The following is a 72,089-nucleotide window of genomic DNA, read 5'->3' on the forward strand; positions in this document are numbered from 1 at the left end:
TTAAGCAAGATTTTAAAAAATGAGAATTGAAAGGAGTGAGGGGTGAAAATAAAGAATAATGAAAAGCTGAAAATGTTGTACACTCCTGTGAGATAGGATGCTTGTTTTCCTCCTAATTGGACCTATGACCCACTAGTCTTAGTTATTCCATCCGCTAAAACATCTTCAGCTTTTTATTGCCACTGTGTTATTCCAAGTTATCATTATTATTCCTGGGCATTTTCCTTGCCTCTAATCTAGTAGTAATCAAGGGATTTCCTGAAGTTCAAATCCTGAGGATCCCACAGAGCCCTAGACCAGCAGGGCTCATAGACCAAGAGCATAAGCATCACTTGGAAGCTTAATAGACATGCAAATTCTTGGACCTTCTCTTAGGCACACTGACTAAGCATCTTTAGGAGTGGGGCTCCCATGATTCTTTATACACATATGACTGTATATTGTCACCCTGCTCATTTAACTTATATGCAGAGTATATCATGAGAAATGCCAGGCTGGATGAAGCCCAAGCTGGAATTAAGATTGTCAGGAGAAATACAATAACCTCAGATATGCAGATGACACTACCCTTATGGCAGAAAGCGAAGAAAAACTAAAGAGCTTTTTGAGGAAGTGAAAGAGAAGAGTGAAAATGTTGGTTTAAAACTCAACACTCATAAAACTAAGATAATGGCATCTGGTCCCATTACTTCATGGCAAATAGATGGGGAAACAATGGAACCAGTGACAGACTTTATTTTTGGGGGCTCCAAAATCACTGCAGATGGAGACTGCAGCCATGCAATTAAAGACACTTGCTCCTTGGAAGAAAAGCTATGACCAACCTAGACAGCCTATTAAAAAGCAGAGGCATTACTTTGCCAACAAAGGTCCATCTAGTCAAAGCTATGGCTTTTCCAGTAGTCATGTATGGATGTGAGAGTTGGACTATAAAGAAAGCTGAGTGCTGAAGAATTGATGCTTTTGAACTGTGGCATTGAACAAGACTCTTGAGAGTCCTTTGGACTGCAAGGAGATGAAGCCAGTAAATCGTAAAGAAAATCAACCCTGAATATTCATTGGAAGGACAGATGCTGAAACTCCAATATTTTGGCCACTTGATATGAAGAGCTGACTCATTTGAAAAGACCCTGATGCTGGGAAGGATTGAAGGTGGGAGGAGAAGGGGATGACAGAGGATGAGATGGTTGGGTGGCATCACCTACTCGATGGACATGAGTTTGAGTAAACTCCAGGAATTGGTGATGGACAGGGAAGCCTGGAGTGCTGCAGTCCATGGGGTCACAAAGAGTTGGACATGACTGAGGGACTGAACTGACTGTCCTTTTAGCAAATCTGAGAGAGAGATTTTGCAATGCTGCTTCCTTTCTACACCTTGATCCAAAATTCTTTGGTCCCTTAAGCTGTACTGATCTAACAAAAAATGAAGTAATGAGAGAGAGAGAACAAGATGGTGGAGGAGTAGGTGGACATGGATTACATCTTTCTCGATGGATACATCAGCAATACTCGCTCAGACACAGAACTGCATGCAGGATACCAGCTGAGAGCAGAAAGGAGTACCTGGCCAGTGGAAAAGAATATATAGAACCATGCAAAACTCGGTAGGATGAAGGAACTAGGAGGAAAGACAGGAGTGTTTGTAGGATCGAAGCTGCCCTTGGCAGGTGGGAGGAAACCTTTAAGGCTGAGAGTGAAACAGCTGGTCTGTGGCAGCCTAAATGGAATGACAATCAGACAGTCCTTGCCGCAGCCATACATACCTCAGACAGGAACGCTGGTCCCCTGTAAGGCGTAGTGACTGGGAGCTGAAGTTTAGGGATTGTGGAGCCATCCCAGAGAGACAGATTGAGAGGATGTGAGAGAGAAGATTGTGGGGGGAAATGCCCGTAGAGGAAACCCAGGCAGCCATGGAACCAAGGCGATACTGCTGAGTCACACATAGGGGGTGGAGCCATCACCATAGCTTCTCTCTCCCCACACAGCCAGTATTGGCAGCTGAACATTAGAGAGGCTGGCCCATCAAATGCCTGACATACTGAACTACAGAGTAGGACCCCACCTGGGGTGCCCTTTTAAGTGCCTGACACGTGGATCTACAGAGTAGGACTCCAGCCAGGGGGGGCCCTCTATGTGCCTGACACACCAAACCACAGATAAGGACCCAAGTCAAGGCAGCCCTTTAAGTCCCTGAATGGGTGGGGCTACAGAGAAAGACTGGTCAAAGAGGTCTTCTGATTGCCATCTACAACAGCCTTGAAAGAAGACTCTGATAGGGCCATAACTCCTGCAGTGGAGGCAGCCCGTGTCCCTGCACACTTGGTACCACCAGGGTACCAGCAAGCCAAGCAGCTGTGCCACCTTCATGCTCAACTCTCAATGGGGCAGAGCTGTCACAGGCAAAAAAACTCTTGGGTCTGTCCATGTGGTTGTGTCCAACTCTTTGCGACCATGTGGACTGTGGCCTGCCAGGCTACTCTGTCAGGGAGTGGGGCTCTCCAGGCAAGAATACTGGAACATATTGGCCAATACTGGTTTCCATATCCTTCTAGAGCACTATATTTCCTGCTGCTCTAGCCACCAACTCCCTTGAGTAACATGCTGCCAGAACCACTGTGACCCAAGCAACTGCACCACCTCCACACCTGGCCCTCACAGGGGCAAACCCAAGTCCTCCAGGGAAGCCTCAGGAGCAAATCCCAGTGGACAACCCACATGTAGAGGTGGAAATAAAACCACAGTTGAAACCCAGGGGCAGTGTAGCTAAGGAAGAAGACTCAAAATCTTTCCACTAGCTGTACAAGCTGCAGATTAAATCCACATGATCAACTAGGAAGACTCTGTTTTTATAGAATATATAAAAGGTCATTGAGTGCTCCCACAAAAGAAATGCACGAGTTCTGATAGCCGTGGACACTGGAGGCAAGAACACACAGGAGTAGGACTAGATAAGAATCTGAGCTACCCCCACAGCTGATCCAAAGATTAGCACAGTGTTGGAGGGCATCCTAAGGAGGTAAGGTGGACTGTGACTCCCAGCGAGGGAAATGGCTCTAACAGCAGTGACTCAAGAAAAGCATTTATTATTCTTATGTTTTGACTTGTTCTGTAGATTCTTTTGGATTTTTTCTTTTTTTTTCCTCTCTGTTGTAGTTGTTGATTTTATTGGCACTATGAAATCCAGTTAAGCTTTTAACCCTTTTTCCCCCCGCTCAGTCACATTTTTTTTATTGTTGTTATAAACCTCTGCCTCTCTGTTGGGCTTTTGCAGTTCTGTGGAGTTTTCTTTTTTCCCCCCTCTTTTTTAATTTTACTTTTTTCTTTTTAAACCTATTATTATTTTTTGTACATTTATTCCTTTGTTTGCTTTTCCTCCTGTTCTTTTCCCATTGCAGTTAATCTTTAACATATATATGTCTTCTTTATCTACCTCTATTTAACTTTACATATTTATTCTTTTTTTCTTTCCTTTCTCTTTCTTCTCAACACATTTTTTAGTTTTATTTTTGTTGCTTTATTCTCCAATTGGCAGCTTGCTTTAGTTTTGTTTTCCAGTTTTTGCTTTAGTTAGATTTGTCCCGGCAGATATAATTTTTTGTTTCCTTTGTTTACCAAGTCAATCTATTGTACTTTATTTTTGTTGGGCTGTTTTGATTGTGCTTAGGGGTATATAGGTATATGTGTATATTCAGTCACAATTTTTATTGTTATAAACCTCTGCCTCTACGTTGGGGTTTTTGCAATTCTGAGTTTTCCTTTTTTTTTTTTTTTTCTTTCTTCTTCCATTTATTTTCTTTTCTCTTTTTTATAATTTTAATTTTTAATTTTTTAAACACATTATATTTTTTCTATGTTTACTTGTTTTTTTGCTTTTCCTACTGTTTTTTCCCCCTTGCAGTTAATCTTTCATGTATATAAATCTTCTTCATCTACCTCTGTTTAACTTTGCATATTTACACTTTCTTTCTTTTCTTTCATCTCAATATATTTGCTAGTTTTGTTTTCATTGTTTTATTCTTGACTTGGCACCTTGCTTTAGTTTTGTTTTCCAGTTTGTGCTTTAGTTAGTCTTGTTCTTAAGAGGTAAATATAATTTTTGATATCCTTTGTTTGCTGGGTCAGTCTACTGTACTTTATTTTTGTTGGACTATTTTCACTTTGCTCATGGGTATATATGTATATGTGTATATTCTATTATTTTGATTATTATTTGCCAGATTTTGTAAACTACCATTTGTCTGGGGTTCATCTTTTGTTCTTATTTTTGGATATTTGTTTTAATCTCACTAAATACCATAAAAAACCACCTGTGGAATCTTTGTTCCTAACCAGAGATCAAGCCCTGAGCCCTTGGAGTGGGAGCACTGACTCCAAGACCCTAGACCACCAGAGAACTACCCGAGGCAGTATCAAATAGTGAGAACTCATACAAATGAAACCACTTGAATACAAGACCCAGCATTACCCAACCACTAGTAGCACCCTGGCAAGGACTCCTTATATAAACAACAAACAAAACCAAAGTGCAAACCCAATCATCAGCAGACAGGATTACCATGTCACTCAGCCTTGACCACCAGAGGAAAAGCAAACAAACAAACAAAAACCAAAAACTCAGCTCAAATCCCACCCTAGAAGAAGCTTACACAAGCCACTAGGCCAACCTTAGAAGGGCAGAAACCAAAAGGAATAAAGAATTCAACCTTCTTTCAAGGAAATAATTCAACTTTCCTTGAAGCCTGGGAAAAGGAGAACTGAAACACAGTAAGTTAGGGAAAAAATAATAATAATGAAAAGGCAGAGAAATACTACACAAATGAAGGAACAAACTAGAAACACAGAAGTCCAAATAAATGAAGAGGAAATAGGCAAACTACCTGAAAAAGAATTCATAGTAATGATAGTAAAGATGGTCCAAAACCTTGAAAACAAGTGAAGAAATGCAAGAATCAATTAACAAAGACCTAGAAGAATTAAAGAATAAACATACAGAGACAAACAACACAATTAATGAAATTACAAATACTCTAGAAGGAATCAATAGCAGAATATCTGAAGCAGAAGAATGAATCAGTGAGCTGCAAGATAAAATGGTGGAAATAAATTCTGAAGAGCAGAATAAAGTAAAAAGACTGTAAAGAATTGAAGAGACCCCTGGGACAGTATCAAATGTACCAACATTTGAATTATAGGTGTCCCAGAATAAGAAGAGAAAAAGAAAGGTTATGAGAAAAATTTTGAAGAGATTGTAGTTCAAAATTTCCCCAACATGGAAAAGCAAATAGTCAATCAGGTCCAAGAGGCACAAAGAGTCCCAAACAGGATAAACACAAGGAGAAACACGCCAAGACACATACTAATCAAAATGACAAAGACTAAACACAAAGACTATAAAAAGCAGCAAGGGAGAAGCAACAAGTAACATACAAGGGAAACCTCATACATTTAACAGCTGATCTTTCAGCAGAAAATCTGCAGGCCAGAAGGGAATGGCAGGATATATTTAAAGTACTGAAAGGGAAAAAAAATCTACAACCAAGATTACTGTACCCAGCAAGAATCTCATTCAAAATTGATGGAGAAATAAAAAGCTTTTCAGACAAGCAAAAGTTAAGAGAATTCAGTACCACCAAATCAGCTTTATAACAAATGTTAAATGGACTTATATAGTCAAGAAATACAAGAAAAGCAAAAAGATCTACAAAATCAACCCCAAACAATTAAGAAAATGGCAATAGGAACATATATATCAATAATTACTTTAAATGTAAATGGATTAATGCTCCAAGCAAAAGACACAGACTGGCTGAATGAATATATATGTTGTCTACAAGAAACCTACTTTAGACCTAAAGACACATATAGACTGAAAGTGAGAGGATGGAAAAATATATTCCATGCAAATGTGAAGCAAACGAAAGCTTGAGTAGCAATCCTCATATCAGACAAAATAGACCTTAAAATAAAGATTACAAGAGATAAGGAAGGACACTACATAATGGTCAAGGGATCAATCCAACAGGAAGACATAACAATTGTAAATATCTATGCACCCAACATAGGAGCACCTCAGTACATAAGACAAACACTAACAGACTTAAAAAAAAGAAATTGACAGTAATGTTATAATAGTAGGAAACATTAATGCCCCCCCCCCACACACCAATGGACAGATCATCAAAACAGATTATTAATAAGGAAACACAAGTCTTAAATGATACATTAGATAAGATGGATCTCATTGATATCTTCAGGACATTCCATCCAAATGCAGAAGAATACACCTTCTTTTCAAGTACACATGGAATATTCTTCAGAATAGACCACATCTAGGGCACAAATCAAACCTCAGTAAATTTAAGAAGATTGAAATCATATCAAGCACCTTCTCCAACCACAATGCTATGAGACTAGATATCAATTACAAAAAAAAAAAAAAACTGTAAGAAACACAAAAATATGGAGATTAAACAACACATTTCTAAATAGCTAATAGGTTACTAAAGAAATCAAAAGGGAAGTCAAAAAAATTCTAGAAACAAATGGCAATGAAAACATGACAACTTTAAACCTATGGGATGCAGCAAAAGCAGTTCTAAGGGGGAAGGTTGTAGCGATACAATCCTACCTCAAGAATCAAGAAAAAACATCAAATAGACAACCTAACTTTACACCTAAAACAACTGGAAAAAGAAGAACCAAAAAACCCCAAAATTAGTAAGAAGGAAAGAAATCATAAAGATCTGAGCAGAAATAAATTTTAAAAATGAAAGAAACAATAGTAAAGATTAATAAAACTAAAAGCTGGTTCTATGAGAAGATAAAAATTGACAAACCTTTAGACAAACTCTTCAAGAAAAAAAGAGAGAAGAATCAAATCAACAAAATTAGAAATGAAAAAGGAGAGGTTACAACAGACAATGCAGAAATACAAAGGATTATAACAGACTATTATGAACAACTATATGGCAATAAAATAAATAACCTGGAAGAAATGGACAGATTCTTAGAAAAGTTCAATCTTCCAAGACTGAACCAGGAAGAAATAGAAATTATGACCAATCCAATTACAAGCACAAAAAACTGAAGCTGTGATCAAAATCTCCAAAAAAGCAAAAGACCAGGACCAGATGGCTTCACAGGAGAATTGTACCAAACATTTAGAGAAGAGCCATTGCCTATCCTTCTAAATCACTTTCAAAAAATTGCAGAGGAAGGAACACTTCCAAACTCATTCTACAAAGCCACCATTACCCTGATACCAAAACCAAACAAAGACAACACACAAAAAAGAAAACTACAGGCCAATATCACTGATGAACATAGATGCAAAAATTCTCAACAAAATTTTAGCAAACAGAATTCAGCAACACATCAAAAAGCTCATACACAATAATGTAGTTGAGTTTATTCCAGGGATGTAAAGATTCTTCAATATACACATATCAATCAATGTGATACACCATATTAACAAATCGAAAGATAAAACCCATATTATCATCTCAATAGATGCAGAAAATGCCTTTGACAAAATTCAGCACCTCTTTATGGTTAAAACTCTTCAAAAAATGGGCATAGAAGGAACCTACCTCAATATAGTAAAGGCCATATATGATAAGCTACAGCAAACATTATTCTCAATGGTGAAAAACTGAAAGCATTCACCTTAAGATCAGGAGCAAGACAAAGGTGTTCACTTTTGCCACTATTAATCAGCATAGTTCTGGAAATCCTAGCTACAGCAATCAGAGAAGAAAAAGAAATAAAAGGAATCCAGATTGGAAAAGAAGAAGTAAAGCTCTTATTGTTCGCAGATGACATGATATTATACATAGAAAACCCTAAAGATAGTATCAGAAAATTACTGGAGCTAATCAGTGAATTTAGCAAAGTTTCAGGATACAAAATCAATACACAGAAATCACTCACATTTCTATATACTAGCAGTTAAAAATCAGAAAGATAAATTAAAGAATCAATCCCATTCACATTGCAACAAAAAGAATTAAATATCTAGGAATAAACTTACCTAAGGAGACAAAAGAACTGTACACAGAAAATTATAAGATACTAATGAAAGAAATCAAAGACAACATAAATAGATAGAGCAATATTCCATGTTCCTGGATAGGAAGAATCAATATTGTGAAAATGACTATACTACCAAATTCAATCTATAGATTCAATGTGATTCCTATCAAATTACCAATGGCATTTTTCACAGAACTAGAACAAAAAATTTCACAATTCATATGGAAACACAAAAGACCCCAAGTAGCCAAAACAGTCTTGAGAAAGAAGAATGGAGCTGGAGGAATCAACCTTCCTGACTTCAGATTATACTGCAAAGCTACAGTCATCAAGACAGTATGGTACTGGCACAAAAACAGAAATACAGACCAATGGAACAAGATAGAAAGCCCAGAAATAAACCCATGCATCTATGGGTACCTTATTTTTGACAAAGGAGGCAAGAAAATACAATGGGGCAAAGCAAAGACAACCTGAAGAACAACTAAAGAGCCTCTTGATGAAAGTGAAAGAGGAGAGTGAAAAAGTTGGCTTATAGCTCAACATTCAGAAAACTAAGATTATGGCATCTGGTCCCATAACTTCATGGGAAATAGATGGGGTAACGGTGGAAACAGTGGCTGACTTTATTTTGGGGGGTTCCAAAATAACTGCAGATAATGATTTCAGCCATGAAATTAAAAGATGCTTACTCCTTGGAAGGAAAATTAGGACCAATCTAGACAACATATTAAAAAGCAGAGACATTACTTTGTCAAAAAAGGTCTGTTTCATCAAGGCTATGGTTTTTCCAGTAGTCATGTACGGATGTGAGAATTGGACTATAAAGAAAGCTGAGCACTGAAGAATTGATGCTTTTCAACTGTGGTGTTGGGGTCCCTTGGACTGCAAGGAGATCCAACCAGTCCATCCTAAAGGAGATCAGTCCTGAGTGTTCATTGGAAGGACTGATGTTGAAGCTGAAACTCCAATATTCTGGCCACCTGATGTGACGAGCTGACTCATTTGAAAAGACCCTGATGTTGGGAAAGATTGAAGGCAGGAAGAGAAGGGGACAACAGAGGATAAGATGGTTGGATGGCATCACCAACTCAATGGACATGGGTTTGGGTAAACTCCAGGAGTTGGTGATGGACAGGGAGGCCTGGCATGCTGCAGTCCATGGGGTTGCAATGAGTTGGACATGACTGAGTGACTGAACTGGACTGAAAGACAACCTCTTCAATAAACGGCCCTGGGAAAACTGGACAGCTACATGTAAATGAATGAAATTAGAACACTATGGATTAATGACCTAAATGTAAGACCAGAAATTATAAAACTCTTAGAGGAAAACATAGGCAGAACACTTGATGACATAAATCAAAGCAAGATCTTCTATGACCTACCTCCTAGAGTAATAGAAATAAAAAGAAAAGTAAACAAATGGGACCTGATTAAAATTAAAAGCTTTCTCAGAATGGGAGAAAATAATAGAAAATGAAACAACTGATAGGATTACTTTCCATAATATACAAGCAGCTCATACAACTCAATACCAGAAAAACAAACAAGCCAATCAAAAAGTGGGGAAAAGACCTAAACAGACATTTCTCCTAAGAAGACATACAGATGGCTAGCAAACACATGAAAAGATGCTCAACATCACTCATTATTAGAGAAATGCGAATCACCGGTCAGGACGGCCATCATCAAAATGTCTACAAACAATAAATGCTGGAGAGGGTGTGGAGAAAAGGGAACACTCTTGCATTGTTGGTGGGAATGTAAATTGATTCAGCCACTATGGATGATGGTATGAAGATTTCTTAAAAAATTTGGAATAAAAGCACCTATGACCCAGCAATCTCACTCCTAGGCATATACCCTGAGGAAACCAAAATTGAAAATGTTGCATGTATCCCATTGTTCATTGCAGCACTGTTTACGGTGGCTAGAACATGGAAGCAATCTACATGTCCATTAACAGATGAATGGATAAAGAAGGCGTGGTACATATACACAATGGAATATTACTCAGCCATAAAAAGGAACACGTTTGAGTCAGTTCTAATGATGTGGATAAACCTAGAACCTATTATACAGAGTGAAGTAAGTCAGAAAGATAAAGATAAACATTTTATTCTAACGCATATATATGGAATCTAGAAAAATGGTACTGAAGAATTTATTTACAGGACAACATGGAGAAACAACATAGAGAATAGACTTATGGACATGGGGAGAGGGGAGGAGAGGGTGAGATGTATGGAAAGAGTAACATGGAAACTTACATTACCATATGTAAAATAGATATCAAATGAGAATTTTCTTTATGGATCAGGAAACTCAAACAGGGGCTTTGTAATCAACCTAGAGGGGTGGGATGGGGAAGGAAACAGGAGGGAGGGTCAAAAGGGAGAGGATATATGTATTCCTACGGCTGATTCATGTTGAAGTTTGACAGAAAACAGCAAAATTCTGTATTGATTATCCTTCAATAGAAAATAAATTTTTAAAAAACTAATAAAAAATGAAGTAATGAGAAGAAAGTAAAAAAGTGAGGATGTTAGAAGTTTTGGAATAATTGAAAGTAGCATGATAAACTCAGCAGTTGTTTGAATCATTGCCTTGATAGGCAACGTTCTCCAATAAAAATCTCAGTAACTGGTTCTATATCTTTACTCTCTAACATTGTAGCCACTAACAAAATGTGCCATTTAAGTACTTGAAATGTGACTAAAATAACTGAAGAGCCGAGTTATTCTATTCTATTTAGATTAATTTAAATCCAAATCTAAATATCCTATGTGGCTAGTGTCTACCATATTGGAGAGCTCAACTGATGGTTCTCACATTTTAGAATGCATACAAATCTGCGTGAATTCCTGGGCTCCAAAATCCATGATTATTGTCCAGTAGATCTGGGATATGGCCAGTGATGCTGATGCTGCCAACTCAGGTTACCATACTTAGAAAAGCACTGCCTTAGATGACAAAGCTTTCTTTACAGATTGAGGACACACCATTCATAAAACTGTCATAGGGAAAGTACCTGTTGGTATTGTAGAGAGATTCTCAAGAAACTCTGAACATAGCATCTAGTAAAAGACAAAACACTACTCTTTGTTCTTTACTCATAGAAAATAATCACCTTGACTGTTCCCCAGCCCTTTCAATTTTTACCTGGTGTCCTGTGATAACAGAGTCTCAGTCATCCATATCCTGGTTTGAGTCTTAGAAGACTTTAAAATAAAGAACTGGGAAAAAAAGGAATTGAAAATAAAAATAAAAATTTGAAAACTGGTAGAAAGAACTGGTGGAATCTGTCATGTAATTAAAAATTCCTAAATGAGACATCCAGAATAACTGTTCTCATCATCTTGATTCTTTTTCCCCATGTATATTGTCAACAATTTAATAGAATCAAATAAAGGAATTTCCCACTTTACTTGTCAATAATTGAAAAAAATAAGGTTTATATATATATATATAAATGTGCCAAAGAATTGATGTTTTTGAACTGTGGTGTTGGAGAAGACTCTTGAGAGTCCCTTGGACTGCAAGGAGATCCAACCAGTCCATTCTAAAGGAGATCAGCCTTGGGTGTTCTTTGGAAGGAATGATGCTAAAGCTGAAACTCCAGTACTTTGACCACCTCCTGCTAAGAGTTGACTCATTGGGAAAGACTCTGATGCTGGGAGAGATTGGGGGCAGGAGGAGAAGGGGACGACAGAGGATGAGATGGCTGGATGGCATCATCGACTTGATGGGCGTGAGTTTGAGTGAACTCTGGGAGTTGGTGATGGACAGGGAGGCCTGGCATGCTGCAGTTCATGGGGTAGCAAAGAGTCAGACATGACTGAGCGACTGAACTGAACTGAAATGATTCCTCCATTATTTGTTATGTCATTTTATCAATAATTAAAGGCAAATCTTTTGCAAATGGTGAATTTTTCATTTTGTACATGCCCATCGTTATCAACAATGTAGAGACTTCCTTCCCTCACATCTACCCTTATACACTGTTGACATTTCCATATTGCTGGACCATGTAATTCAGTATGGTTTATTTCACACAATTCAGGACATTTTGTCACATTCATACACGGAGAAATACATATCCCTGTATTTCCTAGATAAATAAAATTAATAGCATTTTATTCCACTGAAATAATCTTATCAGGTATTTTTATTGGTCCAACTGATTATCATTTTTGAAAAATTAGCTGCAGTTTGGAACCATTTTTCAGTCATGTTTTGCACAGATTAACTTCAGCTCTAATATTTAAGGTGAGAAATTCCTCTATCTGACTATTAAACTGTTAAAATGCATATGAGGAAAAAGAATCAAGATGATGAGAGCAGTTATTCTGAATGTTTCATTTAGGAATTTTTATTTTTAATTATGTGACAGATTCCATAAGTTCTTTCTGCCAGTTTTAATATTTCTCAAAACCTGGGTTCCCTGATGGCTCGGAGGGTAAGTAATCTGCCTGCAAGGCGGGATATCTGGGTTCAGTTCCTGGGTTGAGAAGATATCCTGGAGGAGGAAATGGCAACCCACTCCAGTATTCTTGCCTGGAGAATTCCATGGACAGAGGAGCCTAGCGGGCTGCAGTCCATGGGATCACAAACAGTCACACATGACTGAGTGACTAAGACACACACAGCACCTGCATTATTATTCTATTTCCTATCATGTTTGTTATTATTATATCTGAGTTTATTGTTTAGTAGGCTTTCCTTATTTTACTGATGGATTTGTACTCTATTATCTTACATTTCTATCACTAGTTGAGTGAAGGTACTTGATATTTAGTAGTGATTATTTAGCATACTTAATAATATCATACTTAATAATCAATTCAGTTCAGTTCAGTCACTCAGTTATGTCCAACTCTTTGCGACCCCATGGACTGCAGCGCGCCAGGCTTCCCTGTCCAGCACCACCTCCCAGAGCTTGTTCAAACTCACGTTGATTGAGTCAATGATGCCATCTGCCGTCTCCTCCTCTGTCATCCCCTTCTCCTCCTGCCTTCAATCTTTCCCAGAATCAGGGTCTTTTATAATGAGTCAGTTCTTCACATCAGGTGGCCAAAGGATTGGCGTTTCAGCTTCAGCATCAGTCCTTCCAGTGAATGTTCAGGACTGATTTCCTTCAGGATGGACTGGTTGGATCTCCTTGCAGTCCAAGAGACTCTCAAGAGTCTTCTCCAACACCATGGTTCAAAATCATCAATTCTTCAGCACTCAGCTTTCTTTATAGTCCAACTCTCACATCCATAATGACTACTGGAAAAGCCATAGCTTTGACTAGATGGACATTTGTTGGCAGAATAATGTCTCTGCTTTTTAATATGCTTCCTAGTTTGATCATAGCTTTTCTTCCAAGGAGTAAGCATCTTTTAATTTCACGGCTGCAGTCACTATCTGCAGTGATTTTGAAGCCTTCCCCAAAAATAAAGTCTGTCACTGTTTCCACTGTTTCCCCATCTATTTGCCATGAAGTGATGAGACTGGATGCCATGACCTTAGTTTTCTGAATGTTGAATTTTAAGCCAATTTTTTTCACTCTCCTCTTTCACTTTCATCAAAAGGCTCTTTAGTTTTTCTTTGCTTTCTGCCATAAGGGTGGTGTCATCTGCATATCTGAGGTTATTGGTGTTTCACCAGGCAATCTTGATTCCAGTTTGTGCTTCATCCAGCCTGGCATTTTGCATGATACACTCTGCATATAAGTTAAATGAGCAGGGTGACAATATACAGCCTTGAAAGGACTAGTCCTTTCCCAATTTGGAACAGTCTGTTATTCCATGTCTGGTTCTAATTCTAGCTTCTTGACCTGCATACAAATTTCTCAGGAGGCAGGTCAGGTAGTCTGATATTCCAACTCTAAGAATTTTCCACAGTTTGCTGTGATTCACACAGTCAAAGGCCTTGGCATAGGTATTAAATCAGAAGTAGCTGTTTTTTTCTGGAACTCTCTTGCTTTTTCAATTATCCAATGAATGTTTGCAATTTGATCTGTGTTTCTTCTGCCTTTTCTAAATCCAACTTGAGCATCTGGAAGCTCATGGTTCATGTACTTTTGAAGCCTGGCTTGGAGAATTTTAGGCATTACTTTGCTAGCATGTGAGATGAGTGAAATTGTGCAGTAATTTGAACATTCTTTGGCATTGCTTTTCTCTGAGATTAGAATGAAAACTGACCTTTTCCAATCCCGTGGCCTCTGCTGGTTTTTCCAAATTTGCTGGCATATTGAGTGCAGCACTTTCACAGCATCATCTTTTAGGATTTGAAATAGCTCAGCTGGAATTCCATCACCTCCACTAGCTTTGTGTGTAGTGATGCTTGACTTCGCATTCCAGGATGTCTGGCTCTAGGTAAGTGATCACACCATCATGGTTATCTGGGTCATGAAGATCTTTTTTGTATATTTGTTCTGTGTATTCTTGCCACCTCTTCTTAATATCTTCTACTTCTTTATGTCCAGACCATTTCTGTCCTTTATTGTGCCTATCTTTGCATGAAATATCCTCTTGGTATCTCTAATTTTCTTGAAGAGATCTCTCGTCTTTCCCATTCTATTATTTTCCTCTATTTCTTTTTCTTTTTTTTGGAAAATTAATATTGAATTTTTTTAATTTAAATTTATTTATTTTAATTAGAAGCTACTTTACAGTGATCATTGAGGAAGGCTTTCTTATCTCTCCTTGCTATTCTTTGAAACTCTGCACAAAATAGGTGTATCTTTCCTTTCCTCCTTTGCCTTTTATTTCTTTTCTCAGCTATTTGTAAGGCCTCCTCAGACAACCATTTTGCCTTTTTGCATTTCTTTTTCTTGGGGATGGTCTTGATCATTGCCTCCAGTACAATGTCACAAATCTTCGTCCATAGTTCTTCAGGGACTCTGTCTATCAGATCTAATCCCTTGAATCTATTTATGCATCACTTAATAATGTGTAATTATTATTGCTATTTAACTTCATAACTTGAAATTTTTTTATTACCAAAAATGGGAAAGGCAATGCCAACCCACTCCAGTACTCTTGCCTGGAAAATCCCATGGACGGAGAGCCTGGTAGGCTGCAGTCCATGGGGTTGCGAAGAGTCGGACACGACTGAGCGACTTCACTTTCACTTTTCACTTTCATGCATTGGAGAAGGAAATGGCAACCCACTCCAGTGTTCTTGCCTGGAGAATCCCAGGGACAGAGCAGCCTGGTGGGCTGTCATCTATGGGGCCGCACAGAGTTGGACACGATTGAAGTGACTTAGCAGGAGCAGCAGCAGCAGTATTACCAAAAATATACTTTTAGCCCTGAAAGGAGTCATCAGGTGAGATTTAAGACTCATTCTAAATTTTTGATGCATGAACTACTAAAAGGAATAAATGATAAATGATAAAAGTTTGTTAGCTACATTCATAAATATATTAGGTAATAGTGGCAAAGGATCCCTTAAAACTTACAAAATACAATTTTAAATATATCAGCTTTGTATTTATATATACTTCTTTTATGATATAGGCAGGCACAATCAAACATTCATTTGTTGCCCTCTGGCACCAATGGTTTCTCCCCTAAAAAATTTTTTCAGCTTCTGTAGTCTTTCGTAATTACTTTATACCACCTAATGAGTTTTTGTTTGTATGTGTTAAATCTCCATTAATGAACTATAATGAGATTATATCATCTCCCTTAGGGTTTTTTGTTTGTTTTTTAAGTAACTTTATTTCCTTCCCTTCTATCATCTTTCTTGATACTTCAATCAGACCACCCCTCTGAAGGCAGTGAGGGTAGTGTGTGCCTGTATGTCTGTTTTATTGCTTTTTCCTCAGTGTCTAGGAAAGCACATGGAAGCAAAACGGGAAGAATAACATTATATGAATAATGTAATAATATTATAAACCTGATCTTAGTTATCTTTTAATAATTAATATGTTTATAAATCTTATGCCTTCTAGTAATATCTATAAATGATTCACAGTACATATTGAATATCACTGATAAATTACATTGATACAGTTAAATTACGCTGACACTGAAAATTTGATTAAAAGACATTATTCCATAGTTACCAAGATTCCATAAATAAATATCAGGGACAAGTGATGAATTTGCAAAAATTATTTGTAACTTATGTAAAATACAAAAGAGAAAAAGCCACACTTCATAAGGAGCCCCTAGAATTTGAAAAGTACAAAAGGATGATATTAAAAAAAAAAGAGTATGAATAGGAAAATTTCTAACACAGAAATTCAAAATGGCTCAAATTCAATAAATAAATGCAAGTCTTAACAGTGATGACATGGCAGTTTTTAACTAAATTTGGCAAAATGTAAAGATAAATAATATTTAGTGTTTCAGAAAGTATGAGCTGACAGGTAGTATCATGTATTACTGATAAGAGAATAAATTGTCCCAACCATTTCAGAGAATAAATTGTCTATATTTCTCAAAAATTTAAATGCTCAAATTCATTAAATGATTAATTCTACTTCTAAGACTCAGTTTTATAAAAACCTTCACTGACACAAATATTTCGTGCAAATGGCCCCTGAAACACTGTATGTAATAGTAAAATACGAGAAACAACATCATTGTCATTCTTTGGTAAAATGCATTATGTAAAATCAATAGAATGCATTACTTGTTGCCATTAAAAATAACCTTATGATCCAGCAATCCCACTGCTGGGCATACACACTGAGGAAACCAGAAGGGAAAGAGACACGTGTACTCCAATGTTCATCGCAGCACTGTTTATAATAGCCAGGACATGGAAGCAACCTAGATGTCCATCAGCAGATGAATGGATAAGAAAGCTGTGGTACATATACACAATGGAGCATTACTCAGCCATTAAAAAGAATACATTTGAATCAGTTCTAATGAGGTTGATGAAACTGAAGCCTATTATACAGAGGGAAGTAAGCCAGAAAGAAAAATACCAATACAGTATACTAACGCATATATATGGAATTTAGAAAGATGGTAACAATAACCCTGTATACGATACAGCAAAAGAGACACTGATATATAGAATAGTCTTTTGGACTCTGTGGGAGAGGGAGAGGGTGTGATGATTTGGAAGAATGGCATTGAAACATGTATAATATCATATATGAAACGAGTCGCCAGTCCTGGTTCAATGCACGATACTGGATTCTTGGGGCTGGTGCACTGGGACGACCCAGAGGGATGGTATGGGGAGGGAGGAGGGAGGAGGGTTCAAGATGGGGAACACATGTATACCTGTGGCAGATTCATGTTGATATATGGCAAAACCAATACAATATTGTAAAGTTAAAAAATAAAATAAAATAAATTAAAAAAATAAAAAACATCATAAGCTGTTAAAAAAAAAAGAAAATTTCTGTGAAAATTTATCTTTTACTGAGAAAAGCAAGTTGAAAGACAACAGATTTAGTTATAATTCTTTTTTTTAACAGAAAAGATGTATTATATATACATATACATACATATGCACAGATATATACATATAAACTCATTTATTTTTATAAGTGTAAGCTCTAAAATTCTTCACTTCAAATTGTCAACTGTGATAATATTTGAAAGGAAACTTTCCTTCTTCACTCTGTTCTTTGGTTGGCCTAATAATCAAAATGACATAAAAGTGACTAACAAGAGAAAAAAAATTAATTTTATGTGTACTGGAATCCTAAAGGTATAAAGTTCACAGACAGTCAAGCAGTTGAGACATATATGGCATCCTGAGCTAAGGTGAAGGGGAGAAAGACAATTCATGGGGAAGAATGTTATATGTTTGGTAAACAAATGTTTGCCATGCCCTGCAAATAAGTCTTCCAAATGTAAAAAGTTCTCTCTGGTAATAGCTCTCTCCTGCTACAGACTCTCTGTATAAACTATTTTAGGCAGTTAAGAGAGAAGTTAATAATCAACCTCTTCTTCAGTCTATTAGGCCTTGATTGCCTTCATCTCAAAATAACTCACATGCCAAAGTGGAATACTTTGGGGTCATATATTCTGCTCCTCCTAGATAACCTCTGGAAATTGGAACAGGTAGCTGAGTGAGAGACTTATTTATCATTTTCTATTTATTCATTGATTTCTAGATTTATTTTTTTAACAATGAGCTTCTTTTATATTTGCAATTTTTAATTTAGCTTAATGCCAATAACATTTTATATTCATAAAAGTGAAGTGAAAGTGTTAGTCACTCCAACTCTGTGAGATCCTATGGACTGTAGCCCACCGGGGTCTTTTGTCCATGGGATTCTCCAGGCAAGAAGACTGGAATGGGTTGTCATTTCCTTCTCCAGGGGATCTTCCCAACCCGGGGATCGAATCTGGGTCTCCAGCACTGCAAACAGGTTCTCTACTGTCTGAGCCACCAGGGAAGCCCATAGTGTAGAGCAATATATTATTCTTATTGTCTTTTATTTCAAAAAAAAATTAAATAAATGCAATTTTTATCTAAACCTATAATGTCATTTTTTGTTGTTGTTGTAACTGAATAACATTGGCAGTCAAATTGATTTTAGTTGTCATATTTAAAAAACTTTCAATGAAATGAAGCATGTTTTTCTTTGCAGGGGATGGTAATGTATTAATGTAATTTATTATTGTTTCTTTAAGCGTTGTAACTAAAATGAATTTTAATTAATGCCAGTGTAGACTATTAACATTTTCTATTGCTTATTTTGATCAGTTACAACAATTTATTTTAGATAATCTTCAACCTTTCTTCCTTAATATAAATTTATAATTTTCTATAAAAATTTCATTGGCCCAGAACCAATAAATTGTGATAAAATCCTTTATTACTTTCCTCCGGTACTAATCTCACACATTTTATTGTTGAAGCAGTAGCAATGGTTGAAGTAAAACAGTGATTGATTAAAAGTATAAGCCCTTTTTTAAAATTAATGAAGCTTTAGGAAAATAACAAAATATTAAAGAAGATCAAAACTATTTCTTTGCTTCAAATAGAATTTTTCAAATTACACTTTCAAATCTAAATGACCATTTGTATTACTCAAGCATTATTATCCTACTAAGATACAATTTCTATATATTAACTATCCTCTAGTGATTTTAGGTTTGATATCAAAACCCATTTTCTTTGAAACAATATTAATGGTGTTCATTAATATGTTCAGAGCTAATGGTGCATTATGAATTTGATTATTAATTTTGTGTTTGTCTTAAGTGAATGCAAAATTGGAAATGAAGAGAATGCCAATGTTCTTCACTGTTGCAGAAATGTCCTTTTCAGGAATCGGAGTTGTTAGATGATCCAATTTCTCCCTAGAAAGATTTAATTAGTTACAGTTTTTGAAAAGTTTGACATACTCCCTAGATGCTTTATATTTAAGACTATTTTATAATTAAATGTAATTTTACAAAAGCTCTTCTTGCTTCTGAAGTATTAATGGATCTTGAATTAAAAATCATAAAACAATACTAACTGGTGAATATTTCTTGAATCTTGACTTATAATAAGCAGTTGGCATATGCACATCCTCACTGAAATGTAAGACAATTTTACTGGTGAATACAATTTTCTATTTAAAAGTTTTTATGCTAATATAATATAATTGGTTCCATTAAGTCATTATAATATAAAATGCATTCCCCTATGGTCATTTTAGCCTTCACACATAGTTAAAGGCTTTCATTAGCTTTATAAAATGGAGTGCTGTCAAAGATTTTTACTATTGGGTAAGGGACTGCCCAGTAGATTGAATAACTAAAAAATTGAAGAAAAAGCAAAATAATGCTAAAAACAGATAACTCTTATATTGAGTTCAGGTCAGTCATACACTTTTAAAATTGTTTCATTTGTATTAAATCTTTTAATTCTCATCATAATCTAGGAGTTTGATCCTATTATTATACCCATATTAGAGTTAAAGAAACTGAGGCCCAGAGAGGCGAGGTAATTTACCCAATGCCATACCAATAATAAGGAATAAACCTAGTATTTGAGCCCAGATAGTATAGGTCAACAAGCCATCCTCTGACTTAACCATTAAGCTACATGACCTCTCTAAAGCAGTGAGCTTTGGGTAACAGAAATAGGTACTTGGAAGCAAGCAACATATAAAGCTGCTGACACAGACATAAGATTTCATAACTTTAGTTTTCTACCATAAACCCATTTGCCAGTCCGTGGAAGTTCTGGTATCTCTACTTATTTCATACCTTATTATAATAGTCCACACCAATAAATCTGATTTGGTTCTATTTTGCTGCTACTCATTATTTGACTATAAAAAAGATGTAGTTGGTTGCTTCTAAACTCTTGCCAGACAATTAATGCACAAAAAGATAAGCTTTCTCATCAAAAATCACTGGTGCTTAGCCTCATTTTTCTCATCCTTTTCCTAGAGTATGTGTATTTCATTTAAATACAAACCCTGGGTTGCGGCATGGGGTAAGCCTGGCGCACATTGGGGTAGCTGCCTTTGGTTCAAAAAGTCAGATTGAACGAGGAAGAATATTACCTAAAGCAAGTGCAGTTTGTAGCACATGTGAGCAAAAAGAGAAAAATAAAAGGAAAAGAAATGGCCATAGTTGCAAGTCCATAGATCACGTCAATCCCACAGGCATGTTAACAATGAAGTGAGGAAAATTACTAGTAAAAAACCCAAAATTCATAACTAAAAATATGTGTTAATTGTAAAAAAAGACATCCTAATGATCAGTAATACCAAATCCATTTTTAAAAGCTTTAGTACCATCCAATGAGTGTATTTTTCTGCTAATATTTTTTCAGTGAATGAAAGTGCTCAGTCGTTTTACTTGTGTCCAACTCTTTGTGACCCTATGCGCCTTAGCCTGTCGGCTTCCTCTGTCCATGGAATTTTCTTGGCAAGAATATTGGAGTGAGTTACCATTTCCTCCTCCAGAGGATCTTCCCAACACAGGGAGTGACTCCTTGTCTTCTATGTCCTTGCATTGCAGGTGGATTCTTTACTGCTGAGCCACCAGGGAAGCCCCAAACAGAAAATAAAAGGGTGAAAAAGGGAAAACAAAACAAAACAAAAAAAACATTCAGGCACCATGGTTCTTGTCAGAAATCTAGCATTAGCTTAGTTTCTTCTTTCCTTCATTTCCCTACTCTACCATCAGGATCATTTAGAGAGCCCTGAGTTTCACCATGAAAATAAAGTTAGAATGAAACCACTTTTCCCAATTTCCATTCCTCTAGACATGGAGCAACAGACTGGTTCCAAATAGGAAAAGGAGTTCGTCAAGGCTGTATATTGTCACCCTGTTTATGTAACTTATATGCAGAGTACATCATTAGAAATGCTGGACTGGAAGAAACACAAGCTAGAATCAAGATTGCAGGGAGAAATATCAATAACCTCAGATATGCAGATGACACCACCCTTATGGCAGAAACTGAAGAGGAACTCAAAAGCCTCTTGATGAAAGTGAAAGTGGAGAGTGAAAAAGTTGGCTTAAAGCTCAACATTCAGAAAACTTAAATCATGGCATCCGGTCCCGCCAATTCACGGGAAATAGATGGGAAAACAGTGGAAACAGTGTTTCCACTTTATTTTTCTGGGCTCCAAAATCACTACAGATGGTGACTGCAGCCATGACATTAAAAGACGCTTACTCCTTGGAAGGAAAGTTATGACCAACCTAGATAGCAGATTCAAAAGCAAAGACATTACTTTGCCAACAAAAGTTCGTCTAGTCAAGGCTATGGTTTTTCCTGTGGTCATGTATGGATGTGAGAGTTGGAGTGTGAAGAAGGCTGAGCGCCGAAGAATTGATGCTTTTGAACTGTGGTGATGGACAAGACTCTTGAGAGTCCCTTGGACTGCAAGGAGATCCAACCAGTCCATTCTGAAGGAGATCAGCCCTGGGATTTCTTTGGAAGGAATGATGCTAAAGCTGTAACTCCAGTACTTTGGCCACCTCATGCGAAGAGTTGACTCATTGGAAAAGACTCTGATGCTGGGAGGGATTGGGAGCAGGAGGAGAAGGGGACGACAGAGGATGAGATGGCTGGATGGCATCACTGACTCGATAGACGTGAGTCTGAGTGAACTCCGGGAGTTGGTGATGGACAGGGAGGCCTGGCGTGCTGCGATTCATGTGGTCGCAAAGAGTCAGACATGACTGAGCAACTGATCTGATCTGATCTGAGCCTCCTAGTTCGGAGAAGGCGATGGCATCCCTCTCCAGTACTCTTGCCTGGAAAATCCCATGGACAGAGGAGCCTAGAAGCCTGAAGTCCATGGGGTCGTGTCTGACCCTCAGCAACCCCATGGACTGCAGCCTACCAGGCTCCTCCGTCCATGGGATTTTCCAGGCAAGAGTACTGGAGTGGGGTGCCATTGCCTTCTCTTCTTACCTAGACCGCTGCCAAGGCACGTGCTGTGTGTGAATTTCCAAGCTTCCATTGTGGCCTTTCCTCAAACCCTGCCCCATGACACACTCTGGAGGATTTTAAATTAGAAATGAGACCCTATCACTCTCCTGATTACATCTTATTTTAGTGAAAAAAAAAAAAAAAGTGTTTTTGCATAAGACTTAGAATAAAATCTAAATACCTTTTCAAAGCTCAGTAACTAAATAATTTTGTCTTTCTCTAATCCCATATCATTTTTTCTTTCATCCTTTCCTCACGCCACCCTTAGTTATTTCCAGTTATATTGTTCTCCTATCAGACCCTATACCCTTGTCTCAGGGCTTGGCACATTTCCCCCTTTCTATCTGAAATGTTCTTCCTAAGTTCTTTGAATGCCTGGCTGGATGCCACTTGGATCTCCATTCAATATCACCTTCTCAGAGAAAACTTAGTTGTACAGCTGTTTAAAAAATGGACTTTAAATTACATATCACACTACCCTGTTTATGTTCTTCATTAGTAATTGTAAACAGTCTAAATTATCTTGCTTACTTATTTAATTATATACATGTTGTCTGTTCCATTAGACTGTAAACCTTACCAGAGAAGGGGGGTCATTCTGCCTCCTTTAGACTGTGCTGAATAAAAAGCCTGGAATATAGTAAGCATGTGATAAATTTCAACTGAATGAATGAAATTGATGGTGAATCAGGTCAAGGGAAAGAGCCCAGGACTGAGACAATGGATGATGAACATGTTCTTTGTAGGTTTGTTAGAATAGAAAGACAGGCTGGAGGAAATCACATTGAAACTAGCCCCCTCAAATGTAGTAAATGAAAAGAACATAGTAAAAGAATGATTGCTATATATATATATATATATATATATATATATATATGACCTATATATATATGAGTTTCCCAAGTAGCTCAGCTGGTAAAGAATCTACCTGCAATGCAGGAGACCCTTGTTCAATTCCTGGGTTGGGAAGTTTCCCTGGAGAAGGGATAGACTACCCACTCCAGTATCCTTGTGCTTCCCTGGTGGTTCATATGGTAAAGAATCTGCCTGCAATGTGGGGGTCCTGGCTTTGATCCCTGGGTTGGGAAGATCCCCTGGACGAGGGCATGACAACCCACTCCAGTATTCCTGCCTGGAGAATCTCCATGGACAGAGGAGCCTGGCGCACATATGTGTGTATATATATATTTAAATAATATATACATATATATGTGTACATATATAAAATAAAACAACATATGTATTAATATATAGTTTTACCCTTTCATGAAAATGCATTGTGTTATTAATAGTCTTCAAATTTAATCATAACATGGCAATAATTAAAATAGGAAAATAGATTTATAAAATTAGTTGGAAAGATAAATACCTACACTCCTGAGTGTTCAGAAGTTGAAAGTTTTAAATAGGATGCTTTGATCCTCAGTGTCAGATTAACTAAAGATATACTCTGTGATGGGGCTGTCAAATTACATAGCTAAGTAGCCTTTGTAATTGAAATGCTTGCATGTAATTCATGTATCACTGTTTGAGATGATAAACCTGCAGAAGCATTTGAAATAATTTTGATTAAAAGTTATTTAGAGTTGAAGAAACTGAGGCCAAGAGAGGCTAGGTAATTTACCCAGTGCCATACAGATGATTGAGCCTAGATAGTATTGGTCAACAAGCCATTGTTGGTTTTTGTCTTCCTGTCTTTTTGGAAGTTAAAATGATTGAATAGTAAAATAGGACAATTAAATAAATGTCATATTTACTCTTTATTTTCCTTTAATTTAAAGTCCAGTAAACCCATTCCAGGAATCCTTAAAGGCATCAAAATCTGTAATAAATTCTATTATTTGTAAGTGTAGGTGTTCTTTTTAATTGGTTTGGGCCTTGAGTTTATGGTAATTGTCACAAAACTTAATTAAGGATTAGCAAGCTTTTAAGAAGGAGGTCATTGCATTCTTGTTCTTTCCAGAATTCTCAACAATGTAATTTTCACCCCCTTCCCTGAGCCATCTCATAAACCCTTTCTGGATATAATTATGTATGAGTGTAAGAATCTTTGCAAATTACTCCCAGAGCATGAGTGTGATTTTAAATGCCACAACCAATCAGATCTAAAGAGCAAGTTATTTAATAAATACTAATCTGTAAAAACAATGAAATTGCCACTTATTTAATAGCAGAAAGGTAAATAATACAAATAAATAGCATAATTAAGTAGTAAGAAGTAATGAGACTCTGGGCTTTTAAGAATATCTGCAAGTCTAAAGATTGCTTTTACAAATGTGTTGCTGTAGGATAGGTTTTCTAACTGCCATTAGGGTTTTTTGAAAAAAAAAAAAAATTACATGTCAAAAACTCATTGAAGTGTACACTTCTTTGGGTAAATTTTGTGGTATGCAAATTATACTTCAGTAAACCTGCTAGAAAGGTTATCTACCAGAATATTTTTCTCTACTCCACATCTTTAATATTTTTCACTCCATGTCAGAGACACTCCTTTCTATACTCATCATACCTTTCACTTCCCAAACTTCTCCTGAACCCAAGTTTCATCACTTGTTTTAAATAATTTTTCTGGAGCCTTACACTTGATATAATCTCTCTACTAATGGAAAAGGTTTTCTAAACTGTAACTTTGTATAACTTTACTTCCTTATTTCTCTTTTCTCTATCCTCTCATTTCTTCTCCTTTCTTCTTTCCATTTTCTATTATTTTATTTTTTTGGTATATAATTTATTCCTTTCCTAGGAATGCTTGGAGAAGGCGATGGCACCCTACTCCAGTACTCTTGCCTGGAAAATCCCATGGACAGAGGAGCCTGGCAGGCTGCTGTCTATGGGGTCCCATAGAGTCAGACACAACTGAGCGACTTCACTTTCACTTTTCACTTTTCATGCATTGGAGAAGGAAATGGCAACCCACTCCAGTGTTCTTGCCTGGAGAATCCCAGGGAGGGCAGAGCCTGGTGGGCTGCTGTCTCTGGGGTCCCACAGAGCCGGACACGACTGAAGCGCCTTAGCAGCAGCAGGAATGCTATCCTTTTTAAAGTACATAAGCTGCGAAAGGCTGTACTTTGAAGTAGCCCTTACTTTGGAAATTAGAGTTAGTAAGCACTTTCTTATGCTGAGATTAGTAAGAATTGCCATTATTCTTACTCATGTATAAAGATCAACAAATATCTTGAGTCTTATTGGATCTCACACTATTAGTCCAAAACTATTTTTCTTCTCACTTATCTTATTGAAATATAGTTGACATAACTTTGTATTAATTTCTGCTGTTCAGCAAAGTGATTCAGTTATACATATACATATTCAGTTATACATGTATAACTTAAAAAAAAAAAAAAAACAAAGATCTTTCTACTCATGTAGAAAGATCCACAAATATCTTGGACCTTATTGGGTTGTATCTCATAGTACTAGTCCAAGAATATTTTTCTTTTTTTTAAATTTATTTTATTAAAATATAATTGATTTACAATGTTGTGCTAATTTCTGCTGTACAGCAAATAACTGAATATGTATGTGTATAACTGAATATGAGCACTGAAGAATTGATGTTTTTGAACTGTGGTGTTAGAGAAGACTCCTGAGAGTCCCTCGGACTGCGAGATCAAACCAGTCAGTCCTAAAGGAAATCAGTCCTGAACATTCGTTGGAAGGACTGATACTGAGGCTGAAACTCCATAATACTTTGGCCACTTGATGTGAAGAACTGACTCACTGGAAAAGACCCTGATGCTGGGAAAGACTGAAGGCAGAGGAGAAGGGAAGACAGAGGATGAGATGGTCGGATGGCATCATTGACTTGATGGACACGAGTTTGAACGCACTCCAGGAGTTGGTGATGGACAGGGCAGCCTGGCAGGCTACAGTCCATGGGTTCACAGAGTTGGACACAACCGAGTGACTGAACTAAACTGATGTATATGTATATACATTCTTTTCACATTAATTTCCATTACTATTTATCACAGGATATTGAATATAGTTCCCTGTGCTGCACAGTAGGACCTTGTTGTTAATCTATTCTGTATATAGTAGTTTCCAAGGCTATGTCTCTTGATTGCAGAGGCTGTCTTAATTATTTTCACAGTCACCTCCCATAACTGAATGTCTGAAGTGGTCCCCCAAATATTGCTAGCCAAATTTTATAAAATGAACAGTTACAGAGCAGTTTTTTTTTTTTTTTTTTATAGTTGCAGGTGTTCATAACCCTGTCTTTTATCCAGTTCTATAGCTAAGGAGTCATGCATCTGTGGCATCAAATGGCCTTTTTGTGTATAATATTAGTATCTTTGTCCCTTTACCAAGATGAGTAAATAAACTGAGTGTATATATGTAAGTGAAAGGAGATGTCAAAAGGTTGAGCGTGTCTATTCTTCTAGTACCTTAGTTCCAGATACTTCAGGACCTTATATTACAAACTATTATTTTTTTCCTCATAGATGCTTATTTCTTCTAGGCATGCATTCATACTCAAAACCTTGCTTGTTAATTAAAAAAAAATTCTTTCCTTTGCCTCTCAACCCATAATATAATTCTCTTTCTTTTCTTTATCAATAACATACCATCAATATTATATATTAGTACACTTGCTCATCTATCAGCCTTAATCTTTTTCTCATCATTCTTATGAAACTTCTTATGAAAAGGTCATAAGACTTTGACTTTGACTTCTTAATGATTAAATTAACCGTATGGTTTATAATCGTACATTCTATCTACCAGAATATTTCTCACCTTTTGTTTGAAATGCGTAAATACTTAGAATTTATAATAATTGAGATACAGCTAAAATCTCTGTGATACTTTCAGACATTTTCATTCTCAATGGCAAGCAAACTTTAGCCTGAGTTGACAGTGAATTAGTCAATTCAAATCCAAAGATATTTATTAACCACCTGCTACATAAAAGATATAGTAGAAATAAAATAGTAAACCAACAAGCCAAATAGTGTTTTCCCTAGAAAGATTATTATACAGTGGTAAAAACAAACATAAACTAAATTACATTACAAACCAAACTGTGATGATAGAAGGCAAGGAGTTTTGTGTTAGAGGGAAAGATTATTCTGACTGGGAGGATTGAAGGATGTTTTGTATTTATTTTTCTCCTTTTTTAAAAACATTATTGAGTTTTGAGTTAATCGCATTTCTTAGTTTATGAAACATTATTGGTATAGATCTGTGCAAAACGATCACACTTTATTTATTCCTTGTAAATAAACTCTCCACTGAGGAAAATTTTATAAAAGAGATCATACATGACTTGGACCTGAGTGGATGGATTGGAGGTCCACAGTCAGAAGAAATATAGTATGCTCCAAGAGAGAGAAGGAGAATGTGGGAGCTAAGAATTGAATCTATTAAGTCATTGATTTCCTTAAGTCTGAGGAAGTGATGATGAATGTGTCTGGAAAGATTATTGTAGCAACATTGTAAAGGAATTAGTATCTTCTGTTAAAACAACCAATAACATCATCAAAGAATTTTGAGCAGATGAGTAAGTAGATCAGATCCTCATGAGGTCATTCTAGCAGAGGTATAGAAAATTTATTTGAGAAACTGAGCTAGGGAGGTTGGTTTGTAGGTGATTCATTACTGCATTCATAGTCACCATTACAACCTAAGGTAGTGTTTCCCACTGGTACAGTGTTCCAAATGAAGCAGAGCTCTGCATGCAAGTAATCCTTTCTCACATGCTGATCCTATAGGCTTTATATTAAAACTCTTTTAATAGTCCTCATGGTTTCCCTATAAACATTTAGCACTACTGGAGTTTTTGGTTGCCTTCACAAATAGAAGAGCAAGTTTACCTGTTTATTCATTCCTAAATAATAATGACACGTCAAGTTGTAGAGTGGAAGGTTCAACTTCCTGAACTTGCCATATGTCTTCTGTTACTTGTTTCCTTTCTTCCTCCTCTTATCTCTCACCACCTTTTCCTTCTCTTCCTCCTTGTCCCTTTTCACTTCATCATTATCATCACTAGTAATGTGCTTCTCTGGTATTTGATTTTTTGTAAATGGTATTCTTTCTTTCTTTCTCTGAATTAGCTGCTATCAAGGTGAATAGTTAAACAAACCTGCATTAATTATTAATACTCCTTGTACCAAAGCTACTTTTCTTTTGTTTCACAATTGAAATAGACTGAAGTCTTATAAAAAGAAACAGCTTCTTTCATGTAGAACTAACACATACATGGACATATAATCAAAATTTGGATATGTCAACGATGCAGTTTTCAACACAATCATATAAAGAAACTGGAAACAAGGAGAAACTAAATCTTCTGTGCTGATATTCTATTAAAATTCAAATTGATATGTAAGAAAAAATCACTTGAATACATGTGACTATCTATATATTTATCTACCTACCTAACATCTGTTTCCACCCTCTATCTATCATTTCACTGCCTTCCTGACATTAAATTGGTTTGTGTTCTCCAGTTTCCTTTTTTCTATTTGTTAAATTTATTGACAGCTGAAATTTGGGGCTTGAATTTGCTCTGATTTCTTTATTATTCTAAATACAATATTTTTATGCCCAACAGTTACCCAGTAATCCCTTCCCCATTCAAGTATTTAAAGCAATATTCTTTTTACTTTTTCCTCTTGGCATTTTTCTATGAGAGAGTTTTGACTACTTTCAATTTGAGAATCTCTCTGGTCATAGCTCAGACACCACTTTGAAGTTAACATCTTTTTTTTTTTTTTTTCTGAAGAGAGTTTCAAATTCTTCCTCATATTATTTGACCTCAGACTAGTCTTCAATAATGCATTAAGTTTTGCTTTTCCTTATACTACTTCTGCTGATACTTCACTGCTGTTTTTCTTGCTCTGTGGGGACTCAAACTTTTAGTTATTCTCAAAATGGTTTTAGTAGGCTTTTATTAGCACTTAACATTTATAAACAACAAACTAATGGCACTTCATGTACTAGACACTGAATGTTCTGTACATTGAAAAATACATTTGTTAGAGGATAAACTTTAAAAAAATATTTATCTGGTGTGCTGGGTCTTAGTTTCAGCATGTGGGATCTAGTTCCCTAACCAGGGATCAAACCCAGGGCAAGTGTGGAGTCTTAGCTACTAGATGACCAGGGGAGTCCCTAAAGGATAAACTTTCACAGTATCTCTAATAAGTGCATATCAGTTAAGACCAAATCTTGGTTATACAAAATGTTTATATTTAGATTATTTACATACTTTTCAGAATATTTGATATTTTAATCAGTAAATGTAGACTTGGTTGTGCTGCAGAAAAATATCAACCTCCAAGTATGAATGTCATAAAGCTAGAAAATGTTACTTCTCTCTCAAGTCTTCTGTAGACTTGGCCAATTGTCCATGGTGGTGTGTTCTCAGCTGTGGTTCAATAGTCCAAACTCTATGATGATCAAGAAAAGAGTAGAGAGTTCTAGGTACTCATAGCAATTATTTAAGTCATTAGCTTACAAATGACAAAAGTTACTTCCCTTGAAAAGCCATAAGCCAAAATCATTTACAGGTTTTCACTTAGTAAAAGGCAAAAAAGAACAAGGAAGAATAATTTCCTGAATAGCCACAGAAATTGAGAATCAGATATGGGTGATGACTAGAAATTTCTACCACCTTACTCAATGGACCTCTTAGTGCTAACATTGTATTAGCTTTGTTTGACCCCATGGCTACAAACCTCAGGAGGTAGATTGAATTATTAGCAAGTATTAAGGGTAAAAGAGAGAAAATTTAGTATGGCTGAAGCACTCCAGACTTGATGAACTTAAATAAATGTTATGGGACTAGGAAAATAAAGAGGATGTACTAACTGGCAGACAGAAATCATTTTGAGAGCTTTTCAGTGATAAGCCTGAGAAGAATAGAGAAAAAGGTAGCAGATGGGACAAATTATATGGAGGCTTAGTAATAATTATTAAAAACACCAAAAGACAATATCTGAATAAGCTCATCTTCAGGCAAGTCCAAGATGGGTAGAGACCCAGCCAGAGCAGAAACGAGGAGTGGACTGTAGAGGTTTCCAGGAACAGACCACCGGCACCTGTGTGGAGTGGAAACCAGGCCAGGCATAACAGTTATACCCGACCAAAATCAATGGTCAGAAAACTGAGTTAGGCTTCACAGGGCTATTGCAAAAGCTGAGGTAAATATCAAATTGTGGTTGAGGAAATAAAGTGTCCAAGAGAAGGGATTTTTTAAGGTCTTCCTAGGGGCACTGTGAGAGTTGGACTGTGAAGAAAGCTAAGCTCCGAAGAATTGATGCTTTTTAACTGTGGTGTTGGAGAAGACTCTTGAGAGTCCCTTGGACTGCAAGGAGATCCAACCAGTCCATTCTGAAGGAAATCAGCCCTGGGATTTCTTTGGAAGGATGATGCTAAAGCTGAAACTCCAGTACTTTGGCCACCTCATGAGAAGAGTTGACTCACTGGAAAAAACTCTGATGCTGGGAAGGATTGGGGGCAGGAGGAGAAGGGGACGACAGAGGATGAGATGGCTGAATGGCATCACTGACTCGATGGACGTGAGTCTGAGTGAACTCCGGGAGTTGGTGATGGACAGGGAGGCCTGGCGTGCTGCAATTCATGGGGTCACAAAGAGTCGGACACGACTGAGCGACTGAGGGGCACTGTGAGTGTCCAAAGTGAATATGCATTCTTCTGCACATCTGCTTACACTTTATCTGGCTTTTCTTGTTTATAGTCAATAGAAGTTTAGGCATCTGCCTGTTTCACAAAGATAGCCACCCCTGACTTCCTGTTAGAGCTCCCCAATGGAAACTTGTTGAACCTGAGATACATTAATGTCAGCCTCCTACAGAGAACATCTACAAACTCCTGCTGCAGTGGCTTCTGGACCCAACCTAGATCCTGTCTTGCACCAGGCTGGTCTTTAACACTTACTCTCATTTATTACTTCCAATCAGTCCTTTGAGTTTATGTTAAACAGAAGGTGTCTCTGTTGCTTGCAACCAAAGAATATATTTAAGACTGCCCTCCAGGCCCCACAAATGAGTAAGATTTCTGCACCCAGGTAACTGAGAAGCATCTAAATAAATAGCAGTTTTCAGATTCTAGCCTAAACAGCAGATCCAAGAGACATTTATAGGATGTGTTCCCTGGTGGCTCAGACAGTAAGGAATCTGCCTGCAATTCAGGAAACACAGGTTCAGTCCCTGGGTCCGGAAGATCCCCTAGAGAAGAAAATGGCAGCCCACTCCAGTATTTTTGCCTGGAGAATTCCATGGACAGAGGAGTCTGGCAGGCTATAGTCTATGGAGTGACAAAGAGTCGAACACGACTGAGAGACTGCCACTTTCACTGTCAGGACTTAACTGATTTCATGGGGTATGCGTGTGTGCACACCTGCATGCGTGCTCAGTCGTATCCAACTCTTTGCAACCGCATGGACTATAGTCTCTCAGGCTCCTGTGTCCATGGATTTTCCAATCTAGAATACTAGAGTGGATTGCCATTTCCTCCTCCAGGGGATTTTCCTGAACCAGGGACTGAACTGGCCTCTGTGGCATCTCCTACATTGGCAGGTGGATTCTTTACCACTGAATTACCAGGAAAGCCCAATTTGTGGGGGATATAATTTAAAAAACAAAAGTACTAAAAAGAATTTTAAAATTGAGGGCATCAGAAGAATGTGATATCATCAATAACTACAGAGCCTTAGCCTGTGAACTACTTGTGGATAGCCCGCAGCATCCACGCATGAATACTTTATTTACTGCATAAACTCAGGTCTTGACAATTTCACAAAGCAAACGGGGTGTCTGGCTCCTTTCCCTTTCCTGTGTTTATTTTCCTCCTGGTCAGTATTCCAAGCACATTCAGCTGTTAGCAGTTCTCCAGATACATCACACTCTTTAATATGCAAGTATTTGTGCCCAAGCTATTTCTCTCTTGGTGGATCTTTTTCTCCCTTATTGGAATGTTTTTCTGTCCCTTGTTTGTACTTTACTTCTTAGATCAGTTGTCAGTCTGTTACAACCAGTGAAACCTCAGAAATCAACACCAAGAACAACTGAAGAAATAATTGCTCTTCACTGTTTTCCTACAGTTCCTGGAATCTTCTCCTAATATTCTATTTGTCAAATTTCAGTCTACCATTTAGTATGCCAGTTCTCTACTCCACAGTGAGATCCTAGAAGCAGGGCTGTGACTTACTCTGCAATGCATCCATGGTGTTTGTTACAAGTATTTGCATAATACTTTCAAAAAAAATTGTTGTATGGATGACTGAATAAATCAATAAACTACCCTTGAAGTTTCTGTGATAACATGTACACGGATTTTTTTAAACCTTTAAAAAATCAAGTTTAAATAAAATCAGTAAACTGAAAATGGTACTGTCCTGTTAGATTTAGGCTATAAATTCAGTGTAGATATTGGATGGTTTCTTATTGTGTATTTATATAATGTGATTAATCCTTTAACATATATCCATTTATTTCTGAAAGTGACAGTGTTAGTCACTCAGTCATGTTTGACTCTTTGTGACACTGTAGACTGTAGCCCACCAGGCTCCTCTATCCATGGGGGATTCTCCAGGCAACAACATTGGAGTAGGTTGCCCTTTCCTTCTCCAGGGGATCTTCCCAACCCAGGGATCGAACCCAGGTGTCCTGCATTGCAGGTGAATTCTTTACCGTTTGAGCCATCAGGGAAACAAAACAAAACTAAACTTTATCCTATGCTTATGATTTGAACAGAAAAAATTTGCAAATTTTCAAATCCTATGCAAATTTGCAAATAATTCATATTATCTCTCTTTAATCTACTTGAAGGTTGTATGACCATCTGGGTGCACATTTTGTGTGTGTGCATATGTGGGCATGTGGGTTTATACACGTGAGTGGATTTTAAGAACCAGTTGTGAAACACAGTGAAATCCAAATTGACTCTCCAAACGTTTCCATGACAATGGAATCATCAGTCTCACCATTTCCTCCTTGATGAGCCTTATCCCTCATGCCTGTCCTCTTAGGTATTACTCCATGTTCCTGATCCATACCTTTATTCCTTTGTCTCTCTGTTAAGTTTACTCTTAGTGGGACTAATTTAGCCTTTATTTTAGGAGAGTGATTTTACTTTCGTTAAGCCAAGCTAGAAAATCCAATTCTAAAGTTTTTGATTTTTGTTGTTAATTTATGTTTTTGTTCCACTTTTACATAATCAGTGGTTAGCATATATATATGCAACATAAAAGGACATTTGAAATGCACTTGAAAAAGTGCATTAAAACTCTCGGTAGAAGGTGCATGGTACATGTAATTATTCTTTAGATTAGCATAGTAATCTCAATTACAGGAGAAAATTACCTAGGGAAAAATCCTTTATATGTATTTTTTATTTAAAATGACCATGATCAGAACTAAATCTCAAAAATATTATGAAGTAGAATTTATATTAAACACTTTCATGGTTGCTTTTTTACATCCATCCCTCCCCTTTCATGCAACTAATGCACTCTGGGTATCTCACTCCTCCATCCCTCCCTCTCTATCACAAATCTACTCTAAAGAGAATTACCCATCGTGCAAATGGACATTTTGCAGGTGCATTCTTCAGAGTTTAGCTCCCGATTTCCTGAGATCCCCAACTGTCACTCTTCAGCACTTATGCTATCCTTGCCACCCATGTCTATACTTAATAAACTATCATATGCTATTCCTATAGTTCCATTTGCACATTATGCTCTTTCTAGTTTCCACATATTCTGAATATCTGAAATGCCATTATCTTTCTTGGAGGCCTGACGAATGACCATTTGTCTTTAAATCTCTGATCCTCTGTAATTACCTGCTCCCGAAAGACTCTTCTAGTGACATGGTGGTTATGCAAGTTGAATTACATATATTTGTCTACCTTATTAATTCTGATACTCTACTTACCACAGTACATTTATTTCTGAATACAGTTTTTGTGTTAGATTGAAAAAGTGCTAGGTTGAAATGCATTATGCCTCTCTGTTTCCTTTTGCAGTCTCACTTTGTAGTATCTGCTCAACAGATTTTGAGCTTTACCAGACAATCTACTCTGGCCAATGTAATGTTAACAAATATAATGCAAGTGGATGCCTGAAATGCACTTGCACACCTAGGCTTACTATTGCCATGAGAACCTGCCCAGGCTAGTGTGCTGGAGGATGAAGGCCACATGGAGCAGACTGGGGTTGTCCCAGTTATCTCAGCCGTGGTCATTTCACACCAACTGATATCCAGCAGAACGGCAGATACGCTCCTTATACAACATTATTGTGGCAAACATAATCAATATGATTTCTTAGACTACGCTCTAAATACTAGGGAGTGAGAACACCATGCTTTGATTAATTCTGTTTCTTTCATATGCAGAGTAGTAGCTGACCTAATATGTCTCGGTTGTATTGAATTTGATAAAAGCTATCATTTTCCTTTTCTTAAAGGAAGTGCTGGTATATCTTATTTCTAAAAAGTAAATTTAAAAAACTTATGCAGATGACTAGTTCACCTACCACTACAGTCAGTCTTAAGCTTGTCAAAGAGAGTACATATTTTTCCTGAGTGGTCTTCATGTAATATTCTGAATTTCTCTAAAAATGATTGTGGTTAGGGCAGGATGGGGAAACAAATTTTGGAAACGTGTTCCTTTTTCATCTTTCGTCTAGTGAACATATAAGGCTTTGTCCAATTTCAATGTAAACTGCATGCATAAATTGTCTCTCCTGTTTCATGAACTAGATAAGATACTTTTTCATAGTTACAATAAAAGATTACTAGTAAATTTATAATTCTGGCAGGTTTAACCAAATAGGTAAATCTCTCACTTTCATATAAATAATAAAGACCATACCCTCAAAATCTGAATGCAGAAAAATTAGGAATTCTAGGATTTAAGCTCTTTGGAAAGATTGCTCAGACCCTCTACCAAAGGACTTCCCTTTCAAGCTTTGAAAGAATCAATCTATGTAAAGATATTTCTCTAAGCTGCTAGTGCAAAGGTAATAAACATCAAGCTTACAGACGGGTGTGGAAACTGAATGGCTTTGCTTTTCTTCAGGGATTTAATTTATTTTTAATATCACAGGTGACTTGAGGCAAGGTGTAATCATCTGTCACTCTTCAGTTAAATGATATCCCCTCACTTCTGAAATATTCTTTGATCTTCCTACCTGTAAATCACATTCTACTTTCTTTGCTGTAGAATGCAGTGTATAGATATAATAATGACATTATAAATTGCTCAAGAGGGTGGGGAGTATATTCATTTAAAAGATGATTGAGAGACAAAATACATGCAGACATCAACTCAGACATGACCCCCACTTTTTTACACTTTTTCTTCTTTTCTGACTTCAGTCACCAGAAAATAGAAACTATGAAATACAGGCTGAAGACAATTTTAATTTAATTTAGAAGACATCAGATATTTTCTTTTTGGCTGGCTTTATATTCTAGGCAATACTGGCACTTTAAATCTATAACTCTATGATTTGAATCTACAGGTTTAAATATTCAGGTTATCAATTGGGTAGAAAAACTGAAGTTTTCTAGAAGTATATACTGCCTTAATAATAATTTTATTTGTAGTAATACATTTTAGTTCACAACAAAATTCCTAAGAGAATCAATGGGTATAGTATACAATACTAGTTTATGTTAAGAAAAGAAATACATGGAACAATAGTTTTTGTTACTCCAATGTAAATGGATACGTTTATTTCCCCTAGCCAATGTTAAATAGTTTATAAGAAATTTAAATACTGTCAAAAGATGTCAACTCTCTTGGATAAAGGTCATGTATGGGAAACATTTTGAGAAATATCCCTTTGCAAAAATTATAACATTGTGATTATAACAATACCCACATTTATAGGTATTTTGTAAAGAACCAAGAACTGGTAAAACAACACACAAAGCAAGTCAATATGAAAACAGTCTTGGTTAAAAAAATCATAAATTCTGGAAATGGGTATGGTGGAAAGGAAGAAAGGCTTCTACTAACATGAGAGAGGAGAGATGAAAAGAAAAGGGAGAGTGATCTTTGTCTGCTTTCCATCTTGAAGGTAAAAGAATCTGAAATTAGGTATCACCCTGCTGAATTATTTTAAATGACAGGGTTCCTTGTAATGTTAAACCTTTCTTCTTTTATCTAATAGAAACGATAATCACTGACACAGAAAATTCTAAGTTTTGAATGGGTTCAGAAGCTCATTTATGAGAGTTTACCAGAAAGAACTGTAATGCTTATCCAAACTAACAAAACTTTATAAGAAGAGTGAAGCAGCTTTTTAATTTCCAATATTTGATACCATTCAGCTGAAACTGAGTTATCTATATACAATGAGCCTAAAGAAATTCATCAGTTTGGTCAAGTTCTGGCTCAGCAAAGGAGCCACATTACATGGTTTTATCAAGTCCTTCCTTTGAGAATGACTATTTATTATTTATATGCCTGACTATGACTTAATTTGGAAACCAGAAATAAGACACAGTCTGGTATCTCCATTCCTCACATTATTTTATGGAATATATTTGAGAGTCTAGTAGGCAAAGACTGCCCCAAATGAGTAGAAATTCTTTAATACAAAAGCAGCATTATCACCAATCTAGAGATTACAGCCTCTGGTGCTCATATAAGTCAGTAGGCAGATTCATAAAGCAACCCAAAATTTATTGTCTTTCACAGGTGTCTTAAAAATACTTAGCTTTGAGATAGTATTGTGTTTTGTTCTGGTTTTGTTTTGTTTTGTTTTTTGAGCTTTTCAAGAACTTTACAAGGCAGTACTTAATGCATATAAAATTTATAAATATTTTACAGATGAGAAAACTAAGGCTGGGTAGTTGGTTGCCTTGACCAAGATAAGAAGTTGTTCTCTAGTCTAACACCAAGGCTCTATTAAATAACGGCCTTCCTCTTCTGTTATCAGTATCTAATTAGATAGAACATTGAGAATATTGTTTGCCAAAATCTGTAATGGTAGATTGCAAGAGAGTCCTGAACTAATTGTCAGCAAAAGACACAGTTTCCAGTTCTTCTTCAAAACAGTACCCCTACAACATTTTATATGGAGAGTGGGCTAATTGCCAGGGCATACACTAGAATATAGTATATATTGTGCCCATTGGAGACATTCATGGTATTTTGGGGTTATTTTCTAATAAATATCTTTCTTGCATTTAAATTCTGTCCTAATATTTATATTATAAGAATTTAAAAAATGAATATATTAAAAGACATAAAGTGAAAGTGAAGTTGCTCAGTCGTGTCCAACTCTTTGTGACCCTGTGGACACCAGGCTCCTCCATCCATGGGATTTTCTATGCAAGAGTACTGGAGTGGTTTGCCATTTCCTTCTCCAGGGACTCTTCCTGACCCAGGGATTGAACCCAGGTTTCCCGCATTGTAAACATTGTAAACGCTTTACCATCTGAGCCATCAGGGAAGACAAAAAGACATAAGACTTTCAAAACAACTTAATTTGTACTTTTGATGGCTTATTTCTCTGAATACTACCAACTCTATTTCCTGATTCTTCCCCTTTTGGTACATTGCTCCAAACTCATCAAAAACATGTTAGTCTCTGGGTTAAATGGAATCTCTTCCTTCATTGAGCATCATGCTTTTAGTCACAAGTTTAAAAAAAAAAAAATGTGAAAGCTAATAAGTGCAGAATACAGTAATACCCCGGGGCAACAAACAGTAGATAGTTATTACCACGGACCTAGAGATTACAGGTCCCTGCTGATCCCCTTTTCCTTCCTACCCTCCTATCGTCTCCCCATTCTGTCCATTGGCTGAAACCAGTCAGAAACCAGTGGACCAGAGGTCCTAACAATACATCTGTAAGTGTAGCTATCTAGGGTACAGAATTAAGGTGACAGGGTGAAAAGTGATTAAGAGGTACAAACAAGAAATTCAATAGATTATAGCTCATATGAATTTTTTGTATTTTTATTACTTTATATTTAGTTATGTCCTCCAACAATTCTAAATAAGACAGGCACTCATTTTATAATTGTGTAGTAAAACATTTTTTATTGATACTTATGCTGAATGAAGCATAGACACTCAGAGGAAGGCTGAATTCCACACAATCTCCACATCTCACCAGCTCCCCAACCAAACCCATTCAACACATATATATCTCCTGGTAAAGAACCTGCCTGCCAATGCAGGAGACAGAAGAGACGCAGGTTCAATCTCTGGTTTGTGAAGATCCCCTGGAGGAGGGCATGGCAACCTACTCCAGTATTCTTGCCTGAAGAATACCATGGACAGAGGAGCCTCAGTCCAGTTCAGTTCAGTTCAGTCGCTCAGTTGTGTCCAACTCTTTGTGACCCCATGAACTGCAGCACGCCAGGCCTCCCTGTCCATCACCAACTCCCGGAGTTCACTCAAACTCACATCCATCGAGTCGGTGATGGCATCCAGCCATCTCATCCTCTGTCACCCCCTTCTCCTCCTGCCCCTAATCCCTCCCAGCATCAGAGTCTTTTCCAATGAGTCAACCCTTCACATGAGGTGGCCAAAGTACTGGAGTTTCAGCTTTAGCATCATTCCTTCCAAAGAACACCCAGGGCTGATCTCCTTTAGAATGAACTGGTTGGATCTCCTTGCAGTCCAAGGGACTCTCAAGAGTCTTCTCCAACACCACAGTTCAAAAGCATCAATTCTTTGGCGCTCAGCTTTCTTCACAGTCCAACTCCCACATCCATACATAACTACTGGAAAAACCATAGCCTTGACTAGACGAACCTTTGTTGGCAAAGTAATGGCTCTGCTTTTCAATAGGCTATCTAGATTGGTCATAACTTTCCTTCCAAGTCTGGCAGGTTACAATTCATAGGGTCACAAAGAGTCACACACAGCTGAAGCAGTTTAGCACGCACCCATACATCTCTCATCTTTTTTATCTCTTCTTACAGAACAACTTCTTTGCTTTACAGAAAACTTGAATTCTGGTCCCAGCTCTGCCAAATTGTTCAATGACCATGAGTAAGCCACTTAGGCTTCAATTTCCTCTTCTGTACAAACAACAATCTTCTTTCAGTAAAAAGAAACCAGAGTTCACTGAAACCAGAGTTCACTAGGTTTATATCTTAGCTCAGTCTCTTTACTGCTTCATAGGAACACAGTAGTGTAAATCACTGAGCCTCGGTTTCCTCATCTATTAAAAAAGTTATTATCATCCTTGTGTTAGTTTCCTATTACTGCTGTAAAACAGTTCCCATAAATTAAGTGAACGAAGCAATGCAAATGTTGTCAAAGGTCAGAAGTCCAGTACATGTCTCAACAGGCTAAAATCCATGTGATGGCAAGAGTTCTTCCCTTTATAGAGGCTCTAAGGGAGAAGCCACTTCCTATCTACTTGCAGTTCTTGGTGGGACTCCTTCCATGCAGTTGTAGAACTGATGTCTCCATTTCCTTGCTATGTCACTTTGGAAGGATCTTGGAGATCTCTCTCTTGTCCTAACACATAGCCCCCTATGTCTCAGAACAAGAAACAGAAATTCTGCTCAAGCTACCATTTCTCAGACCTTTCTTCTATTGTCTCATCTGTCTCTTGGACTGCAACTGAGAAAAGTTCTCTGCTTTTAAGTGTTCATGTGATTACTTTGGGTCCACCTGGATAACCCAGGATTATCCCATCATCTCAATACCTTGAACTTTTGTTATGTAATATAGTAACTAATCTGGGAATCAGGATGCAGACACCTTTTGAGGAGTCATTATTCTGGCTACCTCAGTTCTGAATTTATTACATTTTTTATAAGGATTAAATGAGACAATGCATGTAAAGCATTCAACATAGTGCTTTGCATAAAATAGTTTTTTAATAAGTTGAAACTGTGATAGTACATGTAATATTGTGAGTAGGAAAGCAGTTAGTTACCTACACAATATAATTTCAAGAAGGTGAAGTGTTTTATTTAGTTTTTTATCTGACACATCTCACCCTTTGTCCAGGGCTTGAAATGTCACCAAAAGTCATGTTTTCCTTTAGGTTCTGGAATAACTAAGCACTGAAGCATACAGTTTATAAAATGTGAGAAAGTCAGTTGTGCTGAAAGGATGCTACAGTCTCCATTAGAGCAGAGATCTGTTTGCTTACTGCTATACCCTCAGTGTTTATAAAAGTAGCATGACTTACATGGAAGCAACCTAAATGTCCATCCACAGAGGAATGGGCAAAGAAGATGTGGTACACATATACAGTGAAATATTACTCAGCCATAAAAATGAATAAAACTACCATTTGCAGAGATATGAATGGACTGAGAGGCTGTCATACAGAGTGAAGTAAGTCAGGAAGAGAAAAACAAGTTTTACTTAATATCACTTATATGTGGAATCTAGAAAAACAATACAGATGAACTTATTTCCAAAGAAGAAATGAGACACAGACATAGAGAATGAACATATGGATAACAAGGTGGGAAGAGGAGGTGAAACAAACTGGGAAATTAGGATTGACATATAACACATATACCCCCTTTTTTGGATCCCCTTCCCATTTAGGTCACCACAGAGCAATGCATACAGTTTTCTCTACTCAATGTAGGTTCTCATTATGAGAATCCAAAAAAGGGGGTATATGTGTATGTATGGGAGAAGGCAATGGCACCCCACTCCAGTACTGTTGCCCGGAAAATCCCATGGATGGAGGAGCCTGATAGGCTGCAGTCCATGGGGTCGCTAAGAGTCAGACACGACTGAGCGACTTCACTTTCACTTTCCACTTTCATGCACTGGAGAAGGAAATGGCAACCCACTCCAGTGTTCTTGCCTGGAGAATCCCATGGACGGAGAAGCCTGGTAGGCTGCAGTCCATGGGGTCGCACAGAGTCAGACATGACTGAAGTGACTTAGTAGTAGTAGTATGTGTATGTATTGCTGATTCACTTTGCTGTATAGCAGAAACTGACACATTATAAAGCAACTATACTCAAATAAAAAATATTTTAAAGGAGTGAAACAAATATTTATTGAAAAAAAATGAATGAATTTGTGTGTGAATGAATAAGTGGGGAGAGCAACCTTGAGAGAATAGATGTGCTGTTAGGAGAGAGAGTCAGGCTTCAACAATACAGGCACTGCTTCTTCTAGCAGCACTCATCTCTCTCCCAAATTACTTCCAAGAGTCTCTCTCAGTTCTTCTGAATTGAATTCCTTGCCAATCCATTCCTGATTTTACAACTGGAAAGAAATGCCTTTAGTCAAAGCTCATTACTCACAAACCTGATTAAATTCCAAGTGGTGTTTCTTTTTTTTCTGTTGAATAAAAGCAAGTTCCTGCAACACCCTCAGAAAACTGGTCCCGGTCACCACCTTCTTCATGCTTCACTAGGCAGCTGCCCCCAAAATTTACTCTTCCCTTGCTCACCTATTTAAGTTACATACTAAATAACCTGAGGCCTTTGTTCATATCAATTCCTCTGCTTTATAGACTCATATCTCCATCTCAAGATATCCTTTTCTGACATCTTGTTTTGGTTTTAGTACTCAACACAGCTGCCAAACCCTCCATGTTCCCTCCCCCAATGATGTGGCTCCTTTTAGAAAGAAATACTATTCTAAAATCAGATTTGTTTGCAATTTTTTTTATTTTTATGCTATTTTAAAGATTATTTTCCATTTACAGTTATTACAAAACATTTACTCTATTCCTAGTGTTCTAAGATACATCCTTGAGCCTATCTGACATCCAATAGTTTGCACCTCCCTTTGCTCCACCCTGATATTGCCTCCCCTCCCCACTGGTAACCATTAGTTTGTTATTTACATCCATGAGTCTGCTATCTTGTTATTGTCATTAGTTCGTTGTATTTTTATTTATTTATTTAGGCTGTGTTGGCTCTTAGTTGAGTCATGCGGGATCCTCATGGCAGTACATGAACTCTCTAGTTGTGGCATTTGGGTTCCAGAATGTGTGGGCTCAGTAGTTGTGTCATATGGGCTCAATTGCTCCACAGCAAGCAAGATCTAAGTTCCCCAATCAGGGACCCAACCTGCATCCTCTGAATTGCAAGGGGGATTCTTAACCATTGGACCACCAGGGAAGTCCCTAGTTTGTTTTACATTTAGATTCCACATATACAGAGTGAAGTAAGTAAGAAAGACAATTATCATACATTAACTCCAGTGTTCTTGCCTGGAGAGTCCCAGGGACGGCGGAGCCTGGTGGGCTGCCGTCTATGGGGTCGCACAGAGTCGGACACCACTGAAGCGACTTAGCAGCAGCAGCAACAGCAGCAACGCATATATATGGAATCTAGAAAGATAGTAGTGACCATCCTACTTGCAAGACAGCAAAGGGGACACAGACATTTTGGACACAGTGGAGGAAGGAGAGTGTGGGATGATATAAGAGAATAGCACTGAAACATGTACATTACCATACATGAAATAGGTAGCCAGTGGGAGTTCAATATATGACACAGGGAACCCAAAGCCAGTGCTCTGTGACAACCTAGAGGGCTGGGAAGGGGAGAGAGGACAGGGGTTCAAGAGGGAGGGGGCTAGGTATACCTAATGACAATTCATGTTGATGTATGACAAAAGCTATCACAAAATTGTAAAGTAATTCAGATCAGATCAAATCAGTCGCTCAGTCGTGTCCGACTCTTCGCGACCCCATATCCTCTAACTAAAAAAAAATTTTAAAAATAGATTCCACATATAAGTGATTCATACAGTACTTATCTTTTTCTGTCTGAAATATTTCATTTAACATAATGCCCTGCAAGTCCGTCCATGTTTCTGCAGATGATGAAATTTCATTTTTTTATGGCTGAATAGTGTTCCATTGTATATAGGTACTTTATCTTCTTGATTCATTCACCTGTCAGTGGACATTTAAAGGTTGCTTCCATATCTTGGCAATTATAAATTATGCTGCTATGAACACTGGGGTGTATATATCCTTTTGAATTAATAGTCTTGTTTTTTCCAGATTTTTTTTTCTATTTATCAACAAAGGTCCATCTAGTCAAGGCTATGGTTTTTCTAGTGGTCATGTGTGGATGTGAGAGTTGGACTATAAAGAAAGCTGAGTGCCGAAGAGTTGATGCTTTTGAACTGTGGTGTTGGAGAAGACTTGAGAGTCCCTTGGATTGCCAGGAGACCCAACCAATCCATCCTAAAGGAGATCGGCCCTGGGGGTTCATTGAAAGGACTGATATTGAAACTGAAACTCCAATACTTTGGCCACCTGATGCGAAGAGCTGACTCATTTGAAAAGACCCTGGTGCTGGGAAAGATTGAGGGCAGGAGGAGAAGGGGATGACAGAGGATGAGATGGTTGGATAGCATCACCGACTCAATGGACATGGGTTTAGGTGGACTCTGGGAGTTGGTGATGGACAGGGAGGCCTTGCATGCTGTGGTTCATGGGACTGCAAAGAGTTGGACACGACTGAGCGACTGAATTGATTGAATTGATTGAATGATCATTAAGTGTGTCTGAAAAAAAAATTAAGAGTTGAATCTTATCTTTCCATTGTTATGGTTTACGGGCAGATAAGATTGACCTTAAAACATTTGTTAGGTAGCTTGGTCTAAAATGAACCATCTTCAAAAAGGGTCAGAACAAAGGATGGGAATGAGTGTGGTTGGTGGTATGCAGTGAGTGGCACCAGAGTTCACAGTCTGCTTTGCATGTGTTTCTACACAGAAATGGGACCAAAGGTGCCAGGACATGTCTCAGATTATAATCTCAAGAGCTTAGCCAAGAGCCACATCCTCCAGGAAGCTCCCCTAACAACTGAATTCCAGTGTAGTTTTGTAATCCAGTTTTGGTGCTCCTCTAGCACCCTCTGTGTAGCTTTTCCCTATCTTAAAGGATGCTGTATGTATTTACTTGGCCCTCTCTCCTATCAACTTCTCTCAGGGACAAATCTTTTGTTGTTGTTGTTGTTTTTCATATTCCCTTTGTTCCTTTGCACTGTCTAAACAAAAAGTGAGCTAAAAATAACCGAGCTACAGATATCCCACTTTGCATAAACAGACATTAAGAAAGACTGACATTAAAAGTATAAGAACTTAAAGGGCACGTTTCTTCTTTGAGATTACATACTGGTGTTCCAGTATGTAAAGATAGGACACTGAAAGATGAACTGCACAGGTAGGTAGGTGCCCAATAAGCTACTGGAGATCAGTGGAATGAAGGGATGGAGCCAAAGCAAAAACAACATCCAGTTGTGGATGGCAGTAGTGATAGAAGCAAGATTCGATGCTGTAAAGAGCAATATTGCATGGTAACCTGGAATGTTAGGTCCATGACTCAGGGCAAATTGGAAGTGGTTAAACAGGATGGCTAGAGTGAACATCGACATTCTAAGAATCAGTGAACTAAGACGGACTGGAATGGGTGAATTTAACTCAGATGACCATTATATCTACTACTATGGGCAGGAATCCCTTAGAAGAAATGGAGTAGCTATCATGGTCAACAAGAGTCCGAAATGCAGTACTTGGATGCAATCTCAAAAACAACAGAATGATCTCTATTCATTTCCAAGACAAACCATTCAATACCACAGTATTGCAAGTCTATGCCCCAACCCGTAACACTGAAGAAGCAGAAGTTGAATAGTTCTATGAAGACCTACAAGACCTTCTAGAACTAACACCCCCAAAAATGTCTTTTTCATTATAGGGGACTGGAATGCAAAAGTAGGAAGTTAAGAGATACCTGGAGTAACAGGCAAGTTTGGCCTTGGAGTACAAAATGAAGCAGGTCAAAGGCTAACAGAGTTTTACCAAGAGAACGCACTTGGCAAACACCCTCTTCCAACAACACAAGAGAAGACTCTACACATGGACATCACCAGATGATCAACATCGAAATCAGATTGATTATATTCTTTGCAGCCAAAAATGGAAAAGCTCTATGCAGTCAGCAAAAACAAGACTGGGAGCTGACTATTGCTCAGATCATGAACTCCTTATTGCCAAATTCACACTTAAATTGAAGAAAGTGGGGAAAACGACTAGACCATTCAGATATGACCTAAATCAAATCCCTTATGACTGTACAGTGGAAGTGAGAAATAGATTTAAGGGACTAGATCTGGAGTACCTGATGAACTATGGGCAGATTTCTTGACAATGTACAAGGGACAGGAATCAAGACCATCCCCAAGAAAAAGAAATGCAAAATGGTTATCTGAGGAGGCCTTACAAATACCTGTGGAAATAAGAGAAGTGAAAAGAAAAGGGGAAAAGGAAAGATATACCAATTTGAATGCAGAGTTCCAAGGAATAGCAAGGAGAGATAAGAAAGCCTTCCTCAGTGATCAATGCAAAGAAAGAGGAAAACAATAGAATGGGAAAGACTAGAGATCTCTTCAATAAAATTAGAGATACCAAGGGAACATTTCATGCAAAGATGGGCTCGATAAAGGACAGAAATGGTATGGACCTAACAGAACCAGAAGATATTAAGAAGAGGTGGCAAGAATACACAGAAGAACTGTACAAAAAAGATCTTCATGACCCAGATAATCATGATGGTGTGATCACCCACAGTCACCTAGAGCCAGACATCCTGGAATGGAAGTCAAGTGGACCTTAGAAAGCATCACTATGCACAAAGCTAGTGGAGGTGATGGAATTCCAGTTGAGCTGTTTCAAACCCTAAAAGATGATACTGTGGAAGTGCTGCACTCAATATGTCAGAAAATTTGGAAAACTCAGCAGTGGCCACAGGACTGGAAAAGGTCAGTTTTCATTCCAATATCAAAGAAAGGCAATGCCAAAGAATGCTCAAACTACTGCACATTGCACTCATCTCACATGCTAGTAAAGTAATGCTCAAAATTCTCCAAGCCAGACTTCAACAATATATGAACCATGAACTTCTGGATGCTCAAGCTGGCTTTAGAAAAGGCAGAGGAACCAGAGATCAAATTGTCAACATCCACTGGATAATCGAGGAACCAAGAGAGTCCCAGAAAAACATCTACTTCTGCTTTATTGACTATGCCAAAGCCTTTGACTGTGTGGATCACAATAAACTGTGGAAAATTCTGAAAGAGTTGAGAATACCAGAACACCTGACCTGCCTCTTGAGAAACCTATATGCAGGTCAGGAAGCAATAGTTAGAACTGGACATGGAACAACAGACTGGTTCCAAATAGGAAAAGGAGTATGTCAAGGCTGTGTATTGCTACCCTGCTTATTTAACTTATATGCAGAGTACATCATGAGAAACACTGGGCTGCAGGAAGCACAAACTGGAATAAAGATTGCCAGGAGAAATAACAATAACCTCAGATATGCAGATGACATCACCCTTATGGCAGAAAGTGAAGAAGAACTAAAGAGCGTCTTGATGAAAGTGAAAGAGGAGAGTGAAAAAGTTGGCTTAAAGCTCAACATTCAGAAAACTAAGATCATGGCATCCAGTCCCATCACTTCATGGCAGATAGGTGGGGAAACAGTGGAAACAGTGTCAGACTTTATTTTTCTGGGCTCCAAAATCACTGCAGATGGTAATGCTGTCATGAAATTAAAAGACGCTTACTCCTTGGAAGGAACGTTATGACCAATCTAGACAGCATATTGAAAAGCAGAGCCACTACTTTGCAAACAAAGGTCCTTCCAGTCAAGGCTATGGTTTTTCCAGAGGTCATGTATGGATGCAAGAGTTGGACTATAAAGAAAGCTGAGCACCAAAGAATTGATGCTTTTGAACTGTGGTGTTGGAGAAGACTCTTGAGAGTCCCTTGGACTGCAAGGAGATACAACCAGTCCATACTAAAAGAGATCAGTCCTTGGTATTCATTGGAAGGACAGTTGTTGAATCTGAAATCCAATACTTTGGCCACCTGATGAGAAGAGCTGACTCATTTGAAAAGACCCTGACGCTGGGAAAGATTGAGGGCAGGAGAGAAGGGGACGGCAGAGGATGAGTGGTTGGATGGCATCCCTGACTCAATGGACATGGGTTTGGGTGGCCTCCGGGAGTTGGTAATGGACAGGGAGGCCTGGTGTGCTGCGATTCATGGGGTCGCAAAAAGTCGGACACGACTGAGCGACTGAACTGAACTGAACTCATGTTCCCACCATACAGGAGTGAAGAAAAAGTGGCAAAGATAAGTTTATCTTCCCTGAATTGCAATTTTGTGAGATACCCACTAGCTGTGCTTAACCTCCAGGTTAAGAATCTGCCTGAAATGTGGGAGACCTGGGTTAGATCTCTGGGTTGGGAAGATCCCCTGGAGAAGGGAAAGGCTACACAGTCCAGTATTTTGGCCTGGAGACTTCCATGGACTGTATTGTCCATGGGGTCTCAAAGAGTCAGACACTAACTGAGTGACTTTCACTTTCACCCACTCCAGTATTCTTGTCTGGAGAATTCCATGGACAGAGGAGCCTGTGGGCTCCAGTCCATGGCGTCACAAAGACACGACTGAGCATTTAACACACACACACACAAGAGGGGAAAAAAGAGGCTAGTAACAAATGCTTCTTCTCTCCTCTCTCCCAGGATTCAGCACTATTTCCATTGATGAGAAAACCCAGAAAGACTACTGTAAAATCAGCAAATTTGATAGCCAGTGTTAGGAAACATTTTCTAGAAAACATGATATGATCTAAGATTGTGAGATCCTTGAATGCTGATAATGATTCTTATTCCTCTCTCTTGCCCCAGGGCCTAACCTATGCCTGGTAAATATTCTGAGCTTAGGTATTCTCATTTGCCAAATAACATTAATATCTAACTCACAGAATTGTGACAGGATTATATAACAGCTAAGAAGTTTTATTTAAGTATTAGTTTCATATGATATGCACATAGCTCCTGAAATTTATTTTTAAGCTATAAATTCACAAATGAGTAAATGTAAATACACAATTAATCCATGAAATGATTCTTCAAACTACCAGCCAGAAAAATGTAAATTAACAACAAATATGAGATAATATTTCTGTCCTTCAGATTGTCAACTTTTCTGAAGGTTGTTATCATCTAGTCTGTTAAAAAGTTATATCCCAGTCAGGTATTTATTTCTGGTGGGAACAGTATTGCAAAATTTTTTAAAAGTAGGCAGGCCTTGCAAAATTTTCTTTGAAGATTTTGATACTTAACATTTTAAAATATGTAAGAAATTATCATCATGAGAAGTCAGAATTGTGTTGGATTTTCTTACATATCTCTATTGTTAGTTTTGTTTTCATTTAAATTACATATTTGGCAATAAGGGAAATTATTAGATTTTCAATGCTTAAAGTCTAAGATTTTTTAGTTTTGGGTAAAATATTAGTTGCTATAACCTGGCAATATCAGTTATCATTATAAAATATTTATTTTCCCCTGAAATCCCAACTGAAAAACTATTTTATGGCAATACAAGCAAAAATAAATCATTTTACATAAATTCATTTGCTGCAGTGCTGTTCAAAGACAAAAATCCAAAATCAGACATATTTCATCAATAATGAAAAGCTGATAAATTAAAGTAGGTATTTCTATTTTTTAAAATAAGAGAATACACGAGCATCAACCTGGAGAGTTGCCTATAGTATACAAGTGAGGGAAATGGAAAAGTAAAAGAAAGATAACAAATTGCAGAGTAATATAAATGGTAAAATCACATTTAAAGAAATACAAATTGTATATATATATGGTGAGTGTTTAAATAAATAAAGAGATAGGTCTGGAAATTATATACTGTATCAAAGTTCTAATTTGATTACTTCAGTGGGTAAGCCTACAACCAGAACATTAGAAATAATAACTTAAAAGTTCAATTATGTTATATTTTCCAATTTTCCAAAGAATATATAACTTCTTGATGTAAAAAGTCTAAGTTTAAAAATGAACTTTAAAATGGTAAAACTTGCTATAGGTGGAAATATTGACTGAAATGCAGAATGAGAAAAATCTTGAGGGTGACATAAATGTTCTTTACCTTGATGGTGCTAGAAGTTACATGACTTTATATATTTGGCAAAATTTATCAAATTGTACCTTTAAAATGGATGTATTTATTATATACATATACACATATTATGCTTCAATAATTTTGAAAATGAAATGGTGAGGAGTTATAGGTTTTATTTTCTTTAATCCTCAACCTCTGTATTCACAAGTACTTCCAAGAGTGGTTGAAAGAGTTGTTCTCTTGGCTTTGAAGTGTTTCTGTGCTGGAAATAGAATAAACCCAAGAATATAGCATTTTTATTACTCTTTTTATTAATTCAATCCAATTTCCTGAGGAAATGCTACATATGTACTTATGTTTGCATGTATTTTTCCTGTAATTATTTTAAACAATAAGTATTTTTGGAGTTAATTAGGTTCCTTTTGGAGAAGGCAATGGCACCCCACTCCAGCACTCTTGCCTAGAAAATCCCATGGGCGGAGGAGCCTCGTGGGCCGCAGTCCATGGGGTCGCTAAGAGTCGGACAAGATTCAGCGACTTCACTTTCACTTTTCACTTTCCTTCATTGGAGAAGGAAATGGCAACCCACTCCAGTGTTCTTGCCTGGAGAATCCCAGGGACTGGGGAGCCTCGTGGGCTGCCGTCCATGGGGTCGCACAGAGTCGGACACGACTGAAGCGACTTAGCAGCAGCAGCAGCAGCAGCAGCAGCAGGTTCCTTTTTCTCCTTGATCATCCCTAAGCTCAGAATCAAATTTCCACCTGAAACAAATTGAATCTAGTGTGTTTCAATTTGTGTTTGAAATTTGTGTTTCCTCTTGTAACTTCTCCACCTCCTCTATTCAAGAACCTAATGTTGAGCCCCATTTATAATTTGGTTTCTCCTATTTTTACATATGTATTACTTATGTGCTTTCTGAAAAATAAATTGCCTAAAATAATTTGTGGAAAAATAAGGGCGTTCTCAGTCATGTCCAACTCTGTGGCCTCATGGACTGCAGCCAGCCAGGCTTTTCTGTCCATGGGATTCTCCAGGCAGGAATACTGGAATGCGTTGCCATTTCCTCCTCCAGAGGATCCTCCTGACCCAGGGATAGAACCTCATGTCTCCTAAGTCTCCTGCATTGGCAGGCAAGATTCTTTACCACTGAGCCACCTGGGAAAAATAAGGGAACACAATTTAAAAATCAAGTTTGTCAGGCTTTAATTTAGTGCTTGTTGTACATCTAGGACTGCTTGGGACATAGAAAGAAAGACATAGGCACCCACACACAAATTAGGAGACAAAAATCCTAGAGCTGAGAATTTGTATTATCAACATTTTTTTCTTTTTCGAGAATTAACAACTCTGGGGCCGGGGAGGAGTATTTGAGTGGGGGGAGGGGGCGACTTCTGAAAGAACTGTATTCTGTAATGTAGAAAAGAAAAATAAAAATACTTAATTCTTTCAGGAGATTTTTTAGTACATATAGTTAGGAATAGTTTGTATCTTTTATATTGGTTCCTTTTGTCATTACAGTAAATAGCCTCAGATGCTTATAACCCACCCTGCTGCTCATAAAACTGGTTTGATCTGTGTTTATCACTTGCTCTATGAGTAGTTCTTCATTTCTTTTTGTTGCTACCATGATTATAAAATATTCTACTATGACAGTTCTTAAATGCACCCTAGCGCTATAAAATAGTATCTTTGGTAGGTATTTAAACAATTTTAATGTTGAGGCAAAAATAAGTAAAATTCCCTCCTGTATGTTAAATGTTCCTAAAAAGCATTTAAAAAACTCAAACCCTCCCATCTAAAAATATCCCCAGGTTTTCTGGCCTTATTCAGGCTTATGAGTTATCCCAAAACCACTCAAAGCATTGCCATTATATAGAGAGAAAATAAGGCATAGTCACTATAGCAAGTATACATAGTCCACTATACTTTGTTTCAGAGTTGAGAAAATTAATACACATTTCAGACCTTAGTTTTGTGACATATTTGACTTTGGAGGAGCAAGACAATAAGTGGAATCTATCAAACTTTGAGATCCATTAAGTTGTCATACTCTACCTTCTCACATTTTCTTTACAGCTAAGTTAACATTCTTTGTATTAGCAATAAAAATGTTATTTCTATTTATATTCAAAATCTGACTTTCTTCATTTTCAATGCTATCAGCATTTAAATAAGTAACGTTAGATTTTGACTTATTCTGAAGAAGTTTTAAAGTGCCATTATGCAGTGAATTTTGTGAAAGCTTTAATTTGGAAGTTAAATATTTAATAGAATATGGAGAGTTTTAGAACAGTTACATCATTTATGTAATATGAGTAACTCACAAAAAAATTCAAAGCATACATAATTCTCAAAATAGGCACAAATTATTTTTTAAATAAATATTTTATATTCATGTAGATATTTATCAATACTTTCTCATTATGTAGGAATTAGTGAATAAATGTACAACAAATTTTTATAGCAATTATAGACCTTGTTAAAACCAGACCTGTTTCATTATTATAACAGTATTATATTATTATTATATCTTATTCATCTATTCATGAATTCAACAAATATTTGCTTTGTCCTTACTATGTGTATGGGCCTGTGCTAAATGCTGACAGTATGATACTTAGCAAGGTTAGTTTTGGCTTTTTAATTTTAAAGAAAAGAAAAATTTTATTTTAAAGAAGAGAAAAATTGTATATTAAAAACAAGAAAAATTGTATTTTAAAGAAAATAGAATTTTATTTAAAAAATAAAATAGAACTTTATTTTAAAGAAAAGAAAATAGAATTCTATTTTAAAGAAAGTAACATATACATTTAGGATGTACTATGATGTTTACTCAGATACTGAGTTATAGGTCTTCCAAAACTTTCCACTTTATCTATCTTCAGTTTACCCTATACTTGATTTGTTAAAATAAAATGTCTTTGACTATTTTTGTGTTTCCTTGCTGATTTTGTCACTCGTGGCTGATTCTACAAGCATATAACTTCATGACTTGCATAAATCCTATTTTAAAATTTCCATGTCCCACCAAGTAACGGTAATTCTGAAACCTAAGCCCCAAGCTTGTAATCGGTGTGGTGACACATTGAAAATGTGTACACGTGAATGTAACAACAGAATCGAGTTTTAATTTATTCCTGCTGGTAGATAATAATAGGAAGGCAAGCAGCCTGATGCGCGATAGCTATTTATCCAGCCGTGCATTGTTTGTGAGTAAGCACAATGCATGAGACCTTCTTTGTGCCTCATTAAATAAGTTAATTACATAAATCAGGGAAAACTTTTAGAAAATGCGGGTATAATTTTAAAGATAAATGATGCATTTTTCATTGCTGAGAATAAAAACAGATGTGACCATGCCCAGGTGTCAGTCATGAAACATTACCATTCTTTAGTATCTAATGTGAATGAGAAATTAAAAGGTCAAATGAATAATATACTGCTATTTGTAGAACATGGTCACCAATATAAATGTCTGCCTAATTAAAATAAGTCTAAGGGGCTCCAGTGCCATGATAAGAATTAAAAATGAGATGCATATAATTTCTATAAATTGCATTAAAAGACTTTTTCAACAGAAGCTCCCCAAATCCATCATTTAGTCAATGAAAAATCCATTAATACATTTAGTGTATTTATTTAGGTAAACCGGACATGCCTAAATCCTATTTGTCCAGCCTCTCAGTGTTCCACATGCCTTCTACTATTATAAAGGGTAGTAGCCAGACAAGAGAGGCAACACCTGAAAAACCAACGGAGAGAAAGGATTAAATGGAGAGGAACATATAGAAATGGTCATTACAAGATGCATCATTAAGGCAGTGTCTCTGGAGGCAAATATGGGCCTTAATTCATGGATATGTTATTTTTTTTCACTTCTCATCAGTTCAAAATATTTTCAAATTTCTCTTTTGATTCCTTGTTTGATTAACAAATTATTTAGACATATTATTTAGTTTCAAATATTTAGGAATTGTTCTGCAAATATTGTTACTCATTTCTAATTTAATTCCATCAAGGTCAGAGAACATGTATTGTATGTTGTTAAATTAGATTTACTGAGATTTGTTTTGTGGTTCAGAATGTGGTCTATCTTGGTAAATGTTTTGTGTAGACTTGAAGAGAATGTGCATTCTGCTTTTGAACAGTATTCTACAAATGAAAATTAGGGCATTTTGATTGATAATGTTATTGACATCTTTTATATTCTTACTATTTTTTTCTCTCTGTTCTGTCAACTATTGAAAGTCTTGAAATTTCTAACTTTTCAATGTGTTTTTGATAATTCAATTTGAACAGTTAACTGCCTTTTACAGAAAATTAAATAATAAAAAAAGACTTTATATTTGCTTGCATAGTTTTTTTTTTTTTTTTTAATGTTTTTTCATTCTTTTGAGCAGATCCAATTTTTCCACTGGCATCATTTTTCTTCTGCCTGAGGGCTTCCTCTAGTATACCTTCTAGTATAAATCTATAGGTTATTAAATTCAGCTTTGATATTTGTTCAAGATTCTTTTTATTTCACCTTAAATTTTTAAAATATCTTTCACTTTATCTAGAACTCTTTTTCTCTTCTGTCAATGTTTTAAAGGTATTACCCAGCTGCCCTCTGACTTTCATTGTTTCTGCTGAGAGGTTGACTATTATTCTTAGCTTTGTTCCACAGTATCGTATTATTTGATTGCTTTTAAGATTTTATACTTATCAATGGTTTTAAACAATTTAGCTACAACATGCCTTCGTACAGTTTTATTCATACTTTTTCTTTTTGAAGTACTTTGAATCTATTGGATTTGTGAGTTTACAGGTTTCATCAAATTTGGAAAAGTTTTGGCCATTTATTTCTTTAAATGCTTTTTCCGTATCCACCCTTCTATCCATCAGAGATTTAAATTTATGTATATGTGGTTACTTTTTGTCACAGTTCACTGATACTCTGCTAATTCTTTCCCCTAATATTTTCCTCTCTGTACTTCATTTTGGATAGTCTCAGTTTATTTGTCTTTATATTCACAGATCTATTTCTCTATAGTGTTAATCTGTTTCTAATCCTATCCAGTGTTTTTCATCTCAAATATTGTTTTAATACCCTTGCATGCTATTTTATCATGGTATCATTGCTGGGGATGTTTAAACTAATTTTCTCCTCCTTATGAGTCATTATTTTCCTGCTTCTTTGAATGTCTTACACTTTTTATTAGATGTCAGAAATTGTGAATTTTATCTGTTCAGGGTGCTGGATTTCATTCATGTAAATGTGATCAAGTTTTGTCCTGAGATGCAGTTAATCTTATTTGGAAATCATTTAATCATTTTGACACTTGCTTTTAAGCTGTGTTCAACAGACCAGAACAGTTTATTCTAGATCTAAGTTTGCCCCATTATAGAAACAAAATCCTCTGAGTACTCAGTCAATGCCCTCTATATTATGAGGAGGACTTTTTGTTTCATTTTGTTTCCCTTAACTCAGTTTCTTCAGCTGAAAACTTTCCCTGAAGATCTCTAGAGTGTTCTGTTTATACAACCCTCACCTTTTCAATACTTCGTCATTCAAACTCATGCAGCCTTGGCTTTCCCTGAATTTCAACAACTATCTTTATCTATTCACGGAGACCTCAGGGTTCCGCCCAATTTGTCTTCTTTGTGCCATGTCTTATAGTCTCTCTCAAAGGTAAGCTCAGGCAATCTTAGGACCTAATTTACATTTTTCCAAATCACTATTCATGACTGCCTAGTATTCAATGTCCTAAAAAAATGTTATTTCATAAAGATTGCCTGATTTCCTTTTGTGGTTTTGTCTGGTTTTGGTTTCTGCTTTTAATTGTTTCAGGCATGATGGTAAATCTGCTTCCTGTAACTCAAACTTATCCAGAGGTGGATATCTGGATTCTTTGTAATTTCACATTTACATTAGTCTACATTTTAGTTCCTTAGGCAGGGTTTAGTTAAGAATATAATTTTCCAAAATGAGAGTCAATATATAAGATTTATTCTCTAATATTTAATTAGGATAATTTTTCAGAATATAGCCTCACTATTTTGGAGATTCCATTATCAATAAAAATTTTTGACATATAGTCCCTAACTGGAGACTGCTTAGGTGTAAAGAAACTGCTGTTTTATTTTTTTTTTTCCACTTAGAAATTTCTTATTTGAGAACAGTATAAACACCGTGGGCCACACTACTTATATGGTCAAAAGTTCAAAATTTCTTTTTCTCCAGAAGAGTATGTCCAAAGATCATTGACTTAGAAAAATCATTTCAGTTCAGTTCAGTTGCTCAGTCGTGTCCAACTTTGTGAACCCATATACTGCAGTATGCCAGGCTTCCCTGTCCATCACCAACCCCCTGCGCTTGCTCAAATTCATATCCATCGGGTCGGTTATGCCATTCCACCATCTCATTCTCTGTCATCCCCTTCTCCTTCTGTCTTCAGTCTTTCCCAGCATCAGGGTCTTTTCCAATGAGTCAGTTCTTCACATCAGCTTCAGCATCAGTCCTTCCAATGAAGATTCAGGACTGATTTCCTTTAGGATTGACTGGTTGGATCTCCTTGCAGTTCAAGGGACTCTCAAGAGTCTTCTCCAACACCACAGTTCAAAAGCATCAATTCTTCAGCACTCAGCTTTCTTTATGGCCCAATTCTCACATTCATACATGACTACTGAAAAACCCATATCTTTGACAATACAGACCTTTGTTGGCAAAGTAATGTCTCTGCTTTTTAATATACTGTCTATGGTTTGTCACAGCTTTTCTTCCAAGGAGCAAGGTCTTTTAACTTCATGGCTGCATTCACCATCTGCAGTGATTTTGGAGCCCAAGAAAATAAAGGCTCTCACTGTTTCCAGTGTCTCCCCATCTGTTTTCCATGAAGTGATGGGACCAGATGCCATGATCTTCATTTTTTGGTGATTAGATCTCTGGTTCCTCTGCCATTTCTAAATCCAGCTTGAACATCTGGAAGTTCTTGGTTCACATACTGTTGAAGCCTCACTTGGCAAATTTTGAGCATTATTTTGCTAGTGTGTGAGATAAGTGCAATTGTGCTATAGTTTGAACATTCTTTGGCATTTCCTTTTTTTGGGATTGGAATGAAAACTGATCTTTTCCAGTCCTGTACCAATGCTGTGTTTTCCAAATTTGCTGGCATATTGAGTGCAGCTCTTTAATAGCATCATCTTTTAGGATTTGAACTAGCACAGCTGGAATTCCATCATCTCCACTAGCTTTGTGTATAATGATGCTTCCCAAGGCCTGCTTGAAAAGTCACTTAGGGAGAATAATTTCTCCTATAATTTAATGTTTATATGGAGAAAGGGAAAAATAGAAATAACAAACTCTGGACAGTATCTATGTGACATCACGGAACTGACTGCTCTATCTTTGTTAATACCTAATTCTTATAAGATGTTCAACTGGCTTTTCAAGCACATGAATAGGGTTTGGTTGGTGTAATTGTGTCCAATCAGAATGCATTTGCCATCTAACTAATTAATATTTGTCTCATCTCTGTTGATGGGTAAGCAGTTAGACTAGGAGACTTTCTAGATCATTCATTCATTGCTTTCTCTAAACAGGGGTTGTTCTTCTGCATGCAGATTACATATTAAGTATATGCAGTTTTATAGATGACTAGAGTGCTAATAAAAGAAACAAATAGAAAAGGTAAGAATTTGTTGTTTATCCTTTTCTCCAATGATTTCATGGAAGTGCAAACCTTTACAAAAGCTCTCAAAACTACTTTAAGAATGGTTTCTTACAATGTGAACAATGCAGCTTTTGGCAGTTTAGCATTTCTAACCTTGCTATCTGACTTGAGGGAAGATCTTTTCTCTTACTTTTTGTCAGGTTTTGCACCTGAAATATAGCCATAATATGCTTTGCTCTTCTATGGACTACATAAGTTAGCTGTAAAATTCAATTTGAAAAACACTACCTATTACAATCATAATATACAACCTCAGTGACATGTGTCATTGCTGAATTATTCTCTTGCAAATGCTTACTGTAATGGTAAAATGCAAAGTTTCAGTCTATCTTAGATAATTTTATTATAAAGAGTCAGATAGAACAAATAACTCTTTGATGTAGTCTGCATGAGAATGAGAATAATGTGGTTAAAAAATTAAATACATAGGCAATATTAGCTAACAATAGAAGGGAAATATCTTGGAATCTATTTTTCTTAGCAAAGGGTAGAGGCCTTTTCAAATCATATTAGTTCTGAAAATTGCCTTTATTCCTATTAAAATACCAAGAGTATCCATACAGCAAGGCAGAGATCACGCAAAGCTGAGAAATCATTCCCAGGGTATATCATTGCATTTGGAATTTTGCAGAAGGATGAAGTAAAATCCTGAGATTTTAATATTATACATTTCTGTGTAAATATTAAAAATTGATATGATTCTCTAAGTGTGTATATTGAACCATTGCATAGACAAAGACTAAAAAATCTCTGAAACATAGTATTTGTGATTGGTGTGATTCAGAATAAGAAGATATTTCCCTTAGCAACAAATAACTGTGTTAATATTCCATAAATATGATATATGTCCATCCATCAATAGGTACTTATGTTGTTTTCATATTTTGTCAGTTGTAAATAATAGTGCAATAAATAGAGGGGTGCATGTATCTTTTTGAATTAGCATTTTAGTATTCTTCAGCTAAATACCTAGAAATGAAATAGTTGGATCACATGTGAATTCTATTCTTAATATTTGATGAATATCTATACTGCTTCCCACAGGGGATGTACCAGTTTACATTCCCACCAAAAGTGTATGAGGGTTCTTTTTTTTCCATATCCTTTTCCACATTTGTTATTTTTTGCCTTTTTGATAATAGTTATTTTAATAGGTGTGAAGTAGTATCTTATTGTGGGTTTTTATTTGCATTTCCCTGACACTTAGTGTTGTTAAACATTTTTTAGTACCTGTTGGCCGTTTGTCAGAAAATGTCTTCTTTTAAAATTTGAGTTGTTTTTTTGATGTTGTTGAATTGTATGAGCTCTATACATACTTTGAATATTTTATTCAATTGTATGAGCTCTATACATACTTTGAATACCTTATCAGATATGTGACTTGCAAATATATTGACCATTTGGTAGGTTGTCATTTCATTTTGCTGATGGTTTCCTTTGCTGTTTAAAAGCTTCTTAGTTTTATATAGTCCTATTTGGTTATTTTTGCTTTTGTTTCTCTGCATGAGAAGCTATCTCCAGAAAGATATTACCAAGACCCATGTAAAAGGCCATACTGTCTATGTTTTCTTCTTAAAGTTTTATAGTTTTATGTCTTACATTCAAGTTTTTAATCCATTTTGAGTTAATTTGTGTGTATGGTATAAGATAGTGGTCTAGTTTTAATCCTTTACATGTGGCTGTTCAGTTTTCCTAATTCCATCTATCTTTTCACTATTGTATGTTCTTCATTCCTTTGTTATAAATTAATTATCCATATATGTGTGGGTTTATTTCTGGGCTCTCAATTCTGTTCCATTGATCTACATGTCTATATTTCTGCCAGTACCATGCTATTTTGATTACTGTATCTTTGTAGTATAATTTGAAATCAGGGTAGTGATACTTCCAACTGTGTTCTTCTTTCTTAGGATTACTTTGGTTATGTTGGGTCTTCTGAGGTTCCATACAAATTATAGGACTTTTTTGTTCTATTTTATATTTTAAAAATCTCTGGGTATTTTGATAAGGATTACATTTAATCTATACATTGCTTCAGGTAATGTAATCATTTTGACAATATTAACTCTTCCAATCCATGAGCACACAATGTCTTTCCATTTCTTTTATTCAATTTATTTCAACAATGTCATTGTTTTCAGTGTACAGGTCTTATGCCTTTTTGGTTAAATTGCATTACAGATTCATTTTGTTGCTATTTTAAATAGAATTGTTTTCTTAATTTCTTTTTTTTTTACTAGTTCACTGTTGGTGGATAGAAACAACTGATTTTGAAATTGACTTTTTGCATTATACAACTTTCTATATTCATTATTATTAGATTTTTTTAATAAATTTTTTTTTCTATAAATAAAATCTTTTCATCTGCAAATGGCAACAATTTTACTTCTCTTCCAATTTGGATGACTTTTTTTTTCATTACCTAGTTGTTTGGCCAGAACTCGTTGATTAAGAGTGATAAGAGTGGATATCCTTGTCTTATCCCTGATCTTAGAGAGGTAGCTTTCAGTTTTCACCCTTTAGTATTATGTTAGTTGTAGCTTTGTTATATATAACTTTTATTGTGTTGAGGTACATTCCTTCTATATCCAATTTATTGAGAATTTTTATCATAAATAGTTAATTACAAATTTTCTTAATAGTTATACCTTATTACTTTGTTTTTACTCTTTTGAATTAAATTTTTACTTCTACTGGACATGGAACAACAGACTGGTTCCAAACAGGAAAAGGAGTACATTAAAGCTGTATATTGTCACCCTGCTTATTTAACTAATATGCAGTGTACATCATAAGAAATGCTGGGCTGGAAGAAGCACAAGCTGGAATCAAGATTGTGGGGAGAAATATCAATAACCTCAGATATGCAGATGACACCACCCTTATGGCAGAAAGTGAAGAGGAACTAAAAGCCTCTTGATGAAAGTGTAAGAGGAGAGTGAAAAAGTTGGCTTAAAACTCAACATTCAGAAAACGAAGATCATGGCATCTGGTCCCATCACTTCATGGGAAATAGATGGGGAAACAGTGTCAGACTTTATTTTTTTGGGCTCCAAAACACTGCAGATGGTGACTGCAGCCATGAAATTAAAAGACGCTTACTCCTTGGAAAGAAAGTTATGACCAACCTAGACAGCATATTGAAAAGCAGAGACATTACTTTGCCAACAAAGGTCTGTCTAGTCAAGGCTATGGTTTTTTCAGTGCTCATTTATGTATGTGAGAGTTGGACTGTGAAGAAAGCTGAGCACCGAAGAATTGATGCTTTTGAACTGTGGTATTGGAGAAGACTCTTGAGAGTCCCTTGGACTGCAAGAAGATCCAACCAGTCCATTCTAAAGGAGATCAGTTCTGGGTGTTCTTTGGAAGGAATGATGCTAAAGCTGAAACTCCAGTACTTTGGCCACCTCATGCAAAGAGTTGACTCATTGGAAAAGACTCTGATGCTGGGAGGGATTGGGAGCAGGAGGAGAAGGGGACGTCAGAGGATGAGATGTCTGGATGGCATCACTAACTCGATGGACATGAGTTTTGGTGAACTCCGGGAGTTGGTGATGGACAGGGAGGCCTGGTGCACTGCAGTTCATAGGGTTGCAAAGAGTCGGACACAACTGAGTGACTGAACTGAACTGAATGAAAAACTAGAAGACAATTAAGGAAAGATATCATCATCATCAAAATTTATCATGGAAAATCTTTGCAAACTCACATATATTACATACATGTGCATGTGACTTTTTTTGGCTTTTCATCCAGATTCTCAAATTTCAGATGAATTTCTGGCTTATTTATTCACTTTTATTCTTTGATTTATAAAATTAATATACATTTAATAGCCACTAAGTTCCAGGGGATATTGTAAGCAAGAAAAATTAGTGGCAAATAAGACTGCCCTTAAGAGGTTTGTGTTTCTTGTTCTGTGATTTTTAAAGTGTAGTCTTTAGAAGTGTCTTGGATATTTGTTAACTCTGAATATATCTTATGTCACCCCAAATATTTCTGTGTATGGGTTTCCAAAGTCTATATTTTTAACATACATCCTCGTTGATTCTTTTGTTCTTTTTAAAAAAATTTTCTTTTTTGTAGTATAGTTACTTTATACTACTGTATTAGTTTCTGCTCTATAACAAACTGAATCAGCCTTATGTGTATATATATCACCTCTTTTTTAATTTCCTTCACATTTAGGTCACCACAGAGTACCAAGTAGAGTTCCCTGTGCTATATAGTATGTTCTTATTAGTCATCTATTTTACACATAGTATAAAATATATATATGTTTAATTGTATGCATATATATTTATATGTATATAAATAAATAAATATATATATATATGTATATATATGTGTCAATGCCAATCTCTCAATTCATTCCACACCCCATGTCCTGGTTTGTATCCATACATTTGTTCTTTACATCTGTGTTGTTCTTTAAAATTTGCACACTGAACTATTGTATTTCAGCATTTCCCATTTTTAGTATTCACCATTCCAATACCTCCTGAGTCTGCATCTTAACTTGTCATTGAAGTCTTTTTCTACTTTAAAGTCTGAGAAGAATTGATGTGATCTCTATGATTTCTGAAGCCAATCTTGTGATGTAGGTATGTTATGTGACCAAAAAGTGATGTAGGAGAGACCAATAAAAATGTCCTCTGGAACTTGAATTTTACTGTTGAAAAATTTACTTGAATTTTATTCTATTCAGAGAAGGCAATGGCACCCCACTCTAGTACTCTTGCTTGGAAAATCCCATGGATGGAGGAGGCTGGTAGGCTGCAGTCCATGGGGTCGCTGAGGGTTGGACACGACTGAGCGACTTCACTTTCACTTTTCACTTTCCTGCATTGGAGAAGGAAATGGCAACCCACTCCAGTGTTCTTGCCTGGAGAATCCCAGGGATGGGGGAGCCTGGTGGGCTGCCATCTATGGAGTCGTACAGAGTCGGACATGACTGAATCGACTTAGCAGCAGTAGCAGCAGCATTATTCTATTTTTAACATTTCTCAGTCGAATCTATTTACTACACTTTGATTGGGTTTCTTTGTTTGTTAAGTTCCAATTGACACTGATATAAAGAACAGTGATGCACGACTTGGGCTGATCAGTTGCTCTCTGAATACTCTCTGCATCAACCTGATGCAGGGGCATATGGACAATGAATATATTGACTAGATTGAAGGTCTGTATTACAAAAGTAAGAGAAACCACAGATGTAAAGTTAGTACAACCTGTCTTCAATCATCCATTCATTTATATTAGTCAGAAAATGTTTATTAAGCTTTTCCTATGAGCCAGGGATTAAATAGCATCTAAATTTTAAGAAGAACAAATATTTATAGAATTTCACTGTGTATCAGTGATTCGTTTTAACTGTCACACGTGTTATCAAATTTAATTGTTACAATCCTATAATGGAGGAATTGTGATCTCTCATGTCTTACCAATCAAGAAACAGAAAGGTAGAGTAACTTGCTTGAAGTCACCCAGCTATAATAAATTTTATTGGGAACTTGAATCCATCTCTTTCCTCGGGGCCCTCCCTTTTTGACTGCTATGCTGTATTACTGAGTAAGATGCTAGGAATTAGCTCATGAAAGTGATTAGTTAGACAAAAAATGGAAAAAAAAAGTTTGCTATATTTGAGGCATACTGGAGTTTCAGTGGAAACACAGAAGAAGTAAGAATTCATGGGGGGTATAGAGAAAAAGATGTACTAAAATAAGCAATATTAATAGTGGTAATCAAAAAGAGCATACAGACCTTGAAACTTGAGAGTTTCTGAATACGGAATTAAAAGAGTTTCAAAATACAAAATAAAAAAATAAACAATTTATTGAGTCTACCTGTAGGAGTCAGAGAAGGCCAGGAGATTGTTCCCTTGTATAAACATAAAGATGGAGGAACAGACTTCTGGACATCAGTTCAATTCAGTTCAGTCACTTAGTCATGTCCGACTCTTTGCAACCCCATGGACTGCAGCACGCCAGGCCTCCCCGTTCATCAGCAACTCCCAGAGTTTACTCAAACTCATATCCATTGAGTCAATGATGCCATCCAACCATCTCATCTTCTGTAATCCCCTTTTCCTCCAGCCTTCAATCTTTCCCAGCATCCGGGTCTTTTCCAATCAGTCAGTCTTTAGCATCAGGTGGCCAAATATTGGAGTTTCAGCTTCAACATCAGTCCTTCCAGTGAACACCCAGGGCTGATCTCCTTCAGAATGGACTGGTTGGATCTCCTTGCAGTCCAAGGGACTCTCAAGAGTCTTCTCCAACACCAAAGCTCAAAAGCATCAATTCTTCCAGGCTCAGCTTTCTTTAGAGACCAACTCTCACATTCGTACATAACTACTGGAAAAATCATAGCTTTGACTAGACAGACCTTTGTTGGCAAAGTAATGTCTCTGCTTTTTAATATGCTGTCTAAGTTTATCATAACTTTTCTTCCAAGGAGCAAGTGTTGTTTAATTTCGTGGCTGCAGTCACCATCTGCAATGATTTTGGAGCCCCAGAAAATAAAGTCTGTCATCATTTCCACTGTTTCTCCATCTATTTTCCATAAAGTAATGGGATCAAATGCCATGATTTTTGTTTTCTGAATGTTGAGTTTTAAACTAACGTTTTCATTCTCCTCTTTCACTTTCCTCAAGAGGCTCTTTAGTTCTTCTTTGCTTTCTGCCGTAACAGTGATGTCATTTGTATATCTGAGGTTATTGATATTTCTCCTGGCAATCTTGATTCCAGCTTGTGCTTCATCCAGCACAGCGTTTCTCATGATGTACTCTGTATATAAGTTAAATAAGCAGGATGACGACGTACAGCCTTGACGTAGTCCTTTCCCTATTTGGAACCAGTCTGTTGTTCCATGTCCAATTTTAATTGTTGCTGCCTGACCTGCAGCAACAGGTTTCTCAAGAGGCATTCCCATCTCTTAAAGAATTTTCCAAAGTTTGTTGTGATCCACACAGTCAAAGGCTTTGGCATAGTCAATAAAGCTGAAGTAGATGTTTTTCTGGAACTCTCTTGCTTTTTCAATGATCCAGCAGATGTTGGCAATTTGATCTCCGGTTCTTTTGCTTTTTCTAAATCCAACTTGAACATCTGGAAGTGAATGGTTCACATACTGTTGAAGCCTGGCTTGGAGAATTTTGAGCATTACTTTGCTAGCGTGTGAGATGAGTGCAATTGTGCGTAGTTTGAGCATTCTTTGGCATTGCCTTTCTTTGAGATTGAAATTAAAACTGACCTTTTTCAGTCCTGTGGCCATGGCTGAGTTTTCCAAATTTGCTGACATAGTGAGTGCAACACTTTCAAAGCATTATCTTTTAGGATTTGAAGTAGCTCAACTAGAATTCCATCATCTCCCCTAGCTTTTTGCATAGTGATGCTTCTTCCCACTTGACTTCACATTCCAGGATGTCTGGCTCTAGGTGAGTGATCACACCATCATGATTTTCTGGGTCATGAAGATCTTTTTTGTATAGTCTTCAGTGTATTCTTGCCACCTCTTCTTAATATATTCTGCTTAATATCTTCTTCTTAATATCTTCTGCTTCTCTTAGGTCCATGCCATTTCTGTCTCTTATGGTGCCCTTCTTTGCCTGAAGTGTTCCCTGCTGCTAAGTCACTTCAGTCGTGTCTGACTCTGTGCGACTCCATAGACGGCAGCCCACCAGGCTCCCCTGTCCCTGGGATTTTCCAGGCAAGAACACTGGAGTGGGTTGCCATTTCCTTCTCCAATGCATGAAAGTGAAAACTGAAAGTGAAGTCACTCAGTCATATCCGACTCCTAGTGACCCCATGGACTGCAGCCTTCCAGGCTCCTCCATCCATGGGATTTTCCAGGCAAGAGTACTGGAGTGGGGTGCCATTGTCTTCTCCTAGGTATCTCTAATTTTCTTGAAGAGATCTCTAGTCTTTCCCATTCTATTGTTTTCCTCTATTTCTTTGCACTGATCCCCGAGGAAGGCTTTCTTATCTCTTCTTGCTATTCTTTGGAACTCTGCATTCAAATGGGTTTATCTTTCCTTTTCTCCTTTGCCTTTCACTTCTTTTCTATTCACAGCTATTTGTAAGGCCTCCTCAGACAACCATTTTGCCTTTTTGCATTTCTTTTCCTTGGAGAAGGTCTTGACCCCTGCCTCCTGTACAATGTCACGAACCTCCTTCCATAGTTCTTAAGGCACTCTAACAGATCTAATCCCTTGAATCTATTTGTCACTTCCACTGTATAATCATATGACATTTGATTTAGGTCATACCTGAATGCTCTAGTGGTTTTCCCTACTTTCTTCGATTTAAGTCTAAATTTGGCAATAAGGAGTTCATGATCTGAGCCACAGTCAGCTCCCAGTCTTGTTTTTGCTGACTGTATAGAACTTCTCCTTCTTTGTCTGCAAAGAATACAATCAATCTGATTTCAGTATTGAGCATCTGGTGATGTCCATGTGTAGAGTCTTCTCTTGTGTTGTTGGAAGAGGGTGTTTGTATAACCAATGTGTTCTCTTGGCAAAACTCTATAAGCCTTTGTCCTGCTTCATTCTGTACTCTAAGGCCAAATTTGCTTGTTACCCAGGTATTTCTTGACATCCTACTTTTGCATTCCCATTCTCTATAATGAAAAGGACATCTTTTTGGGGTGTTAGTTCTAGAAGGCTTTGTAAGTCTTCATAGAACTATTCAACTTCAGCTTCTTCAGCATTACTGATTGGGGCATAGATTTAGATTACTGTGATATTGAATGGTTTGCCTTGCAAACAAACGGAGATCATTCTGTCATTTTTGAGATTGCATCCAAGTACTGCATCTCGGACTTTTTTGCTGACTTTGATGGCTACTCCATTTCTTCTAAGGGATTCCTGCCCACATATTCTGGACATATGGGACAATATGTTGTTGTTTAGTTCCTCCATCATGTCGGACTCTTTACTGACCCAATGGACTGTAGCCTGTCAGGCTGCTCTGTCTGTGTGATTTCCTAAGCAAGAACACTTGTGGTGGTGATTTAGTTGCTAAGTCATGTCCAACTCTTGCGACCCCCTGTACTCTAGCCTGCCAAGCTCCTCTGTGCATGGGATTCTCCAGGCAAAAACACTGGAGTGGATTGCCATTTCCTTCTCCGGAGATTTTTTCAACTAAGGGATTAAACCCTCATCTCTTGTATTGCAGACAGACCCTTTACCACTGAGTCACCAGGTAAACCTCATGGAACAGTACGTACAACAGCACAAAACATTAGACAACACACCGTGTTTAGGCAACTAAAAATTCCTCAGTTTTGCTGAAATGTAAGTTTTGAGGTAGGAGAGAAGTGAAAAATGATGGACAAAATAGGAGAGAGATATATACTGGAGATAATTGTATGTCATGCCAAGAATTTCAGATTTATCCTAAAGAAGATACAAATCTATTGAATAGTTATAAAACAGATAAATCATTAGATTTCACTTCAGAGAAATTAATTTTTAAAGAATGGTAATGAATGCTGTAATGTTTTAGATAATAATAAATATAAGTGTTTTGTTATTGCACTTTTTAGTCTTCTGGGAAATACATAAAAGGAACAGCAGTGTTGCTGAGAGAGCTGTAAGCATTCTGGCCCCAGGAAAAAGGTGAGCATAACATGATTTCTTATACCAGAGGGCAAGACCTTCCCAGCAGATTTTTGACCTGGTAAATTATGTGTGCACACTTTTTTCCCCCATGAGTTTGTGAATTGAGTTGTTATTCTTGTAGGTCAGGATCTTTAAAAACTATTTTGTGTTTACTTTTATGAGCATGATTACTTTATAAGCCATCATTTTGGGGGATAATGCCTAGGTTGTTTGGTACTTTGGGATCTTAGAAGCTACATATTTTTGGACACAATAATTAATGGTGCAGGATTCTACTGAGGTACAAATGTATATATCCATCAGCAAATGTCTACAGGGCAATTTTCAATCAATGCCTTACTAACAATACTAATTTCTAGTCATAAAACTTTATCTGACAAAGCCATCTATCTAGCTGTTCATTTGTATGATTACAAATATCAATAGAGATGATGCTAGAATCCTATTTATTCATTAGCTTCATTCAAACCACACACACATAGATCTTCTTTCAGAAAAATTAATACTTTTAAAGGTTTCAATTTCAACCTGATTTAAATATGTACTAACTTATAATTGACTAATTTTCTTTTGTTTTAAATTGCATAAATTTAGTCACAATTTCCAGTATAAGCCAAGGTGAAAGGAGACAACTTTACCAATGCCCCTGGTCGTAGCTATAGCAGATAGTCATTCTTTGTTTTTGGTATTCTGTGATCACTTGGCAAATGGAATAAAATTACTAACTGATGCAATCCTTTCCATTAAGTAAATTTCAAGGAATACTGCTTCTGCTCCCACTGATGTGATTTCCAGTATCTGGCACTTGTACCATGTACAACAAATAATCGTTGGTTTTTTTACTTTGAGTTTGGCATGGCATTCACCCAAGAGTGAAAGGTTTTTTATCATTCTTCCTCACCATGAGATGTCGCTTATGTGATAGGATAAAACAGAGACTATCTCTAGTTCATTGATATTTATGACCCAAGACAGGATATGAACTTAGGGATCCCTGCTCTATGCATTATTAAGCCATACTCTTTATACATTTTTCATAGGAACAGTGGTGTTTTTTGTTTTCCTTGCTATTTCCTTACTTCCCCTCTTTTTCCATCACAGTGGAACTCCATCACTCTATTTCTTCCAAACAGTATATCTTTCTAGGTCCCACTCTTGTTGCCTCAAGAATTTTAATGAGAGTTATAAATCTATGGTGTCCACATACCTGGAAATCTATTGCTGACCTTATCTTTCATCATTTTTGCATGAGGATCTGTTATGACTTTGAGTAATGGTGTATTTTAAGAAAATACATATTATATAAATAGGTTGTGCCCTATGTTACACAATGAGGATGTCATGAGCCTGCTGGCCTTCTGTCAACAGGCCATTCTCTTGCTTGCTGGTTTTCCATCAGTGGAGTTTCTGTTATGAACCTCCCACCTCCTGTTTTCATAATTAAGCTGTGTTTTTCTTGCTGTCACATTACTTCTCTTTCAATCAAGAACATATGATTTAGCTAAAAAAGCATTTATTTATTTTAGTGTGGCATTAGCTTTATTTTTAAAAATCTTTTCCATAAATTTTTATTTTATCAGAGCATAATTCCTTTACAGTGTTATGTTAATTTCTGTTGTACAATGAAGTGAATCAGTTATATGTGTGTGTGTGTCTATATATATATATATATCCCCTCCCACCCCATCCCCATCCCACCCTACTAGGTCATCACAGAGCACCAAGCTAAGCTTCCTGTACTTTATAGCAGGTTCCGACTAGTTATCTATATTACACATGGTGGTAAATGTGTCAATCCTAAGAAAGAGACCCACAAAACAAGCCCCCCAAAATTAAGAAAATGGTAATAGGAACATACATATCAATACTTATCTTTAATGTAAATTGATTAAATGTTCCAACTGAAAGACACAAACTGGCTGAAAGAACATTTAAAATCAAGAAAAGGCAGATTTGAATTCTGGATTGGTCATCTACCTGCAAAGTGATTCAACATTCCCAATCTGTGAAACAGATAAAATAAAGCTAACTTCAGATGATTGCTGTAAATTTTAAGTTATGCAATACAAGTAAAATGCTAATATTTTAGCTGTCCTAGAATAAATTCTCATACACACCTAGGGTTGTTACTACTGTAATATTCTGAACACAATTTACTCTTGACTATTGATACATGGGATGTGGAATTGAAACATTTCTTTATTTTGAGCCTCTTGTGACAGATAAGAAAAGTAAGGCATAGAAATGGTGTTGCTCAAAGAGCAGGGGGTAAAAATAGAATACTTAGAATTGATACTTCAATTCCAAATCCTGCCATAGTCTATTTTACTACATTTTCCCTATTAATACTTTCCTACCAATAATATTGTTCCTCTTCTCACATCATAGCATGTATTTGTAGATCACTTTTAATTTGAACCTAATAATCAAGGACTCTGTCTAGTTCACTAGAATCTAATGTTTCATGTGAAACCTTTGGAATTTGTGATATTTTTCATGTTAAACAATTTCATAATTCCAGTAGTTTATTTCAGTAATGACATACACAAAATTATTTCACTGAGGGGGAAGACAAAGCAAATTTCCCTGGCTCAATGCACTGAAATATAAGCCTTGCTAGCCAAAATAATTAAAATATTTTGTTTAAGGCATTCTGAGTACCAACTACTTTTTGAGTCTCTGATGAGTACTTCATGGCCTAATAGAGAAACAAAATATTGTGTTGACTTTTTTTCCTTCTTAAAACATAATGTTATGTTGCATGATTGGTTCAGCCAATATAAATATTAGAAAAAGAGGCATAATCATTTGAATCTTGTAGAGATCGCATTTAGTTGAAAAATCAGTTGATTGGATTTAAATAAACTTACTTTCCAAGAAACCTGTATGCAGGTCAGGAAGCAACAGTTAGAACTGGACATGGAACAACAGACTGGTCCCAAATAGGAAAAGGAGTACGTCAAGGCTGTATATTGTCACCCTGCTTATTTAACTTATATGCAGAGTACATCATGAGAAATGCTGGGCTGGAGGAAGCACAAGCTGTAATCAAGATTGCCGGGAGACATATCAATAACCTCAGATATTCAGATGACACCACCCGTATGGAAGAAAGTGAAGAAGAACTAAAAAGCCTCTTGATGAAAGTGAAAGAGGAGAGTGAAAACGTTGACTTAAAGCTCAACATTCAGAAAACTAAGATCATGGCATCCGGTCCCATCACTTCATGGCAAATAGATGGGGAAACGGTGGAAACAGTGCCTGACTTTATTTTTTTGGGCTCCAAAGTCACTGCAGATGGTGACTGCAGCCATGAAATTAAAAGACGCTTACTCCTTGGAAGGAAAGTTATGACCAACCTAGATAGCATATTCAAAAGCAGAGACATTACTTTGCTAACAAAGGTCCGTCTAGTGAGGGCTATGGTTTTTCCAGTGGTCATGTATGGATGTGAGAGTTGGACTGTGAAGAAGGCTGAGCGCCAAAGAATTGATGCTTTTGAACTGTGGTGTTGGAGAAGACTCTTGAGAGTCCCTTGGACTGCAAGGAGATCCAACCAGTCCATCCTAAAGGAGATAAGTCCTGAGTGTTCATTGGAAGGATGAACACTGATGATGCTGCTGAAGCTGAAACTCCAATACTTTGGCCACCTGATTCAGAGAGCTGACTCATTGGAAAAGACCCTGATGCTGGGAAAGATTGAGGTCAGGAGGAGAAGGGAACGACAGAGGATGAGATGGTTGGATGGCATCACCGACTCAATGCACACAGGTTTGGGTAGACCCTGGCAGTTGGTGATGGACAGGAAGGCCTGGCATGCTGTGGTTCATGGGGTCACAAAAGTCCGACATGACTGAGCAACTGAATTGAACTGACTTTCCAAGATCACAAAATTTGAGAGACTTCACACTTTTGTTGTTGTTCAGTTGCTAAGTCATGTCTAACTCTTTGTGACCCCATGGACTGCAGCACACCAGGCTTCTTTGTCCTTCACTATCTCCCAGAGTTTGCACAAACTCATGTCCATTGAGTCACCCACTTCTTTTGTTGACATCTTTGACTTTTGTTGACAAAGCATAACTTTTCTTCCAAGGAGCAAGCATCTTTTTATTTTGTGGCTGCAGTCACCATCCACAGTGATTTTGGAGCCCAAGAATATAAAATCTGCTACTGTTTCCACTTTACCCACCTATTTGCCATGAAGTGATGGGACCATATGCCATGATCTTAATTTTTGAATGTCAGCTTTTTCACTCTCTTCTTTCACCCTCATCAAGAGGTTCTTTAGTTCTTCTTCAATTTTCACTGTTAGACTGGTATCATCTACATATCTGAGGTTGTTGATATTTCTCTTGGCAAACTTGAATCCAGTTTGTGATTCATTCAGCCCAGCATTTCACATGATGTACTTTGTATAGAAGTTAAATAAGCAGGGTTACTATACACAGCCTTGTCATACTCCTTTCCCAATTTTGAGCTAGTCAGTTGTTCCATGTCTGGTTCTAACTGTGGCTTACAGGTTTCTCAGGAGGCAGGTGAGGTGTTCTGATATTCCCATAAGTTTAAGAATTTTCCATGGTTTGTTGTGATCCACACAATCAAAGGCTTTAGCATAGTTAATGAATTTAAAGTAAATATTCTCCTGGAATTCCCTTGCTTTTTCTATGATCCAATGGATATTGGCAATTTGATCTCTGGTTCCTCTGCCTTTTATAAATCCAGCTTGTACATCTGGAAGTTCTCAGTTCACATACTGTTGAAGCCTAACTTGAAGGATTTTGAGCATCACAGTTTTGCTAAACTGTTATTTGTAAGAGTTCTTAACACAATATGAAGACAAATAGATATTAAATTATGTAGCTATTCATTGAAAATGTCTTCTTCCATAGAAAGCACATTAAAATTCATAGCTTTAAGTTTCTAATACTTATTATATCTGACTACAAAAGATAACACAGTGAATTCTTGATTATTCTGGGATTGACTTGGTATGTTAACCAGGTTCTTGATTTTCTCTTCTCTCTCCTTGCTGCATGCTCCATGGTCACATCAGTATTTACTAGCAACTCAATTAGAATGAAGGAAAAAAACTAAGAAAATACAAATTTAGATAGTATCCTTTTATTATTGAATTATCCTTTTAATTTAAAAATTATAGAGGAAACATCTAAAGCATCAGGTTTTATTTAAAGTTTTTAGATTATCTATATGTTTAATATACCTTTCCCTGTTTAATATATCAAAACATTTCCTCTTCACTAGTTCTATGGTGTTCAAAGATATATTTTGGCCGGGTGAAAAATGAGTACAGATGATAATTTTGGTTTATCAATTCTGTTGCTTCATGGGGAATTTCTGTTTTGTTTCATTTTGTCTGTTTTACTAATTGGATGAATGATTTTCTCAAGTTTGTGTATACTCAGAAGAGACATTTAGCATTTAAAAACTGCAAGTGTGTGTGTGTGTTTCTTAATGTTAAATAA

This window comes from Bubalus bubalis, chromosome 2 (genome assembly GCF_019923935.1).
Source record: "Bubalus bubalis isolate 160015118507 breed Murrah chromosome 2, NDDB_SH_1, whole genome shotgun sequence".
In the NCBI taxonomy this organism is placed as follows: domain Eukaryota; kingdom Metazoa; phylum Chordata; class Mammalia; order Artiodactyla; family Bovidae; genus Bubalus; species Bubalus bubalis.